Genomic DNA, 72,089 nt, shown 5'->3' on the forward strand with positions numbered 1-72,089 from the left:
TCTTGCAATTCAGCTGTTAAATCTTAGTAAAAAGTCATGATTTTGTAGATTTCGTGCTCTTCTTTGCGAATTCAAGCCAGAAAACAACGAAAATAGGCGAGAAATCGTCGTTTTGCATCGAAATATGCGGTTTTCTGTAAGAATTTTGATGATTTCGTGCAGAATTCTGCTGTTTTCTTGCAATTCAGCCGTTGAATCTTGGTAAAAAGGCATGATTTTGTAGATTTCGTACTCTTCTTTGCGAATTCAAGCCAGAAAACAACGAAAATCGGCGAGAAATAATCGTTTTGCATCGAAATATGCGGTTTTCTGTAAGAATTTTGACGATTTTGTGCAGAATTCTGCTGTTTTCTTGCAATTCAGCCGTTGAATCTTGATAAAAAGTCATGATTTTGTAGATTTCGTGCTCTTCTTTGCGAATTCAAACCAGAAAACCACGAAAATCGGCGAGAAATCGTCGTTTTGCATCGAAATATGCGGTTTTCTCTAAGAATTTTGATGATTTCGTGCAGAATTCTGCTGTTTTCTTGCAATTCAGCCGTTGACTCTTGGTAAAAAGTGATGATTTTATAGATTTCGTGCTCTTCTTTGCGAATTCAAGCCAGAAAACAACGAAAATCGGCGAGAAATCGTCGTTTTGCATCGAAATATGCGGATTTCTCTAAGAATTTTGACGATTTCGTGCAGAATTCTGCTGTTTTCTTGCAATTCAGCTGTTGAATCTTGGTAAAAAGTCATGATTTTGTAGATTTCGTGCTCTTCTTGGGGAATTCAAGATAGAAAACAACGAAAATCGGCGAGAAATCGTTGTTTTGCATCGAAATATGCAGTTTTCTCTGAGAATTTTGATGATTTCGTGCAGAATTCTGCTGTTTTCTTGCAATTCAGCCGTTGAATCTTGGTAAAAAGTCATGATTTTGTAGATTTCGTGCTCTTCTTTGCGAATTCAAGCCAGAAAACAACGAAAATCGGCGAGAAATCGTCGTTTTGCATCGAAATATGCGGTTTTCTGTAAGAATTTTGATGATTTCGTGCAGAATTCTGTTGTTTTCTTGCAATTCAGCCGTTGAATCTAGGTAAAAAGTCATGATTTTGTAGATTTCGTGCTCTTCTTGGCGAATTCAAGATAGAAAACAACGAAAATCGGCTAGAAATCGTTGTTTTGCATCGAAATATGCAGTTTTCTCTAAGAATTTTGATGATTTCGTGCAGAATTCTGCTGTTTTCTTGCAATTCAGCCGTTGAATCTTGGTTAAAAGTCATGATTTTGTAGATTTCGTGCTCTTCTTTGCAAATTCAAGCCAGAAAACAACGAAAATCGGCGAGAAATCGTCGTTTTGCATCTAAATATGCGGTTTTCTCTAAGAATTTTGACGATTTCGTGCAGAATTCTGCTGTTTTCTTGCAATTCAGCCGTTGAATCTTGGTAAAAAGTCATGATTTTGTAGATTTCGTGCTCTTCTTTGCGAATTCAAGATAGAAAACAACGAAAATCAGCGAGAAATCGTCGTTTTTCATCGAAATATGCGGTTTTCTCTAAGAATTTTGATGATTTCGTGCAGAATTCTGCTGTTTTCTTGCAATTCAGCCGTGGAATCTTGGTAAAAAGTGATGATTTTGTAGATTTCGTGCTCTTCTTTGCGAATTCAAGCCAGAAAACAACGAAAATCGGCGAGAAATCGTCGTTTTGCATCGAAATATGCGGTTTTCTGTAAGAATTTTGATGATTTCGTGCAGAATTCTGCTGTTTTCTTGCAATTCAGCCGTTGAATCTTGGTAAAAAGTCATGATTTTGTAGATTTTGTGCTCTTCTTTGCGAATTCAAGCCAGAAAACAACGAAAATCGGCGAGAAATCGTCGTTTTGCATCGAAATATGCGGTTTTCTCTAAGAATTTTGACGATTTCGTGCAGAATTCTGCTGTTTTCTTGCAATTCAGCCGTTGAATTTTGGTAAAAAGTCATGATTTTGTAGATTTCGTGCTCTTCTTTGCAAATTCATGCCAGAAAACAACGAAAATCGGCGAGAAATCGTTGTTTTGCATCGAAATATGCGGTTTTCTGTAAGAATTTTGATGATTTCGTGCAGAATTCTGCTGTTTTCTTGCAATTCAGCCGTTGAATCTTGGTAAAAATTCATGATTTTGTAGATCTCGTGCTCTTCTTTGCGAATTCAAGCGAGAAAACAACGAAAATCGGCGAGAAATCGTCGTTTTGCATCGAAATATGCGGTTTTCTGTAAGAATTTTGATGATTTCGTGCAGAATTCTGCTGTTTTCTTGCAATTCAGCCGTTGAATCTAGGTAAAAAGTCATGATTTTATAGATTTCGTGCTCTTCTTGGCGAATTCAAGATAGAAAACAACGAAAATCGGCGAGAAATCGTTGTTTTGCATCGAAATATGCGGTTTTCTGTAAGAATTTTGATGATTTCGTGCAGATTTCTGCTGTTTTCTTGCAATTCAGCCGTTGAATCTTAGTAAAAAGTCATGATTTTGTAGATTTCGTGCTCTTCTTTGCGAATTCAAGCCAGAAAACAACGAAAATAGGCGAGAAATCGTCGTTTTGCATCGAAATATGCGGTTTTCTGTAAGAATTTTGATGATTTCGTGCAGAATTCTGCTGTTTTCTTGCAATTCAGCCGTTGAATCTTAGTAAAAAGTCATGATTTTGTAGATTTTGTGCTCTTCTTTGCGAATTCAAGCCAGAAAACAACGAAAATCGGCGAGAAATAATCGTTTTGCATTGAAATATGCGGTTTTCTGTAAGAATTTTGACGATTTTGTGCAGAATTCTGCTGTTTTCTTGCAATTCAGCCGTTGAATCTTGGTAAAAAGTCATGATTTTGTAGATTTCGTGCTCTTCTTTGCGAATTCAAGCCAGAAAACCACGAAAATCGGCGAGAAATCGTCGTTTTGCATCGAAATATGCGGTTTTCTCTAAGAATTTTGATGATTTCGTGCAGAATTCGGCTGTTTTCTTGCAATTCAGCCGTTGAATCTTGGTAAAAAGTGATGATTTTGTAGATTTCGTGCTCTTCTTTGCGAATTCAAGCCAGAAAACAACGAAAATCGGCGAGAAATCGTCGTTTTGCATCGAAATATGCGGATTTCTCTAAGAATTTTGACGATTTCGTGCAGAATTCTTCTGTTTTCTTGCAATTCAGCTGATGAATCTTGGTAAAAAGTCATGATTTTGTAGATTTCGTGCTCTTCTTGGCGAATTCAAGATAGAAAACAACGAAAATCGGCGAGAAATCGTTGTTTTGCACCGAAATATGCAGTTTTCTCTGAGAATTTTGATGATTTCGTGCAGAATTCTGCTGTTTTCTTGCAATTCAGCCGTTGAATCTTGGTAAAAAGTCATGATTTTGTAGATTTCGTGCTCTTCTTTGCGAATTCAAGCCAGAAAACAACGAAAATCGGCGAGAAATCGTCGTTTTGCATCGAAATATGCAGTTTTCTGTAAGAATTTTGATGATTTCGTGCAGAAGTCTGCTGTTTTCTTGCAATTCAGCCGTAGAATCTTGGTAAAAAGTGATAATTTTGTAGATTTCGTGCTCTTCTTTGCGAATTCAAGCCAGAAAACAACGAAAATCGGCGAGAAATCGTTGTTTTGCATCGAAATATGCGGATTTCTCTAAGAATTTTGACGATTTTGTGCAGAATTCTGCTGTTTTCTTGCAATTCAGCCGTTGAATCTTGGTAAAAAGTGATGATTTTGTAGATTTCGTGCTCTTCTTTGCGAATTCAAGCCAGAAAACAACGAAAATCGGCGAGAAATCGTCGTTTTGCATCGAAATATGCGGTTTTCTGTAAGAATTTTGATGATTTCGTGCAGAATTCTGCTGTTTTCTTGCAATTCAGCAGTTGAATCTTGGTAAAAAGTCATGATTTTGTAGATTTCGTGCTCTTCTTTGCGAATTCAAGCCAGAAAACAACGAAAATCGGCGAGAAATCGTCGATTTGCATCGAAAAATGCGGTTTTCTGTAAGAATTTTGATGATTTCGTGCAGAATTCGGCTGTTTTCTTGCAATTCAGCCGTTGAATCTTAGTAAAAAGTCATGATTTTGTAGATTTCGTGCTCTTCTTTGCGAATTCAAGCCAGAAAACAACGAAAATAGGCGAGAAATCGTCGTTTTGCATCGAAATATGCGGTTTTCTGTAAGAATTTTGATGATTTCGTGCAGAATTCTGCTGTTTTCTTGCAATTCAGCCGTTGAATCTTAGTAAAAAGTCATGATTTTGTAGATTTTGTGCTCTTCTTTGCGAATTCAAGCCAGAAAACAACGAAAATCGGCGAGAAATAATCGTTTTGCATTGAAATATGCGGTTTTCTGTAAGAATTTTGACGATTTTGTGCAGAATTCTGCTGTTTTCTTGCAATTCAGCCGTTGAATCTTGGTAAAAAGTCATGATTTTGTAGATTTCGTGCTCTTCTTTGCGAATTCAAGCCAGAAAACCACGAAAATCGGCGAGAAATCGTCGTTTTGCATCGAAATATGCGGTTTTCTCTAAGAATTTTGATGATTTCGTGCAGAATTCTGCTGTTTTCTTGCAATTCAGCCGTTGAATCTTGGTAAAAAGTGATGATTTTGTAGATTTCGTGCTCTTCTTTGCGAATTCAAGCCAGAAAACAACGAAAATCGGCGAGAAATCGTCGTTTTGCATCGAAATATGCGGATTTCTCTAAGAATTTTGACGATTTCGTGCAGAATTCTTCTGTTTTCTTGCAATTCAGCTGATGAATCTTGGTAAAAAGTCATGATTTTGTAGATTTCGTGCTCTTCTTGGCGAATTCAAGATAGAAAACAACGAAAATCGGCGAGAAATCGTCGTTTTGCATCGAAATATGCGGTTTTCTGTAAGAATTTTGATGATTTCGTGCAGAATTCTGCTGTTTTCTTGCAATTCAGCCGTAGAATCTTGGTAAAAAGTGATGATTTTGTAGATTTTGTGCTCTTCTTTGCGAATTCAAGCCAGAAAACAACGAAAATCGGCGAGAAATAATCGTTTTGCATCGAAATATGCGGTTTTCTGTAAGAATTTTGACGATTTTGTGCAGAATTCTGCTGTTTTCTTGCAATTCAGCCGTTGAATCTTGGTAAAAAGTCATGATTTTGTAAATTTCGTGCTCTTCTTTGCGAATTCAAGCCAGAAAACAACGAAAATCGGCGAGAAATCGTCGTTTTGCATCGAAATATGCGGTTTTCTCTAAGAATTTTGATGATTTCGTGCAGAATTCTGCTGTTTTCTTGCAATTCAGCCGTTGATTCTTGGTAAAAAGTCATGATTTTGAAAATTTCGTGCTCATCTTTGCGAATTCAAGCCAGAAAACAACGAAAATCAGCGAGAAATCGTCGTTTGGCATCGAAATATGCGGTTTTCTCTAAGAATTTTGATGATTTCGTGCAGAATTCTGCTGTTTTCTTGCAATTCAGCCGTTGAATCTTGGTAAAAAGTCATGATTTTGTAGATTTCGTGCTCTTCTTTGCGAATTCAAGATAGAAAACAACGAAAATCAGCGAGAAATCGTCGTTTTGCATCGAAATTTGCGGTTTTCTCTAAGAATTTTGATGATTTCGAGCAGAATTCTGCTGTTTTCTTGCAATTCAGCCGTTGAATCTTGGAAAAAAGTCATGATTTTGTAGATTTCGTGCTCTTCTTTGCGAATTCATGCCAGAAAACAACGAAAATCGGCGAGAAATCATCGTTTTGCATCGAAATATGCGGTTTTCTCTAAGAATTTTGACGATTTCGTGCAGAATTCAGCTGTTTTCTTGCATTCAGCCGTTGAATCTTGGTAAAACGTCATGATTTTGTAGATTTCGTGCTCTTCTTTGCGAATTCAAGATAGAAAACAACGAAAATCAGCGAGAAATCGTCGTTTTGCATCGAAATATGCGGTTTTCTCTAAGAATTTTGATAATTTCGTGCAGAATTCTGCTGTTTTCTTGCAATTCAGCCGTTGAATCTTGGTAAAAAGTGATGATTTTGTAGATTCCTTCTCTTCTTTGCGAATTCAAGCCAGAAAACAACGAAAATCGGCGAGAAATCGTCGTTTTGCATCGAAATATGCGGTTTTCTGTAAGAATTTTGATGATTTCGTGCAGAATTCTGCTGTTTTCTTGCAATTCAGCCGTTAAATCTTGGTAAAAAGTCATGATTTTGTAGATTTCGTGCTCTTCTTTGCAAATTCAAGCTAGAAAACAACGAAAATCGGCGAGAAATCGTCGTTTTGCATCGAAATATGCGGTTTTCTGTAAGAATTTTGATGATTTCGTGCAGAATTCTGCTGTTTTCTTGCAATTCAGCCGTTGAATCTAGGTAAAAAGTCATGATTTTGTAGATTTCGTGCTCTTTTTGGCAAATTCAAGATAGAAAACAACGAAAATCGGCGAGAAATCGTTGTTTTCCATCGAAATATGCAGTTTTCTCTAAGAATTTTGATGATTTCGTGCAGAATTCTGCTGTTTTCTTGCAATTCAGCCGTTGAATCTTGGTAAAAAGTCATGATTTTGTAGATTTCGTGCTCTTCTTTGCGAATTCAAGCCAGAAAACAACGAAAATCGGCGAGAAATCGTCGTTTTGCATCGAAATATGCGGTTTTCTGTAAGAATTTTGATGATTTCGTGCAGAATTCTGCTGTTTTCTTGCAATTCAGATGATGAATCTTGGTAAAAAGTCATGATTTTGTAGATTTCGTGCTCTTCTTTGCGAATTCAAGCCAGAAAACAACGAAAATCGGCGAGAAATAATCGTTTTGCATCGAAATATGCGGTTTTCTGTAAGAATTTTGACGATTTTGTGCAGAATTCTGCTGTTTTCTTGCAATTCAGCCGTTGAATCTTGGTAAAAAGTCATGATTTTGTAAATTTCGTGCTCTTCTTTGCGAATTCAAGCCAGAAAACAACGAAAATCGGCGAGAAATCGTCGTTTTGCATCGAAATATGCGGTTTTCTCTAAGAATTTTGATGATTTCGTGCAGAATTCTGCTGTTTTCTTGCAATTCAGCCGTTGATTCTTGGTAAAAAGTCATGATTTTGAAAATTTCGTGCTCATCTTTGCGAATTCAAGCCAGAAAACAACGAAAATCAGCGAGAAATCGTCGTTTGGCATCGAAATATGCGGTTTTCTCTAAGAATTTTGATGATTTCGTGCAGAATTCTGCTGTTTTCTTGCAATTCAGCCGTTGAATCTTGGTAAAAAGTCATGATTTTGTAGATTTCGTGCTCTTCTTTGCGAATTCAAGATAGAAAACAACGAAAATCAGCGAGAAATCGTCGTTTTGCATCGAAATTTGCGGTTTTCTCTAAGAATTTTGATGATTTCGAGCAGAATTCTGCTGTTTTCTTGCAATTCAGCCGTTGAATCTTGGAAAAAAGTCATGATTTTGTAGATTTCGTGCTCTTCTTTGCGAATTCATGCCAGAAAACAACGAAAATCGGCGAGAAATCATCGTTTTGCATCGAAATATGCGATTTTCTGTAAGAATTTTGATGATTTCGTGCAGAATTCTGCTGTTTTCTTGCAATTCAGCCGTTGAATCTAGGTAAAAAGTCATGATTTTGTAGATTTCGTGCTCTTCTTGGCGAATTCAAGCCAGAAAACAACGAAAATCGGCGAGAAATCGTCGTTTTGCATCGAAATATTCGGTTTTCTGTAAGAATTTTGATGATTTCGTGCAGAATTCTGCTGTTTTCTTGCAATTCAGCCGTTGAATCTTGGTAAAAAGTGATGATTTTGTAGATTCCTTCTCTTCTTTGCGAATTCAAGCCAGAAAACAACGAAAATCGGCGAGAAATCGTCGTTTTGCATCGAAATATGCGGTTTTCTCTAAGAATTTTGACGATTTCGTGCAGAATTCTGCTGTTTTCTTGCATTCAGCCGTTGAATCTTGGTAAAACGTCATGATTTTGTAGATTTCGTGCTCTTCTTTGCGAATTCAAGATAGAAAACAACGAAAATCAGCGAGAAATCGTCGTATTGCATCGAAATATGCGGTTTTCTCTAAGAATTTTGATAATTTCGTGCAGAATTCTGCTGTTTCCTTGCAATTCAGCCGTTGAATCTTGGTAAAAAGTGATGATTTTGTAGATTCCTTCTCTTCTTTGCGAATTCAAGCCAGAAAACAACGAAAATCGGCGAGAAATCGTCGTTTTGCATCGAAATATGCGGTTTTCTGTAAGAATTTTGATGATTTCGTGCAGAATTCTGCTGTTTTCTTGCAATTCAGCCGTTAAATCTTGGTAAAAAGTCATGATTTTGTAGATTTCGTGCTCTTCTTTGCAAATTCAAGCCAGAAAACAACGAAAATCGGCGAGAAATCGTCGTTTTGCATCGAAATATGCGGTTTTCTGTAAGAATTTTGATGATTTCGTGCAGAATTCTGCTGTTTTCTTGCAATTCAGCCGTTGAATCTAGGTAAAAAGTCATGATTTTGTAGATTTCGTGCTCTTTTTGGCAAATTCAAGATAGAAAACAACGAAAATCGGCGAGAAATCGTTGTTTTCCATCGAAATATGCAGTTTTCTCTAAGAATTTTGATGATTTCGTGCAGAATTCTGCTGTTTTCTTGCAATTCAGCCGTTGAATCTTGGTAAAAAGCCATGATTTTGTAGATTTCGTGCTCGTCTTTGCGAATTCAAGCCAGAAAACCACGAAAATCGGCGAGAAATCGTCGTTTTGCATCGAAATATGCGGTTTTCTCTAAGAATTTTGATGATTTCGTGCAGAATTCTGCTGTTTTCTTGCAATTCAGCCGTTGAATCTTGGTAAAAAGTGATGATTTTGTAGATTTCGTGCTCTTCTTTGCGAATTCAAGCCAGAAAACAACGAAAATCGGCGAGAAATCGTCGTTTTGCATCGAAATATGCGGTTTTCTCTAAGAATTTTGACGATTTCGTGCAAAATTCTGCTGTTTTCTTGCAATTCAGCCGTTGAATCTTGGTAAAAAGTCATGATTTTGTAGATTTCGTGCTCTTCTTTGCGAATTCAAGATTGAAAACAACGAAAATCGGCGAGAAATCATCGTTTTGCATCGAAATATGCGGTTTTCTCTAAGAATTTTGATGATTTCGTGCAGAATTCTGCTGTTTTCTTGCAATTCAGCCGTTGAATCTTGGTAAAAAGTCATGATTTTGTAGATTTCGTGCTCTTCTTTGCGAATTCAAGCCAGAAAACAACGAAAATCGGCGAGAAATCGTCGTTTTGCATCGAAATATGCGGTTTTCTGTAAGAATTTTGATGATTTCGTGCAGAAATTTTGTTTTCTGGCTTGAATTCGCAAAGAAGAGCACGAAATCTACAAAATCATGACTTTTTACCAAGATTCAACGGCTGAATTGCAAGAAAACAGCAGAATTCTGCACGAAATCATCAAAATTCATACAGAAAACCGCATATTTCGATGCAAAACGACGATTTCTCGCCGATTTTCGTTGTTTTCTGGCATGAATTTGCAAAGAAGAGCACGAAATCTACAAAATCATGACTTTTTCCCAAGATTCAACGGCTGAATTGCAAGAAAACAGCAGAATTCTGCACGAAATCATCAAAATTCTTAGAGAAAACCGCATATTTCGATGCCAAACGACGATTTCTCGCTGATTTTCGTTGTTTTCTGGCTTGAATTCGCAAAGATGAGCACGAAATTTTCAAAATCATGACTTTTTACCAAGATTCAACGGCTGAATTGCAAGAAAACAGCAGAATTCTGCACGAAATCATCAAAATTCTTACAGAAAACCGCATATTTCGATGCAAAACAACGATTTCTCGCCGATTTTCGTTGTTTTCTGGCTTGAATTCGCAAAGAAGAGCACGAAATCTACAAAATCATCACTTTTTACCAAGATTCTACGGCTGAATTGCAAGAAAACAGCAGAATTCTGCACGAAATCATCAAAATTCTTACAGAAAACCGCATATTTCGATGCAAAACGACGATTTCTCGCCGATTTTCGTTGTTTTCTGGCTTGAATTCGCCAAGAAGAGCACGAAATCTACAAAATCCTGACTTTTTACCTAGATTCAACGGCTGAATTGCAAGAAAACAGCAGAATTCTGCACGAAATCATCAAAATTCTTACAGAAAATCGCATATTTCGATGCAAAACGATGATTTCTCGCCGATTTTCGTTGTTTTCTGGCATGAATTCGCAAAGAAGAGCACGAAATCTACAAAATCATGACTTTTTTCCAAGATTCAACAGCTGAATTGCAAGAAAACAGCAGAATTCTGCACGAAATCATCAAAATTCTTAGAGAAAACCGCATATTTCGATGCAAAACGACGATTTCTCGCTGATTTTCGTTGTTTTCTATCTTGAATTCGCAAAGAAGAGCACGAAATCTACAAAATCATGACTTTTTACCAAGATTCAACGGCTGAATTGCAAGAAAACAGCAGAATTCTGCACGAAATCGTCAAAATTTTTAGAGAAAACCGCATATTTCGATGCAAAACGACGATTTCTCGCCGATTTTCGTTGATTTCTGGCTTGAATTTGCAAAGAAGAGCACGAAATCTACAAAATCATGACTTTTTACCAAGATTCAACGGCTGAATTGCAAGAAAACAGCAGAATTCTGCACGAAATCATCAAAATTCTTAGAGAAAACTGCATATTTCGATGCAAAACAACGATTTCTCGCCGATTTTCGTTGTTTTCTATCTTGAATTCGCCAAGAAGAGCACGAAATCTACAAAATCATGACTTTTTACCTAGATTCAACGGCTGAATTGCAAGAAAACAGCAGAATTCTGCACGAAATCATCAAAATTCTTAGAGAAAACTGCATATTTCGATGCAAAACAACGATTTCTCGCCGATTTTCGTTGTTTTCTATCTTGAATTCGCCAAGAAGAGCACGAAATCTACAAAATCATGACTTTTTACCTAGATTCAACAGCTGAATTGCAAGAAAACAGCAGAATTCTGCACGAAATCATCAAAATTCTTACAGAAAACCGCATATTTCGATGCAAAACAACGATTTCTCGCCGATTTTCGTTGTTTTCTGGCTTGAATTCGCAAAGAAGAGCACGAAATCTACAAAATCATCACTTTTTACCAAGATTCTACGGCTGAATTGCAAGAAAACAGCAGAATTCTGCACGAAATCATCAAAATTCTTACAGAAAACCGCATATTTCGTTGCAAAACGACGATTTCTCGCCGATTTTCGTTGTTTTCTGGCTTGAATTCGCCAAGAAGAGCACGAAATCTACAAAATCATGACATTACCTAGATTCAACGGCTGAATTGCAAGAAAACAGCAGAATTCTGCACGAAATCATCAAAATTCTTACAGAAAATCGCATATTTCGATGCAAAACGATGATTTCTCGCCGATTTTCGTTGTTTTCTGGCATGAATTCGCAAAGAAGAGCACGAAATCTACAAAATCATGACTTTTTACCTAGATTCAACGGCTGAATTGCAAGAAAACAGCAGAATTCTGCACGAAATCATCAAAATTCTTAGAGAAAACCGCATATTTCGATGCAAAACGACGATTTCTCGCCGATTTTCGTTGTTTTCTGGCTTGAATTCGCAAAGAAGAGCACGAAATCTACAAAATCATCACTTTTTACCAAGATTCTACGGCTGAATTGCAAGAAAACAGCAGAATTCTGCACGAAATCATCAAAATTCTTACAGAAAACCGCATATTTCGATGCAAAACGACGATTTCTCGCCGATTTTCGTTGTTTTCTGGCTTGAATTCGCCAAGAAGAGCACGAAATCTACAAAATCATGACTTTTTACCTAGATTCAACGGCTGAATTGCAAGAAAACAGCAGAATTCTGCACGAAATCATCAAAATTCTTACAGAAAATCGCATATTTCGATGCAAAACGATGATTTCTCGCCGATTTTCGTTGTTTTCTGGCATGAATTCGCAAAGAAGAGCACGAAATCTACAAAATCATGACTTTTTTCCAAGATTCAACGGCTGAATTGCAAGAAAACAGCAGAATTCTGCACGAAATCATCAAAATTTTTAGAGAAAACCGCATATTTCGATGCAAAACGACGATTTCTCGCTGATTTTCGTTGTTTTCTATCTTGAATTCGCAAAGAAGAGCACGAAATCTACAAAATCATGACTTTTTACCAAGATTCAACGGCTGAATTGCAAGAAAACAGCAGAATTCTGCACGAAATCATCAAAATTCTTACAGAAAACCGCATATTCCGATGCGAAACAACGATTTCTCGCCGATTTTCGTTGTTTTCTGGCTTGAATTCGCAAAGAAGAGCACGAAATCTACAAAATCATGACTTTTTACCAAGATTCAACAGCTGAATTGCAAGAAAACAGCAGAATTCTGCACGAAATCGTCAAAATTTTTAGAGAAAACCGCATATTTCGATGCAAAACGACGATTTCTCGCCGATTTTCGTTGTTTTCTGGCTTGAATTTGCAAAGAAGAGCACGAAATCTACAAAATCATGACTTTTTACCAAGATTCAACGGCTGAATTGCAAGAAAACAGCAGAATTCTGCACGAAATCATCAAAATTCTTAGAGAAAACTGCATATTTCGATGCAAAACAACGATTTCTCGCCGATTTTCGTTGTTTTCTATCTTGAATTTGCCAAGAAGAGCACGAAATCTACAAAATCATGACTTTTTACCTAGATTCAACGGCTGAATTGCAAGAAAACAGCAGAATTCTGCACGAAATCATCAAAATTCTTAGAGAAAACTGCATATTTCGATGCAAAACAACGATTTCTCGCCGATTTTCGTTGTTTTCTATCTTGAATTCGCCAAGAAGAGCACGAAATCTACAAAATCATGACTTTTTACCTAGATTCAACGGCTGAATTGCAAGAAAACAGCAGAATTCTGCACGAAATCATCAAAATTCTTACAGAAAACCGCATATTTCGATGCAAAACGACGATTTCTCGCCGATTTTCGTTGTTTTCTGGCTTGAATTCGCAAAGAAGAGCACGAAATCTACAAAATCATGACTTTTTACCAAGATTCAACGGTTGAATTGCAAGAAAACAGCAGAATTCTGCACGAAATCATCAAAATTCATAGAGAAAACCGCATATTTCGATGCAAAACGACGATTTCTCGCCGATTTTCGTTGTTTTCTGGCTTGAATTCGCAAAGAAGAGCACGAAATCTACAAAATCATGACTTTTTACCAAGATTCAACGGCTGAATTGCAAAAAACAGCAGAATTCTGCACGAAATCATCAAAATTCTTAGAGAAAACCGCATATTTCGATGCAAAACGACGATTTCTCGCCGATTTTCGTTGTTTTCTGGCTTGAATTCGCAAAGAAGAGCACGAAATCTACAAAATCATCACTTTTTACCAAGATTCAACGGCTGAATTGCAAGAAAACAGCAGAATTTTGCACGAAATCATCAAAATTCTTAGAGAAAACCGCATATTTCGATGCAAAACGACGATTTCTCGCCGATTCTCGTTGTTTTCTGGCTTGAATTTGCAAAGAAGAGCACGAAATCTACAAAATCATGACTTTTTACCAAGATTTAACGGCTGAATTGCAAGAAAACAGCAGAATTCTGCACGAAATCATCAAAATTCTTACAGAAAACCGCATATTTCGATGCAAAACGATGATTTCTCGCCGATTTTCGTTGTTTTCAATCTTGAATTCGCAAAGAAGAGCACGAAATCTACAAAATCATGACTTTTTACCAAGATTCAACGGCTGAATTGCAAGAAAACAGCAGAATTCTGCACGAAATCATCAAAATTCTTAGAGAAAACCGCATATTTCGATGCAAAACGACGATTTCTCGCCGATTTTCGTGGTTTTCTGGCTTGAATTCGCAAAGAAGAGCACGAAATCTACAAAATCATGGCTTTTTACCAAGATTCAACGGCTGATTTGCAAGAAAACAGCAGAATTCTGCACGAAATCATCAAAATTCTTAGAGAAAACCGCATATTTCGATGCAAAACGACGATTTCTCGCCGATTTTCGTTGTTTTCTGGCTTGAATTCGCAAAGAAGAGCACGAAATCTACAAAATCATCACTTTTTACCAAGATTCAACGGCTGAATTGCAAGAAAACAGCAGAATTCTGCACGAAATCATCAAAATTCTTAGAGAAAACCGCATATTTCGATGCAAAACGACGATTTCTCGCTGATTTTCGTTGTTTTCTTTCTTGAATTCGCAAAGAAGAGCACGGAATCTACAAAATCATGACTTTTTACCAAGATTCAACGGCTGAATTGCAAGAAAACAGCAGAATTCTGCACGAAATCATCAAAATTCTTACAGAAAACCGCATATTTCGATGCAAAACGACGATTTCTCGCCGATTTTCGTTGTTTTCTGGCTTGAATTCGGAAAGAAGAGCACGAAATCTACAAAATCATGACTTTTTACCAAGATTCAACGGCTGAATTGCAAGAAAACAGCAGAATTCTGCACGAAATCATCAAAATTCTTAGAGAAAACTGCATATTTCGATGGAAAACAACGATTTCTCGCCGATTTTCGTTGTTTTCTATCTTGAATTCGCCAAAAAGAGCACGAAATCTACAAAATCATGACTTTTTACCTAGATTCAACGGCTGAATTGCAAGAAAACAGCAGAATTCTGCACGAAATCATCAAAATTCTTACAGAAAACCGCATATTTCGATGCAAAACGACGATTTCTCGCCGATTTTCGTTGTTTTCTGGCTTGAATTCGCAAAGAAGAGCACGAAATCTACAAAATCATGACTTTTTACCAAGATTCAACGGTTGAATTGCAAGAAAACAGCAGAATTCTGCACGAAATCATCAAAATTCTTAGAGAAAACCGCATATTTCGATGCAAAACGACGATTTCTCGCCGATTTTCGTTGTTTTCTGGCTTGAATTCGCAAAGAAGAGCACGAAATCTACAAAATCATGACTTTTTACCAAGATTCAACGGCTGAATTTCAAAAAACAGCAGAATTCTGCACGAAATCATCAAAATTCTTAGAGAAAACCGCATATTTCGATGCAAAACGACGATTTCTCGCCGATTTTCGTTGTTTTCTGGCTTGAATTCGCAAAGAAGACCACGAAATCTACAAAATCATCACTTTTTACCAAGATTCAACGGCTGAATTGCAAGAAAACAGCAGAATTCTGCACGAAATCATCAAAATTCTTAGAGAAAACAGCATATTTCGATGCAAAACGACGATTTCTAGCTGATTTTCGTTGTTTTCTATCTTGAATTCGCAAAGAAGAGCATGGAATCTACAAAATCATGACTTTTTACCAAGATTCAACGGCTGAATTGCAAGAAAACAGCAGAATTCTGCACGAAATCATCAAAATTCTTACAGAAAACCGCATATTTCGATGCAAAACGACGATTTCTCGCCGATTTTCGTTGTTTTCTGGCTTGAATTTGCAAAGAAGAGCACGAAATCTACAAAATCATGACTTTTTACCAAGATTTAACCGCTGAATTGCAAGAAAACAGCAGAATTCTGCACGAAATCATCAAAATTCTTACAGAAAACTGCATATTTCGATGCAAAACGACGATTTCTCGCCGATTTTCGTTGTTTTCTGGCTTGAATTCGCAAAGAAGAGCACGAAATCTACAAAATCATGACTTTTTACCAAGATTCAACGGCTGAATTGCAAGAAAACAGCAGAATTCTGCACGAAATCATCAAAATTCTTACAGAAAATCGCATATTTCGATGCAAAACGATGATTTCTCGCCGATTTTCGTTGTTTTCTGGCATGAATTCGCAAAGAAGAGCACGAAATCTACAAAATCATGACTTTTTTCCAAGATTCAACGGCTGAATTGCAAGAAAACAGCAGAATTCTGCTCGAAATCATCAAAATTCTTAGAGAAAACCGCAAATTTCGGTGCAAAACGACGATTTCTCGCTGATTTTCGTTGTTTTCTATCTTGAATTCGCAAAGAAGAGCACGAAATCTACAAAATCATGACTTTTTACCAAGATTCAACGGCTGAATTGCAAGAAAACAGCAGAATTCTGCACGAAATCGTCAAAATTCTTAGAGAAAACCGCATATTTCGATGCAAAACGACGATTTCTCGCCGATTTTCGTTGTTTTCTGGCTTGAATTCGCAAAGAAGAGCACGAAATCTACAAAATCATGACTTTTTACCAAGATTCAACGGCTCAATTTCAAAAAACAGCAGAATTCTGCACGAAATCATCAAAATTCTTAGAGAAAACCGCATATTTCGATGCAAAACGACGATTTCTCGCCGATTTTCGTTGTTTTCTGGCTTGAATTCGCAAAGAAGACCACGAAATCTACAAAATCATCACTTTTTACCAAGATTCAACGGCTGAATTGCAAGAAAACAGCAGAATTCTGCACGAAATCATCAAAATTCTTAGAGAAAACAGCATATTTCGATGCAAAACGACGATTTCTAGCTGATTTTCGTTGTTTTCTATCTTGAATTCGCAAAGAAGAGCATGGAATCTACAAAATCATGACTTTTTACCAAGATTCAACGGCTGAATTGCAAGAAAACAGCAGAATTCTGCACGAAATCATCAAAATTCTTACAGAAAACCGCATATTTCGATGCAAAACGACGATTTCTCGCCGATTTTCGTTGTTTTCTGGCTTGAATTTGCAAAGAAGAGCACGAAATCTACAAAATCATGACTTTTTACCAAGATTTAACCGCTGAATTGCAAGAAAACAGCAGAATTCTGCACGAAATCATCAAAATTCTTACAGAAAACTGCATATTTCGATGCAAAACGACGATTTCTCGCCGATTTTCGTTGTTTTCTGGCTTGAATTCGCAAAGAAGAGCACGGAATCTACAAAATCATGACTTTTTACCAAGATTCAACGGCTGAATTGCAAGAAAACAGCAGAATTCTGCACGAAATCATCAAAATTCTTACAGAAAATCGCATATTTCGATGCAAAACGATGATTTCTCGCCGATTTTCGTTGTTTTCTGGCATGAATTCGCAAAGAAGAGCACGAAATCTACAAAATCATGACTTTTTTCCAAGATTCAACGGCTGAATTGCAAGAAAACAGCAGAATTCTGCTCGAAATCATCAAAATTCTTAGAGAAAACCGCAAATTTCGATGCAAAACGACGATTTCTCGCTGATTTTCGTTGTTTTCTATCTTGAATTCGCAAAGAAGAGCACGAAATCTACAAAATCATGACTTTTTACCAAGATTCAACGGCTGAATTGCAAGAAAACAGCAGAATTCTGCACGAAATCGTCAAAATTCTTAGAGAAAACCGCATATTTCGATGCAAAACGACGATTTCTCGCCGATTTTCGTTGTTTTCTGGCTTGAATTTGCAAAGAAGAGCACGAAATCTACAAAATCATGACTTTTTACCAAGATTCAACGGATGAATTGCAAGAAAACAGCAGAATTCTTAACGAAATCATCAAAATTCTTAGAGAAAACTGCATATTTCGATGCAAAACAACGATTTCTCGCCGATTTTCGTTGTTTTCTATCTTGAATTCGCCAAGAAGAGCACGAAATCTACAAAATCATGACTTTTTACCTAGATTCAACGGCTGAATTGCAAGAAAGCAGCAGAATTCTGCACGAAATCATCAAAATTCTTACAGAAAACCGCATATTTCGATGCAAAACGACGATTTCTCGCCGATTTTCGTTGTTTTCTGGCTTGAATTCGCAAAGAAGAGCACGAAATCTACAAAATCATGACTTTTTACCAAGATTCAACGGCTGAATTGCAAGAAAACAGCAGAATTCTGCACGAAATCATCAAAATTCTTAGAGAAAACCGCATATTTCGATGCAAAACGATGATTTCTCGCCGATTTTCGTTGTTTTCAATCTTGAATTCGCAAAGAAGAGCACGAAATCTACAAAATCATGACTTTTTACCAAGATTCAACGGCTGAATTGCAAGAAAACAGCAGAATTTTGCACGAAATCGTCAAAATTCTTAGAGAAAACCGCATATTTCGATGCAAAACGACGATTTCTCGCCGATTTTCGTTGTTTTCTGGCTTGAATTCGCAAAGAAGAGCACGAAATCTACAAAATCATCACTTTTTACCAAGATTCAACGGCTGAATTGCAAGAAAACAGCAGAATTCTGCACGAAATCATCAAAATTCTTAGAGAAAACCGCATATTTCGATGCAAAACGACGATTTCTCGCCGATTTTCGTGGTTTTCTGGCTTGAATTCGCAAAGACGAGCACGAAATCTACAAAATCATGGCTTTTTACCAAGATTCAACGGCTGAATTGCAAGAAAACAGCAGAATTCTGCACGAAATCATCAAAATTCTTAGAGAAAACTGCATATTTCGATGGAAAACAACGATTTCTCGCCGATTTTCGTTGTTTTCTATCTTGAATTTGCCAAAAAGAGCACGAAATCTACAAAATCATGACTTTTTACCTAGATTCAACGGCTGAATTGCAAGAAAACAGCAGAATTCTGCACGAAATCATCAAAATTCTTACAGAAAACCGCATATTTCGATGCAAAACGACGATTTCTCGCCGATTTTCGTTGTTTTCTGGCTTGAATTTGCAAAGAAGAGCACGAAATCTACAAAATCATGACTTTTTACCAAGATTTAACGGCTGAATTGCAAGAAAACAGCAGAATTCTGCACGAAATCATCAAAATTCTTACAGAAAACCGCATATTTCGATGCAAAACGACGATTTCTCGCCGATTTTCGTTGTTTTCTGGCTTGAATTCGCAAAGAAGAGAAGGAATCTACAAAATCATCACTTTTTACCAAGATTCAACGGCTGAATTGCAAGGAAACAGCAGAATTCTGCACGAAATTATCAAAATTCTTAGAGAAAACCGCATATTTCGATGCAAAACGACGATTTCTCGCTGATTTTCGTTGTTTTCTATCTTGAATTCGCAAAGAAGAGCACGAAATCTACAAAATCATGACGTTTTACCAAGATTCAACGGCTGAATGCAAGAAAACAGCAGAATTCTGCACGAAATCGTCAAAATTCTTAGAGAAAACCGCATATTTCGATGCAAAACGACGATTTCTCGCCGATTTTCGTTGTTTTCTGGCTTGAATTCGCAAAGAAGAGAAGGAATCTACAAAATCATCACTTTTTACCAAGATTCAACGGCTGAATTGCAAGAAAACAGCAGAATTCTGCACGAAATCATCAAAATTCTTACAGAAAACCGAATATTTCGATGCAAAACGACGATTTCTCGCCGATTTTCGTTGTTTTCTGGCTTGAATTCGCCAAGAAGAGCACGAAATCTACAAAATCATGACTTTTTACCTAGATTCAACGGCTGAATTGCAAGAAAACAGCAGAATTCTGCACGAAATCATCAAAATTCTTACAGAAAATCGCATATTTCGATGCAAAACGATGATTTCTCGCCGATTTTCGTTGTTTTCTGGCATGAATTCGCAAAGAAGAGCACGAAATCTACAAAATCATGACTTTTTTCCAAGATTCAACGGCTGAATTGCAAGAAAACAGCAGAATTCTGCTCGAAATCATCAAAATTCTTAGAGAAAACCGCAAATTTCGATGCAAAACGACGATTTCTCGCTGATTTTCGTTGTTTTCTATCTTGAATTCGCAAAGAAGAGCACGAAATCTACAAAATCATGACTTTTTACCAAGATTCAACGGCTGAATTGCAAGAAAACAGCAGAATTCTGCACGAAATCATCAAAATTCTTAGAGAAAACCGCATATTTCGATGCCAAACGACGATTTCTCGCTGATTTTCGTTGTTTTCTGGCTTGAATTCGCAAAGATGAGCACGAAATTTTCAAAATCATGACTTTTTACCAAGAATCAACGGCTGAATTGCAAGAAAACAGCAGAATTCTGCACGAAATCATCAAAATTCTTAGAGAAAACCGCATATTTCGATGCAAAACGACGATTTCTCGCCGATTTTCGTTGTTTTCTGGCTTGAATTCGCAAAGAAGAGCACGAAATTTACAAAATCATGACTTTTTACCAAGATTCAACGGCTGAATTGCAAGAAAACAGCAGAATTCTGCACAAAATCGTCAAAATTCTTACAGAAAACCGCATATTTCGATGCAAAACGATTATTTCTCGCCGATTTTCGTTGTTTTCTGGCTTGAATTCGCAAAGAAGAGCACGAAATCTACAAAATCATGACTTTTTACCAAGATTCATCATCTGAATTGCAAGAAAACAGCAGAATTCTGCACGAAATCATCAAAATTCTTACAGAAAACCGCATATTTCGATGCAAAACGACGATTTCTCGCCGATTTTCGTTGTTTTCTGGCTTGAATTCGCAAAGAAGAGCACGAAATCTACAAAATCATGACTTTTTACCAAGATTCAACGGCTGAATTGCAAGAAAACAGCAGAATTCTGCACGAAATCATCAAAATTCTTAGAGAAAACTGCATATTTCGATGGAAAACAACGATTTCTCGCCGATTTTCGTTGTTTTCTATCTTGAATTTGCCAAAAAGAGCACGAAATCTACAAAATCATGACTTTTTACCTAGATTCAACGGCTGAATTGCAAGAAAACAGCAGAATTCTGCACGAAATCATCAAAATTCTTACAGAAAACCGCATATTTCGATGCAAAACGACGATTTCTCGCCGATTTTCGTTGTTTTCTAGCTTGAATTTGCAAAGAAGAGCACGAAATCTACAAAATCATGACTTTTTACCAAGATTTAACGGCTGAATTGCAAGAAAACAGCAGAATTCTGCACGAAATCATCAAAATTCTTACAGAAAACCGCATATTTCGATGCAAAACGACGATTTCTCGCCGATTTTCGTTGTTTTCTGGCTTGAATTCGCAAAGAAGAGAAGGAATCTACAAAATCATCACTTTTTACCAAGATTCAACGGCTGAATTGCAAGAAAACAGCAGAATTCTGCACGAAATTATCAAAATTCTTAGAGAAAACCGCATATTTCGATGCAAAACGACGATTTCTCGCTGATTTTCGTTGTTTTCTATCTTGAATTCGCAAAGAAGAGCACGAAATCTACAAAATCATGACGTTTTACCAAGATTCAACGGCTGAATGCAAGAAAACAGCTGAATTCTGCACGAAATCGTCAAAATTCTTAGAGAAAACCGCATATTTCGATGCAAAACGATGATTTCTCGCCGATTTTCGTTGTTTTCTGGCATGAATTCGCAAAGAAGAGCACGAAATCTACAAAATCATGACTTTTTTCCAAGATTCAACGGCTGAATTGCAAGAAAACAGCAGAATTCTGCTCGAAATCATCAAAATTCTTAGAGAAAACCGCAAATTTCGATGCAAAACGACGATTTCTCGCTGATTTTCGTTGTTTTCTATCTTGAATTCGCAAAGAAGAGCACGAAATCTACAAAATCATGACTTTTTACCAAGATTCAACGGCTGAATTGCAAGAAAACAGCAGAATTCTGCACGAAATCATCAAAATTCTTAGAGAAAACCGCATATTTCGATGCCAAACGACGATTTCTCGCTGATTTTCGTTGTTTTCTGGCTTGAATTCGCAAAGATGAGCACGAAATTTTCAAAATCATGACTTTTTACCAAGAATCAACGGCTGAATTGCAAGAAAACAGCAGAATTCTGCACGAAATCATCAAAATTCTTAGAGAAAACCGCATATTTCGATGCAAAACGACGATTTCTCGCCGATTTTCGTTGTTTTCTGGCTTGAATTCGCAAAGAAGAGCACGAAATTTACAAAATCATGACTTTTTACCAAGATTCAACGGCTGAATTGCAAGAAAACAGCAGAATTCTGCACAAAATCGTCAAAATTCTTACAGAAAACCGCATATTTCGATGCAAAACGATTATTTCTCGCCGATTTTCGTTGTTTTCTGGCTTGAATTCGCAAAGAAGAGCACAAAATCTACAAAATCATCACTTTTTACCAAGATTCTACGGCTGAATTGCAAGAAAACAGCAGAATTCTGCACGAAATCATCAAAATTCTTACAGAAAACCGCATATTTCGATGCAAAACGACGATTTCTCGCCGATTTTCGTTGTTTTCTATCTTGAATTCGCCAAGAAGAGCACGAAATCTACAAAATCATGACTTTTTACCAAGATTCATCAGCTGAATTGCAAGAAAACAGAAGAATTCTGCACGAAATCGTCAAAATTCTTAGAGAAATCCGCATATTTCGATGCAAAACGACGATTTCTCGCCGATTTTCGTTGTTTTCTGGCTTGAATTCGCAAAGAAGAGCACGAAATCTACAAAATCATCACTTTTTACCAAGATTCAACGGCTGAATTGCAAGAAAACAGCAGAATTCTGCACGAAATCATCAAAATTCTTAGAGAAAACCGCATATTTCGATGCAAAACGACGATTTCTCGCCGATTTTCGTGGTTTTCTGGCTTGAATTCGCAAAGAAGAGCACGAAATCTACAAAATCATGACTTTTTACCAAGATTCAACGGCTGAATTGCAAGAAAACAGCAGAATTCTGCACAAAATCGTCAAAATTCTTACAGAAAACCGCATATTTCAATGCAAAACGATTATTTCTCGCCGATTTTCGTTGTTTTCTGGCTTGAATTCGCAAAGAAGAGCACAAAATCTACAAAATCATGACTTTTTACTAAGATTCAACGGCTGAATTGCAAGAAAACAGCAGAATTCTGCACGAAATCATCAAAATTCTTACAGAAAACCGCATATTTCGATGCAAAACGACGATTTCTCGCCTATTTTCGTTGTTTTCTGGCTTGAATTCGCAAAGAAGAGCACGAAATCTACAAAATCATGACTTTTTACTAAGATTCAACGGCTGAATTGCAAGAAAACAGCCGAATTCTGCACGAAATCATCAAAATTCTTACAGAAAACCGCATTTTTCGATGCAAATCGACGATTTCTCGCCGATTTTCGTTGTTTTCTGGCTTGAATTCGCAAAGAAGAGCACGAAATCTACAAAATCATGACTTTTTACCAAGATTCAACTGCTGAATTGCAAGAAAACAGCAGAATTCTGCACGAAATCATCAAAATTCTTACAGAAAACCGCATATTTCGATGCAAAACGACGATTTCTCGCCGATTTTCGTTGTTTTCTGGCTTGAATTCGCAAAGAAGAGCACGAAATCTACAAAATCATCACTTTTTACCAAGATTCAACGGCTGAATTGCAAGAAAACAGCAGAATTCTGCACAAAATCGTCAAAATTCTTAGAGAAATCCGCATATTTCGATGCAAAACAACGATTTCTCGCCGATTTTCGTTGTTTTCTGGCTTGAATTCGCAAAGAAGAGCACGAAATCTACAAAATCATCACTTTTTACCAAGATTCTACGGCTGAATTGCAAGAAAACAGCAGACTTCTGCACGAAATCATCAAAATTCTTACAGAAAACTGCATATTTCGATGCAAAACGACGATTTCTCGCCGATTTTCGTTGTTTTCTGGCTTGAATTCGCAAAGAAGAGCACGAAATCTACAAAATCATGACTTTTTACCAAGATTCAACGGCTGAATTGCAAGAAAACAGCAGAATTCTGCACAAAATCGTCAAAATTCTTACAGAAAACCGCATATTTCGATGCAAAACGATTATTTCTCGCCGATTTTCGTTGTTTTCTGGCTTGAATTCGCAAAGAAGAGCACGAAATCTACAAAATCATGACTTTTTACCAAGATTCATCATCTGAATTGCAAGAAAACAGCAGAATTCTGCACGAAATCATCAAAATTCTTACAGAAAACCGCATATTTCGATGCAAAACGACGATTTCTCGCCGATTTTCGTTGTTTTCTGGCTTGAATTCGCAAAGAAGAGCACGAAATCTACAAAATCATGACTTTTTACCAAGATTCAACGGCTGAATTGCAAGAAAACAGCAGAATTCTGCACGAAATCATCAAAATTCTTAGAGAAAACTGCATATTTCGATGGAAAACAACGATTTCTCGCCGATTTTCGTTGTTTTCTATCTTGAATTTGCCAAAAAGAGCACGAAATCTACAAAATCATGACTTTTTACCTAGATTCAACGGCTGAATTGCAAGAAAACAGCAGAATTCTGCACGAAATCATCAAAATTCTTACAGAAAACCGCATATTTCGATGCAAAACGACGATTTCTCGCCGATTTTCGTTGTTTTCTAGCTTGAATTTGCAAAGAAGAGCACGAAATCTACAAAATCATGACTTTTTACCAAGATTTAACGGCTGAATTGCAAGAAAACAGCAGAATTCTGCACGAAATCATCAAAATTCTTACAGAAAACCGCATATTTCGATGCAAAACGACGATTTCTCGCCGATTTTCGTTGTTTTCTGGCTTGAATTCGCAAAGAAGAGAAGGAATCTACAAAATCATCACTTTTTACCAAGATTCAACGGCTGAATTGCAAGAAAACAGCAGAATTCTGCACGAAATTATCAAAATTCTTAGAGAAAACCGCATATTTCGATGCAAAACGACGATTTCTCGCTGATTTTCGTTGTTTTCTATCTTGAATTCGCAAAGAAGAGCACGAAATCTACAAAATCATGACGTTTTACCAAGATTCAACGGCTGAATGCAAGAAAACAGCTGAATTCTGCACGAAATCGTCAAAATTCTTAGAGAAAACCGCATATTTCGATGCAAAACGATGATTTCTCGCCGATTTTCGTTGTTTTCTGGCATGAATTCGCAAAGAAGAGCACGAAATCTACAAAATCATGACTTTTTTCCAAGATTCAACGGCTGAATTGCAAGAAAACAGCAGAATTCTGCTCGAAATCATCAAAATTCTTAGAGAAAACCGCAAATTTCGATGCAAAACGACGATTTCTCGCTGATTTTCGTTGTTTTCTATCTTGAATTCGCAAAGAAGAGCACGAAATCTACAAAATCATGACTTTTTACCAAGATTCAACGGCTGAATTGCAAGAAAACAGCAGAATTCTGCACGAAATCATCAAAATTCTTAGAGAAAACCGCATATTTCGATGCCAAACGACGATTTCTCGCTGATTTTCGTTGTTTTCTGGCTTGAATTCGCAAAGATGAGCACGAAATTTTCAAAATCATGACTTTTTACCAAGAATCAACGGCTGAATTGCAAGAAAACAGCAGAATTCTGCACGAAATCATCAAAATTCTTAGAGAAAACCGCATATTTCGATGCAAAACGACGATTTCTCGCCGATTTTCGTTGTTTTCTGGCTTGAATTCGCAAAGAAGAGCACGAAATTTACAAAATCATGACTTTTTACCAAGATTCAACGGCTGAATTGCAAGAAAACAGCAGAATTCTGCACAAAATCGTCAAAATTCTTACAGAAAACCGCATATTTCGATGCAAAACGATTATTTCTCGCCGATTTTCGTTGTTTTCTGGCTTGAATTCGCAAAGAAGAGCACAAAATCTACAAAATCATCACTTTTTACCAAGATTCTACGGCTGAATTGCAAGAAAACAGCAGAATTCTGCACGAAATCATCAAAATTCTTACAGAAAACCGCATATTTCGATGCAAAACGACGATTTCTCGCCGATTTTCGTTGTTTTCTATCTTGAATTCGCCAAGAAGAGCACGAAATCTACAAAATCATGACTTTTTACCAAGATTCATCAGCTGAATTGCAAGAAAACAGAAGAATTCTGCACGAAATCGTCAAAATTCTTAGAGAAATCCGCATATTTCGATGCAAAACGACGATTTCTCGCCGATTTTCGTTGTTTTCTGGCTTGAATTCGCAAAGAAGAGCACGAAATCTACAAAATCATCACTTTTTACCAAGATTCAACGGCTGAATTGCAAGAAAACAGCAGAATTCTGCACGAAATCATCAAAATTCTTAGAGAAAACCGCATATTTCGATGCAAAACGACGATTTCTCGCCGATTTTCGTGGTTTTCTGGCTTGAATTCGCAAAGAAGAGCACGAAATCTACAAAATCATGACTTTTTACCAAGATTCAACGGCTGAATTGCAAGAAAACAGCAGAATTCTGCACAAAATCGTCAAAATTCTTACAGAAAACCGCATATTTCAATGCAAAACGATTATTTCTCGCCGATTTTCGTTGTTTTCTGGCTTGAATTCGCAAAGAAGAGCACAAAATCTACAAAATCATGACTTTTTACTAAGATTCAACGGCTGAATTGCAAGAAAACAGCAGAATTCTGCACGAAATCATCAAAATTCTTACAGAAAACCGCATATTTCGATGCAAAACGACGATTTCTCGCCTATTTTCGTTGTTTTCTGGCTTGAATTCGCAAAGAAGAGCACGAAATCTACAAAATCATGACTTTTTACTAAGATTCAACGGCTGAATTGCAAGAAAACAGCCGAATTCTGCACGAAATCATCAAAATTCTTACAGAAAACCGCATTTTTCGATGCAAATCGACGATTTCTCGCCGATTTTCGTTGTTTTCTGGCTTGAATTCGCAAAGAAGAGCACGAAATCTACAAAATCATGACTTTTTACCAAGATTCAACTGCTGAATTGCAAGAAAACAGCAGAATTCTGCACGAAATCATCAAAATTCTTACAGAAAACCGCATATTTCGATGCAAAACGACGATTTCTCGCCGATTTTCGTTGTTTTCTGGCTTGAATTCGCAAAGAAGAGCACGAAATCTACAAAATCATCACTTTTTACCAAGATTCAACGGCTGAATTGCAAGAAAACAGCAGAATTCTGCACAAAATCGTCAAAATTCTTAGAGAAATCCGCATATTTCGATGCAAAACAACGATTTCTCGCCGATTTTCGTTGTTTTCTGGCTTGAATTCGCAAAGAAGAGCACGAAATCTACAAAATCATCACTTTTTACCAAGATTCTACGGCTGAATTGCAAGAAAACAGCAGACTTCTGCACGAAATCATCAAAATTCTTACAGAAAACTGCATATTTCGATGCAAAACGACGATTTCTCGCCGATTTTCGTTGTTTTCTGGCTTGAATTCGCAAAGAAGAGCACGAAATCTACAAAATCATGACTTTTTACCAAGATTCAACGGCTGAATTGCAAGAAAACAGCAGAATTCTGCACGAAATCATCAAAATTCTCAGAGAAAACTGCATATTTCGGTGCAAAACAACGATTTCTCGCCGATTTTCGTTGTTTTCTATCTTGAATTCGCCAAGAAGAGCACGAAATCTACAAAATCATGACTTTTTACCAAGATTCATCAGCTGAATTGCAAGAAAACAGAAGAATTCTGCACGAAATCGTCAAAATTCTTAGAGAAATCCGCATATTTCGATGCAAAACGACGATTTCTCGCCGATTTTCGTTGTTTTCTGGCTTGAATTCGCAAAGAAGAGCACGAAATCTACAAAATCATCACTTTTTACCAAGATTCAACGGCTGAATTGCAAGAAAACAGCCGAATTCTGCACGAAATCATCAAAATTCTTAGAGAAAACCGCATATTTCGATGCAAAACGACGATTTCTCGCCGATTTTCGTGGTTTTCTGGCTTGAATTCGCAAAGAAGAGCACGAAATCTACAAAATCATGACTTTTTACCAAGATTCAACGGCTGAATTGCAAGAAAACAGCAGAATTCTGCACAAAATCGTCAAAATTCTTACAGAAAACCGCATATTTCAATGCAAAACGATTATTTCTCGCCGATTTTCGTTGTTTTCTGGCTTGAATTCGCAAAGAAGAGCACAAAATCTACAAAATCATGACTTTTTACTAAGATTCAACGGCTGAATTGCAAGAAAACAGCAGAATTCTGCACGAAATCATCAAAATTCTTACAGAAAACCGCATATTTCGATGCAAAACGACGATTTCTCGCCTATTTTCGTTGTTTTCTGGCTTGAATTCGCAAAGAAGAGCACGAAATCTACAAAATCATGACTTTTTACTAAGATTCAACGGCTGAATTGCAAGAAAACAGCAGAAATCTGCACGAAATCATCAAAATTCTTACAGAAAACCGCATATTTCGATGCAAAACAACGATTTCTCGCCGATTTTCGTTGTTTTCTATCTTGAATTCGCCAAGAAGAGCACGAAATCTATAAAATCATGACTTTTTACCTAGATTCAACGGCTGAATTGCAAGAAAACAGCAGAATTCTGCACGAAATCATCAAAATTCTTACAGAAAACCGCATATTTCGATGCAAAACGACGATTTCTCGCCGATTTTCGTTGTTTTCTCGCTTGAATTCGCAAAGAAGAGCACGAGATCTACAAAATCATGAATTTTTACCAAGATTCAACGGCTGAATTGCAAGAAAACAGCAGAATTCTGCACGAAATCATCAAAATTCTTACAGAAAACCGCATATTTCGATGCAAAACAACGATTTCTCGCCGATTTTCGTTGTTTTCTGGCATGAATTTGCAAAGAAGAGCACGAAATCTACAAAATCATGACTTTTTACCAAAATTCAACGGCTGAATTGCAAGAAAACAGCAGAATTCTGCACGAAATCGTCAAAATTCTTAGAGAAAACCGCATATTTCGATGCAAAACGACGATTTCTCGCCGATTTTCGTTGTTTTCTGGCTTGAATTCGCAAAGAAGAGCACAAAATCTACAAAATCATGACTTTTTACCAAGATTCAACGGCTGAATTGCAAGAAAACAGCAGAATTCTGCACGAAATCATCAAAATTCTTACAGAAAACCGCATATTTCGATGCAAAACGACGATTTCTCGCCGATTTTCGTTGTTTTCTGGCTTGAATTCGCAAAGAAGAGCACGAAATCTACAAAATCATCACTTTTTACCAAGATTCCACGGCTGAATTGCAAGAAAACAGCAGAATTCTGCACGAAATCATCAAAATTCTTAGAGAAAACCGCATATTTCGATGAAAAACGACGATTTCTCGCTGATTTTCGTTGTTTTCTATCTTGAATTCGCAAAGAAGAGCACGAAATCTACAAAATCATGACTTTTTACCAAGATTCAACGGCTGAATTGCAAGAAAACAGCAGAATTCTGCACGAAATCGTCAAAATTCTTAGAGAAAACCGCATATTTAGATGCAAAACGACGATTTCTCGCCGATTTTCGTTGTTTTCTGGCTTGAATTTGCAAAGAAGAGCACGAAATCTACAAAATCATGACTTTTAACCAAGATTCAACGGCTGAATTGCAAGAAAACAGCAGAATTCTGCACGAAATCATCAAAATTCTTAGAGAAAACTGCATATTTCGATGCAAAACAACGATTTCTAGCCGATTTTCGTTGTTTTCTATCTTGAATTCGCCAAGAAGAGCACGAAATCTACAAAATCATGACTTTTTACCTAGATTCAACGGCTGAATTGCAAGAAAACAACAGAATTCTGCACGAAATCATCAAAATTCTTACAGAAAACCGCATATTTCGATGCAAAACGACGATTTCTCGCCGATTTTCGTTGTTTTCTGGCTTGAATTCGCAAAGAAGAGCACGAAATCTACAAAATCATGACTTTTTACCAAGATTCAACGGCTGAATTGCAAGAAAACAGCAGAATTCTGCACGAAATCATCAAAATTCTCAGAGAAAACTGCATATTTCGATGCAAAACAACGATTTCTCGCCGATTTTCGTTGTTTTCTATCTTGAATTCCCCAAGAAGAGCACGAAATCTACAAAATCATGACTTTTTACCAAGATTCAACAGCTGAATTGCAAGAAAACAGCAGAATTCTGCACGAAATCGTCAAAATTCTTAGAGAAATCCGCATATTTCGATGCAAAACGACGATTTCTCGCCGATTTTCGTTGTTTTCTGGCTTGAATTCGCAAAGAAGAGCACGAAATCTATAAAATCATCACTTTTTACCAAGAGTCAACGGCTGAATTGCAAGAAAACAGCAGAATTCTGCACGAAATCATCAAAATTCTTAGAGAAAACCGCATATTTCGATGCAAAACGACGATTTCTCGCCGATTTTCGTGGTTTTCTGGTTTGAATTCGCAAAGAAGAGCACGAAATCTACAAAATCATGACTTTTTATCAAGATTCAACGGCTGAATTGCAAGAAAACAGCAGAATTCTGCACAAAATCGTCAAAATTCTTACAGAAAACCGCATATTTCGATGCAAAACGATTATTTCTCGCCGATTTTCGTTGTTTTCTGGCTTGAATTCGCAAAGAAGAGTACGAAATCTACAAAATCATGCCTTTTTACCAAGATTCAACGGCTGAATTGCAAGAAAACAGCAGAATTCTGCACGAAATCATCAAAATTCTTACAGAAAACCGCATATTTCGATGCAAAACGACGATTTCTCGCCTATTTTCGTTGTTTTCTGGCTTGAATTCGCAAAGAAGAGCACGAAATCTACAAAATCATGACTTTTTACTAAGATTTAACAGCTGAATTGCAAGAAAACCGCAGAATTCTGCACGAAATCATCAAAATTCTTACAGAAAACCGCATTTTTCGATGCAAATCGACGATTTCTCGCCGATTTTCGTTGTTTTCTGGCTTGAATTCGCAAAGAAGAGCACGAAATCTACAAAATCATGACTTTTTACCAAGATTCAACGGCTGAATTGCAAGAAAACAGCAGAATTCTGCACGAAATCATCAAAATTCTTACAGAAAACCGCATATTTCGATGCAAAACAACGATTTCTCGCCGATTTTCGTTGTTTTCTGGCTTGAATTCGCAAAGAAGAGCACGAAATCTACAAAATCATCACTTTTTACCAAGATTCTACGGCTGAATTGCAAGAAAACAGCAGATTTCTGCACGAAATCATCAAAATTCTTACAGAAAACCGCATATTTCGATGCAAAACGACGATTTCTCGCCGATTTTCGTTGTTTTCTGGCTTGAATTCGCAAAGAAGAGCACGAAATCTACAAAATCATGACTTTTTACCAAGATTCAACGGCTGAATTGCAAGAAAACAGCAGAATTCTGCACGAAATCATCAAAATTCTCAGAGAAAACTGCATATTTCGATGCAAAACAACGATTTCTCGCCGATTTTCGTTGTTTTCTATCTTGAATTCGCCAAGAAGAGCACGAAATCTACAAAATCATGACTTTTTACTAAGATTCAACAGCTGAATTGCAAGAAAACAGCAGAATTCTGCACGAAATCGTCAAAATTCTTAGAGAAAACCGCATATTTCGATGCAAAACGACGATTTCTCGCCGATTTTCGTTGTTTTCTGGCTTGAATTGGCAAAGAAGAGCACGAAATCTACAAAATCATCACTTTTTACCAAGATTCAACAGCTGAATTGCAGGAAAACAGCAGAATTCTGCACGAAATCATCAAAATTCTTAGAGAAAACCGCATATTTCGATGCAAAACGACGATTTCTCGCCGATTTTCGTGGTTTTCTGGCTTGAATTCGCAAAGAAGAGCACGAAATCTACAAAATCATGACTTTTTACCAAGATTCAACGGCTGAATTGCAAGAAAACAGCAGAATTCTGCACGAAATCATCAAAATTCTTACAGAAAACCGCATATTTCGATGCAAAACAACGATTTCTCGCCGATTTTCGTTGTTTTCTGGCTTGAATTCGCAAAGAAGAGCACGAAATCTACAAAATCATCACTTTTTACCAAGATTCTACGGCTGAATTGCAAGAAAACAGCAGAATTCTGCACGAAATCATCAAAATTCTTACAGAAAACCGCATATTTCGATGCAAAACGACGATTTCTCGCCGATTTTCGTTGTTTTCTCGCTTGAATTCGAAAAGAAGAGCACAAGATCTACAAAATCATGAATTTTTACCAAGATTCAACAGCTGAATTGCAAGAAAACAGCAGAATTCTGCACGAAATCATCAAAATTCTTACAGAAAACCGCATATTTTGATGCAAAACGACGATTTCTCGCCGATTTTCGTTGTTTTCTGGCTTGAATTTGCAAAGAAGAGCACGAAATCTACAAAATCATGACTTTTTACCAAGATTCAACGGCTGAATTGCAAGAAAACAGCAGAATTCTGCACGAAATCATCAAAATTCTTAGAGAAAACTGCATATTTCGATGCAAAACAACGATTTCTAGCCGATTTTCGTTGTTTTCTATCTTGAATTCGCCAAGAAGAGCACGAAATCTACAAAATCATGACTTTTTACCTAGATTCAACGGCTGAATTGCAAGAAAACAACAGAATTCTGCACGAAATCATCAAAATTCTTACAGAAAACCGCATATTTCGATGCAAAACGACGATTTCTCGCCGATTTTCGTTGTTTTCTGGCTTGAATTCGCAAAGAAGAGCACGAAATCTACAAAATCATCACTTTTTACCAAAATTCAACGGCTGAATTGCAAGAAAACAGCAGAATTCTGCACGAAATCATCAAAATTCTTAGAGAAAACCGCATATTTCGATGCAAAACGACGATTTCTCGCTGATTTTCGTTGTTTTCTATCTTGAATTCGCAAAGAAGAGCACGGAATCTACAAAATCATGACTTTTTACCAAGATTCAACGGCTGAATTGCAAGAAAACAGCAGAAATCTGCACGAAATCATCAAAATTCTTACAGAAAACCGCATATTTCGATGCAAAACGACGATTTCTCGCCAATTTTCGTTGTTTTCTGGCTTGAATTCGCAAAGAAGAGCACGAAATCTACAAAATAATGCCTTTTTACCAAGATTCAACGGCTGAATTGCAAGAAAACAGCAGAATTCTGCACGAAATCATCAAAATTCTTAGAGAAAACTGCATATTTCGATGGAAAACAACGAGTTCTCGCCGATTTTCGTTGTTTTCTATCTTCTATTCGCCAAGAAGAGCACGAAATCTACAAAATCATGACTTTTTACCTAGATTCAACGGCTGAATTGCAAGAAAACAGCAGAATTCTGCACGAAATCATCAAAATTCTTACAGAAAACCGCATATTTCGATGCAAAACGACGATTTCTCGCCGATTTTCGTTGTTTTCTGGCTTGAATTCGCAAAGAAGAGCACGAAATCTACAAAATCATGACTTTTTACCAAGATTCAACGGCTGAATTGCAAGAAAACAGCAGAATTCTGCACGAAATCATCAAAATTCTTACAGAAAACCGCATATTTCGATGCAAAACGATGATTTCTCGCCGATTTTCGTTGTTTTCTGGCATGAATTCGCAAAGAAGAGCACGAAATCTACAAAATCATGACTTTTTACCAAGATTCAACGGCTGAATTGCAAGAAAACAGCAGAATTCTGCACGAAATCATCAAAATTCTTAGAGAAAACCGCATATTTCGATGCAAAACGACGATTTCTCGCCGATTTTCGATGTTTTCTGGCTTGAATTCGCAAAGAAGAGCACGAAATCTACAAAATCATCACTTTTTACCAAGATTCAACGGCTGAATTGCAAGAAAACAGCAGAATTCTGCACGAAATCATCAAAATTCTTAGAGAAAACCGCATATTTCGATGCAAAACGACGATTTCTCGCTGATTTTCGTTGTTTTCTATCTTGAATTCGCAAAGAAGAGCACGGAATCTACAAAATCATGACTTTTTACCAAGATTCAACGGCTGAATTGCAAGAAAACAGCAGAATTCTGCACGAAATCATCAAAATTCTTACAGAAAACCGCATATTTCGATGCAAAACGACGATTTCTCGCCGATTTTCGTTGTTTTCTGGCTTGAATTCGCAAAGAAGAGCACGAAATCTACAAAATCATGACTTTTTACCAAGATTCAACGGCTGAATTGCAAGAAAACAGCAGAATTCTGCACGAAATCATCAAAATTCTTAGAGAAAACTGCATATTTCGATGGAAAACAACGATTTCTCGCCGATTTTCGTTGTTTTCTATCTTGAATTCGCCAAGAAGAGCACGAAATCTACAAAATCATGACTTTTCACCTAGATTCAACGGCTGAATTGCAAGAAAACAGCAGAATTCTGCACGAAATCATCAAAATTCTTACAGAAAACCGCATATTTCGATGCAAAACGACGATTTCTCGCCGATTTTCGTTGTTTTCTGGCTTGAATTCGCAAAGAAGAGCACGAAATCTACAAAATCATGACTTTTTACCAAGATTCAACAGCTGAATTGCAAGAAAACAGCAGAATTCTGCACGAAATCATCAAAATTCTTACAGAAAACCGCATATTTCGATGCAAAACGACGATTTCTCGCCGATTTTCGTTGTTTTCTGGCTTGAATTCGCAAAGAAGAGCACGAAATCTACAAAATCATGACTTTTTACCAAGATTCAACGGCTGAATAGCAAGAAAACAGCAGAACTCTGCACGAAATCATCAAAATTCTTAGAGAAAACTGCATATTTCGATGCAAAACAACGATTTCTCGCCGATTTTCGTTGTTTTCTATCGTGAATTCGCCAAGAAGAGCACGAAATCTACAAAATCATGACTTTTTACCTAGATTCAACAGCTGAATTGCAAAAAAACAGCAGAATTCTGCACGAAATCATCAAAATTCTTAGAGAAAACCGCATATTTCGATGCAAAACGACGATTTCTCGCCGATTTTCGTGGTTTTCTGGCTTGAATTCGCATAGAGGAGCACGAAATCTACAAAATCATGACTTTTTACCAAGATTCAACGGCTGAATTGCAAGAAAACAGCAGAATTCTGCACGAAATCATCAAAATTCTTACAGAAAACCGCATATTTCGATGCAAAACGATTATTTCTCGCCGATTTTCGTTGTTTTCTGGCTTGAATTCGCATTGAGGAGCACGAAATCTACAAAATCATGACTTTTTACCAAGATTCAACGGCTGAATTGCAAGAAAACAGCAGAATTCTGCACGAAATCATCAAAATTCTTACAGAAAACCGCATATTTCGATGCAAAACGACGATTTCTCGCCGATTTTCGTTGTTTTCTGGCTTGAATTCGCAAAGAAGAGCACAAAATCTACAAAATCATGACTTTTTACCAAGATTCAACGGCTGAATTGCAAGAAAACAGCAGAATTCTGTACGAAATCATCAAAATTTTTACAGAAAACCGCATATTTCGATGCAAAACGACGATTTCTCGCCGATTTTCGTTGTTTTCTGGCTTGAATTCGCAAAGAAGGGCACGAAATCTACAAAATCATGACTTTTTACCAAGATTCAACGGCCGAATTGCAAGAAAACAGCAGAATTCTGCACGAAATCATCAAAATTCTAACAGAAAACTGCATTTTTCGATGCAAAACGACGATTTCTCGCCGATTTTCGTTGTTTTCTGGCTTGAATTCGCAAAGAAGAGCACGAAATCTACAAAATCATGACTTTTTACCAAGATTCAACGGCTGAATTGCAAGAAAACAGCAAAATTCTGCAGGAAATCATCAAAATTCTTACAGAAAACCGCATATTTCGATGCAAAACGACGATTTCTCGCCGATTTTCGTTGTTTTCTGGCTTGAATTCGCAAAGAAGAGCACGAAATCTATAAAATCATGACTTTTTACCTAGATTCAACGGCTGAATTGCAAGAAAACAGCAGAATTCTGCACGAAATCATCAAAATTCTTACAGAAAACCGCATATTTCGATGCAAAACAACGATTTCTCGCCGATTTTCGTTGTTTTCTATCTTGAATTCGCCAAGAAGAGCACGAAATCTACAAAATCATGACTTTTTACCAAGATTCAACAGCTGAATTGCAAGAAAACAGCAGAATTCTGCACGAAATCATCAAAATTCTTACAGAAAACCGCATATTTCGATGCAAAACGATTATTTCTCGCCGATTTTCGTTGTTTTCTGGCTTGAATTCGCAAAGAAGAGCACGAAATCTACAAAATTATGACTTTTTACCAAGATTCAACGGCTGAATTGCAAGAAAACAGCAGAATTCTGCACAAAATCATCAAAATTCTTACATAAAACCGCATATTTCGATGCAAAACGACGATTTCTCGCCGATTTTCGTTGTTTTCTGGCTTGAATTCGCAAAGAAGAGCACGAAATCTACAAAATCATGACTTTTTACCAAGATTCAACGGCTGAATTGTAAGAAAACAGCAGAATTCTGCACGAAATCATCAAAATTCTTAGAGAAAACCGCATATTTCGATGCAAAACGACGATTTCTCGCCGATTTTCGTTGTTTTCTGGCTTGAATTCGCAAAGAAGAGCACGAAATCTACAAAATCATCACTTTTTACCAAGATTCAACGGCTGAATTGCAAGAAAACAGCAGAATTCTGCACGAAATCATCAAAATTCTTAGAGAAAACCGCATATTTCGATGCAAAACGACGATTTCTCGCTGATTTTCGTTGTTTTCTATCGTGAATTCGCAAAGAAGAGCACGGAATCTACAAAATCATGACTTTTTACCAAGATTCAACGGCTGAATTGCAAGAAAACAGCAGAATTCTGCACGAAATCATCAAAATTCTTACAGAAAACCGCATATTTCGATGCAAAACGACGATTTCTCGCCGATTTTCGTTGTTTTCTGGCTTGAATTCGCAAAGAAGAGCACGAAATCTACAAAATCATGACTTTTTACCAAGATTCAACGGCTGAATTGCAAGAAAACAGCAGAATTCTGCACGAAATCATCAAAATTCTTAGAGAAAACCGCATATTTCGATGCAAAACGACGATTTCTCGCCGATTTTCGTTGTTTTCTGGCTTGAATTCGCAAAGAAGAGCACGAAATCTACAAAATCATGACTTTTTACCAAGATTCAACAGCTGAATTGCAAGAAAACAGCAGAATTCTGCACGAAATCATCAAAATTCTTACAGAAAACCGCATATTTCGATGCAAAACGACGATATCTCGCCGATTTTCGTTATTTTCTGGGTTGAATTCGCAAAGAAGAGCACGAAATCTACAAAATCATGACTTTTTACCAAGATTCAACGGCTGAATTGCAAGAAAACAGCAGAACTCTGCACGAAATCATCAAAATTCTTAGAGAAAACTGCATATTTCGATGCAAAACAACGATTTCTCGCCGATTTTCGTTGTTTTCTATCTTGAATTCGCCAAGAAGAGCACAAAATCTACAAAATCATGACTTTTTACCAAGATTCAACGGCTGAATTGCAAGAAAACAGCAGAATTCTGCACGAAATTGTCAAAATTCTTACAGAAAACCGCATATTTCGATGCAAAACGACGATTTCTCGCCGATTTTCGTTGTTTTCTGGCTTGAATTCGCAAAGAAGAGCACGAAATCTACAAAATCATGACTTTTTACCAAGATTCAACGGCTGAATTGCAAGAAAACAGCAGAATTCTGCACGAAATCATCAAAATTCTTACAGAAAACCGCATATTTCGATGCAAAACGACGATTTCTCGCCGATTTTCGTTGTTTTCTGGCTTGAATTCGCAAAGAAGAGCACAAAATCTACAAAATCATGACTTTTTACCAAGATTCAACGGCTGAATTGCAAGAAAACAGCAGAATTCTGTACGAAATCATCAAAATTTTTACAGAAAACCGCATATTTCGATGCAAAACGACGATTTCTCGCCGATTTTCGTTGTTTTCTGGCTTGAATTCGCAAAGAAGAGCACGAAATCTACAAAATCATGACTTTTTACCAAGATTCAACGGCCGAATTGCAAGAAAACAGCAGAATTCTGCACGAAATCGTCAAAATTCTTACAGAAAACCGCATATTTCGATGCAAAACGACGATTTCTCGCCGATTTTCGTTGTTTTCTGGCTTGAATTCGCAAAGAAGAGCACGAAATCTACAAAATCATGACTTTTTACCAAGATTCAACGGCTGAATTGTAAGAAAACAGCAGAATTCTGCACGAAATCATCAAAATTCTTAGAGAAAACCGCATATTTCGATGCAAAACGACGATTTCTCGCTGATTTTCGTTGTTTTCTATCTTGAATTCGCAAAGAAGAGCACGGAATCTACAAAATCATGACTTTTTACCAAGATTCAACGGCTAAATTGCAAGAAAACAGCAGAAATCTGCACGAAATCATCAAAATTCTTACAGAAAACCGCATATTTCGATGCAAAACGACGATTTCTCGCCAATTTTCGTTGTTTTCTGGCTTGAATTCGCAAAGAAGAGCACGAAATCTACAAAATAATGCCTTTTTACCAAGATTCAACGGCTGAATTGCAAGAAAACAGCAGAATTCTGCACGAAATCATCAAAATTCTTAGAGAAAACTGCATATTTCGATGGAAAACAACGAGTTCTCGCCGATTTTCGTTGTTTTCTATCTTCTATTCGCCAAGAAGAGCACGAAATCTACAAAATCATGACTTTTTACCTAGATTCAACGGCTGAATTGCAAGAAAACAGCAGAATTCTGCACGAAATCATCAAAATTCTTACAGAAAACCGCATATTTCGATGCAAAACGACGATTTCTCGCCGATTTTCGTTGTTTTCTGGCTTGAATTCGCAAAGAAGAGCACGAAATCTACAAAATCATGACTTTTTACCAAGATTCAACGGCTGAATTGCAAGAAAACAGCAGAATTCTGCACGAAATCATCAAAATTCTTACAGAAAACCGCATATTTCGATGCAAAACGATGATTTCTCGCCGATTTTCGTTGTTTTCTGGCATGAATTCGCAAAGAAGAGCACGAAATCTACAAAATCATGACTTTTTACCAAGATTCAACGGCTGAATTGCAAGAAAACAGCAGAATTCTGCACGAAATCATCAAAATTCTTAGAGAAAACCGCATATTTCGATGCAAAACGACGATTTCTCGCCGATTTTCGATGTTTTCTGGCTTGAATTCGCAAAGAAGAGCACGAAATCTACAAAATCATCACTTTTTACCAAGATTCAACGGCTGAATTGCAAGAAAACAGCAGAATTCTGCACGAAATCATCAAAATTCTTAGAGAAAACCGCATATTTCGATGCAAAACGACGATTTCTCGCTGATTTTCGTTGTTTTCTATCTTGAATTCGCAAAGAAGAGCACGGAATCTACAAAATCATGACTTTTTACCAAGATTCAACGGCTGAATTGCAAGAAAACAGCAGAATTCTGCACGAAATCATCAAAATTCTTACAGAAAACCGCATATTTCGATGCAAAACGACGATTTCTCGCTGATTTTCGTTGTTTTCTGGCTTGAATTCGCAAAGAAGAGCACGAAATCTACAAAATCATGACTTTTTACCAAGATTCAACGGCTGAATTGCAAGAAAACAGCAGAATTCTGCACGAAATCATCAAAATTCTTAGAGAAAACTGCATATTTCGATGGAAAACAACGATTTCTCGCCGATTTTCGTTGTTTTCTATCTTGAATTCGCCAAGAAGAGCACGAAATCTACAAAATCATGACTTTTCACCTAGATTCAACGGCTGAATTGCAAGAAAACAGCAGAATTCTGCACGAAATCATCAAAATTCTTACAGAAAACCGCATATTTCGATGCAAAACGACGATTTCTCGCCGATTTTCGTTGTTTTCTGGCTTGAATTCGCAAAGAAGAGCACGAAATCTACAAAATCATGACTTTTTACCAAGATTCAACAGCTGAATTGCAAGAAAACAGCAGAATTCTGCACGAAATCATCAAAATTCTTACAGAAAACCGCATATTTCGATGCAAAACGACGATTTCTCGCCGATTTTCGTTGTTTTCTGGCTTGAATTCGCAAAGAAGAGCACGAAATCTACAAAATCATGACTTTTTACCAAGATTCAACGGCTGAATAGCAAGAAAACAGCAGAACTCTGCACGAAATCATCAAAATTCTTAGAGAAAACTGCATATTTCGATGCAAAACAACGATTTCTCGCCGATTTTCGTTGTTTTCTATCGTGAATTCGCCAAGAAGAGCACGAAATCTACAAAATCATGACTTTTTACCTAGATTCAACAGCTGAATTGCAAGAAAACAGCAGAATTCTGCACGAAATCATCAAAATTCTTAGAGAAAACCGCATATTTCGATGCAAAACGACGATTTCTCGCCGATTTTCGTGGTTTTCTGGCTTGAATTCGCATAGAGGAGCACGAAATCTACAAAATCATGACTTTTTACCAAGATTCAACGGCTGAATTGCAAGAAAACAGCAGAATTCTGCACGAAATCATCAAAATTCTTACAGAAAACCGCATATTTCGATGCAAAACGATTATTTCTCGCCGATTTTCGTTGTTTTCTGGCTTGAATTCGCATTGAGGAGCACGAAATCTACAAAATCATGACTTTTTACCAAGATTCAACGGCTGAATTGCAAGAAAACAGCAGAATTCTGCACGAAATCATCAAAATTCTTACAGAAAACCGCATATTTCGATGCAAAACGACGATTTCTCGCCGATTTTCGTTGTTTTCTGGCTTGAATTCGCAAAGAAGAGCACAAAATCTACAAAATCATGACTTTTTACCAAGATTCAACGGCTGAATTGCAAGAAAACAGCAGAATTCTGTACGAAATCATCAAAATTTTTACAGAAAACCGCATATTTCGATGCAAAACGACGATTTCTCGCCGATTTTCGTTGTTTTCTGGCTTGAATTCGCAAAGAAGAGCACGAAATCTACAAAATCATGACTTTTTACCAAGATTCAACGGCCGAATTGCAAGAAAACAGCAGAATTCTGCACGAAATCATCAAAATTCTAACAGAAAACTGCATTTTTCGATGCAAAACGACGATTTCTCGCCGATTTTCGTTGTTTTCTGGCTTGAATTCGCAAAGAAGAGCACGAAATCTACAAAATCATGACTTTTTACCAAGATTCAACGGCTGAATTGCAAGAAAACAGCAAAATTCTGAGGAAATCATCAAAATTCTTACAGAAAACCGCATATTTCGATGCAAAACGACGATTTCTCGCCGATTTTCGTTGTTTTCTGGCTTGAATTCGCAAAGAAGAGCACGAAATCTATAAAATCATGACTTTTTACCTAGATTCAACGGCTGAATTGCAAGAAAACAGCAGAATTCTGCACGAAATCATCAAAATTCTTACAGAAAACCGCATATTTCGATGCAAAACAACGATTTCTCGCCGATTTTCGTTGTTTTCTATCTTGAATTCGCCAAGAAGAGCACGAAATCTACAAAATCATGACTTTTTACCTAGATTCAACGGCTGAATTGCAAGAAAACAGCTGAATTCTGCACGAAATCATCAAAATTCTTACAGAAAACCGCATATTTCGATGCAAAACAACGATTTCTCGCCGATTTTCGTTGTTTTCTATCTTGAATTCGCCAAGAAGAGCACGAAATCTACAAAATCATGACTTTTTACCAAGATTCAACAGCTGAATTGCAAGAAAACAGCAGAATTCTGCACGAAATCATCAAAATTCTTACAGAAAACCGCATATTTCGATGCAAAACGATTATTTCTCGCCGATTTTCGTTGTTTTCTGGCTTGAATTCGCAAAGAAGAGCACGAAATCTACAAAATTATGACTTTTTACCAAGATTCAACGGCTGAATTGCAAGAAAACAGCAGAATTCTGCACAAAATCATCAAAATTCTTACATAAAACCGCATATTTCGATGCAAAACGACGATTTCTCGCCGATTTTCGTTGTTTTCTGGCTTGAATTCGCAAAGAAGAGCACGAAATCTACAAAATCATGACTTTTTACCAAGATTCAACGGCTGAATTGTAAGAAAACAGCAGAATTCTGCACGAAATCATCAAAATTCTTAGAGAAAACCGCATATTTCGATGCAAAACGACGATTTCTCGCCGATTTTCGTTGTTTTCTGGCTTGAATTCGCAAAGAAGAGCACGAAATCTACAAAATCATCACTTTTTACCAAGATTCAACGGCTGAATTGCAAGAAAACAGCAGAATTCTGCACGAAATCATCAAAATTCTTAGAGAAAACCGCATATTTCGATGCAAAACGACGATTTCTCGCTGATTTTCGTTGTTTTCTATCGTGAATTCGCAAAGAAGAGCACGGAATCTACAAAATCATGACTTTTTACCAAGATTCAACGGCTGAATTGCAAGAAAACAGCAGAATTCTGCACGAAATCATCAAAATTCTTACAGAAAACCGCATATTTCGATGCAAAACGACGATTTCTCGCCGATTTTCGTTGTTTTCTGGCTTGAATTCGCAAAGAAGAGCACGAAATCTACAAAATCATGACTTTTTACCAAGATTCAACGGCTGAATTGCAAGAAAACAGCAGAATTCTGCACGAAATCATCAAAATTCTTAGAGAAAACCGCATATTTCGATGCAAAACGACGATTTCTCGCCGATTTTCGTTGTTTTCTGGCTTGAATTCGCAAAGAAGAGCACGAAATCTACAAAATCATGACTTTTTACCAAGATTCAACAGCTGAATTGCAAGAAAACAGCAGAATTCTGCACGAAATCATCAAAATTCTTACAGAAAACCGCATATTTCGATGCAAAACGACGATATCTCGCCGATTTTCGTTATTTTCTGGGTTGAATTCGCAAAGAAGAGCACGAAATCTACAAAATCATGACTTTTTACCAAGATTCAACGGCTGAATTGCAAGAAAACAGCAGAACTCTGCACGAAATCATCAAAATTCTTAGAGAAAACTGCATATTTCGATGCAAAACAACGATTTCTCGCCGATTTTCGTTGTTTTCTATCTTGAATTCGCCAAGAAGAGCACAAAATCTACAAAATCATGACTTTTTACCAAGATTCAACGGCTGAATTGCAAGAAAACAGCAGAATTCTGCACGAAATTGTCAAAATTCTTACAGAAAACCGCATATTTCGATGCAAAACGACGATTTCTCGCCGATTTTCGTTGTTTTCTGGCTTGAATTCGCAAAGAAGAGCACGAAATCTACAAAATCATGACTTTTTACCAAGATTCAACGGCTGAATTGCAAGAAAACAGCAGAATTCTGCACGAAATCATCAAAATTCTTACAGAAAACCGCATATTTCGATGCAAAACGACGATTTCTCGCCGATTTTCGTTGTTTTCTGGCTTGAATTCGCAAAGAAGAGCACAAAATCTACAAAATCATGACTTTTTACCAAGATTCAACGGCTGAATTGCAAGAAAACAGCAGAATTCTGTACGAAATCATCAAAATTTTTACAGAAAACCGCATATTTCGATGCAAAACGACGATTTCTCGCCGATTTTCGTTGTTTTCTGGCTTGAATTCGCAAAGAAGAGCACGAAATCTACAAAATCATGACTTTTTACCAAGATTCAACGGCCGAATTGCAAGAAAACAGCAGAATTCTGCACGAAATCGTCAAAATTCTTACAGAAAACCGCATATTTCGATGCAAAACGACAATTTCTCGCCGATTTTCGTTGTTTTCTGGCTTGAATTCGCAAAGAAGAGCACGAAATCTACAAAATCATGACTTTTTACCAAGATTCAACGGCTGAATTGTAAGAAAACAGCAGAATTCTGCACGAAATCATCAAAATTCTTAGAGAAAACCGCATATTTCGATGCAAAACGTCGATTTCTCGCCGATTTTCGTTGTTTTCTGGCTTGAATTCGCAAAGAAGAGCACGAAATCTACAAAATCATCACTTTTTACCAAGATTCAACGGCTGAATTGCAAGAAAACAGCAGAATTCTGCACGAAATCATCAAAATTCTTAGAGAAAACCGCATATTTCGATGCAAAACGACGATTTCTCGCTGATTTTCGTTGTTTTCTATCTTGAATTCGCAAAGAAGAGCACGGAATCTACAAAATCATGACTTTTTACCAAGATTCAACGGCTAAATTGCAAGAAAACAGCAGAATTCTGCACGAAATCATCAAAATTCTTACAGAAAACCGCATATTTCGATGCAAAACGACGATTTCTCGCCGATTTTCGTTGTTTTCTGGCTTGAATTCGCAAAGAAGAGCACGAAATCTACAAAATCATGACTTTTTACCAAGATTCAACGGCTGAATTGCAAGAAAACAGCAGAATTCTGCACGAAATCATCAAAATTCTTACAGAAAACCGCATATTTCGATGCAAAACGACGATTTCTCGCCGATTTTCGTTGTTTTCTGGCTTGAATTCGCAAAGAAGAGCACGAAATCTACAAAATCATGACTTTTTTCCAAGATTCAACGGCTGAATTGCAAGAAAACAGCAGAATTCTGCACGAAATCATCAAAATTCTTACAGAAAACCGCATATTTCGATGCAAAACGACGATTTCTCGCCGATTTTCGTTGTTTTCTGGCTTGAATTCGCAAAGAAGAGCACGAAATCTACAAAATCATGACTTTTTACCAAGATTCAACGGCTGAATTGCAAGAAAACAGCAGAACTCTGCACGAAATCATCAAAATTCTTAGAGAAAACTGCATATTTCGATGCAAAGCAACGATTTCTCGCCGATTTTCGTTGTTTTCTATCTTGAATTCGCCAAGAAGAGCACAAAATCTACAAAATCATGACTTTTTACCAAGATTCAACGGCTGAATTGCAAGAAAACAGCAGAATTCTGCACGAAATTATCAAAATTCTTACAGAAAACCGCATATTTCGATGCAAAACGACGATTTCTCGCCGATTTTCGTTGTTTTCTGGCTTGAATTCGCAAAGAAGAGCACGAAATCTACAAAATCATGACTTTTTACCAAGATTCAACGGCTGAATTGCAAGAAAACAGCAGAATTCTGCACGAAATCATCAAAATTCTTACAGAAAACCGCATATTTCGATGCAAAACGACGATTTCTCGCCGATTTTCGTTGTTTTCTGGCTTGAATTCGCAAAGAAGAGCACGAAATCTACAAAATCATGACTTTTTACCAAGATTCAACGGCCGAATTGCAAGAAAACAGCAGAATTCTGCACGAAATCATCAAAATTCTTACAGAAAACTGCATTTTTCGATGCAAAACGACGATTTCTCACCGATTTTCGTTGTTTTCTGGCTTGACTTCGCAAAGAAGAGCACGAAATCTACAAAATCATGACTTTTTACCAAGATTCAACGGCTGAATTGCAAGAAAACAGCAGAATTCTGCACGAAATCATCAAAATTCTTACAGAAAACCGCATATTTCGATGCAAAACGACGATTTCTCGCCGATTTTCGTTGTTTTCTGGCTTGAATTCGCAAAGAAGAGCACAAAATCTACAAAATCATGACTTTTTACCAAGATTCAACAGCTGAATTGCAAGAAAACAGCAGAATTCTGTACGAAATCATCAAAATTTTTACAGAAAACCGCATATTTCGATGCAAAACGACGATTTCTCGCCGATTTTCGTTGTTTTCTGGCTTGAATTCGCAAAGAAGAGCACGAAATCTACAAAATCATGACTTTTTACCAAGATTCAACGGCCGAATTGCAAGAAAACAGCAGAATTCTGCACGAAATCATCAAAATTCTTACAGAAAACTGCATTTTTCGATGCAAAACGACGATTTCTCACCGATTTTCGTTGTTTTCTGGCTTGACTTCGCAAAGAAGAGCACGAAATCTACAAAATCATGACTTTTTACCAAGATTCAACAGCTGAATTGCAAGAAAACAGCAGAATTCTGCAGGAAATCATCAAAATTCTTACAGAAAACCGCATATTTCGATGCAAAACGACGATTTCTCGCCGATTTTCGTTGTTTTCTGGCTTGAATTCGCAAAGAAGAGCACGAAATCTACAAAATTATGACTTTTTACCAAGATTCAACGGCTGAATTGCAAGAAAACAGCAGAATTCTGCACGAAATCATCAAAATTCTTACAGAAAACCGCATATTTCGATGCAAAACGACGATTTCTCGCCGATTTTCGTTGTTTTCTGGCTTGAATTCGCAAAGAAGAGCACGAAATCTACAAAATCATGACTTTTTACCAAGATTCAACGGCTGAATTGCAAGAAAACAGCAGAATTCTGCACGAAATCATCAAAATTCTTAGAGAAAACCGCATATTTCGATGCAAAACGACGATTTCTCGCCGATTTTCGTTGTTTTCTGGCTTGAATTCGCAAAGAAGAGCACGAAATCTACAAAATCATCACTTTTTACCAAGATTCAACGGCTGAATTGCAAGAAAACAGCAGAATTCTGCACGAAATCATCAAAATTCTTACAGAAAACCGCATATTTCGATGCAAAACGACGATTTCTCGCCGATTTTCGTTGTTTTCTGGCTTGAATTCGCAAAGAAGAGCACGAAATCTACAAAATCATGACTTTTTTCCAAGATTCAACGGCTGAATTGCAAGAAAACAGCAGAATTCTGCACGAAATCATCAAAATTCTTACAGAAAACCGCATATTTCGATGCAAAACGACGATTTCTCGCCGATTTTCGTTGTTTTCTGGCTTGAATTCGCAAAGAAGAGCACGAAATCTACAAAATCATGACTTTTTACCAAGATTCAACGGCTGAATTGCAAGAAAACAGCAGAACTCTGCACGAAATCATCAAAATTCTTAGAGAAAACTGCATATTTCGATGCAAAGCAACGATTTCTCGCCGATTTTCGTTGTTTTCTATCTTGAATTCGCCAAGAAGAGCACAAAATCTACAAAATCATGACTTTTTACCAAGATTCAACGGCTGAATTGCAAGAAAACAGCAGAATTCTGCACGAAATTATCAAAATTCTTACAGAAAACCGCATATTTCGATGCAAAACGACGATTTCTCGCCGATTTTCGTTGTTTTCTGGCTTGAATTCGCAAAGAAGAGCACGAAATCTACAAAATCATGACTTTTTACCAAGATTCAACGGCTGAATTGCAAGAAAACAGCAGAATTCTGCACGAAATCATCAAAATTCTTACAGAAAACCGCATATTTCGATGCAAAACGACGATTTCTCGCCGATTTTCGTTGTTTTCTGGCTTGAATTCGCAAAGAAGAGCACGAAATCTACAAAATCATGACTTTTTACCAAGATTCAACGGCCGAATTGCAAGAAAACAGCAGAATTCTGCACGAAATCATCAAAATTCTTACAGAAAACTGCATTTTTCGATGCAAAACGACGATTTCTCACCGATTTTCGTTGTTTTCTGGCTTGACTTCGCAAAGAAGAGCACGAAATCTACAAAATCATGACTTTTTACCAAGATTCAACGGCCGAATTGCAAGAAAACAGCAGAATTCTGCACGAAATCATCAAAATTTTTACAGAAAACTGCATTTTTCGATGCAAAACGACGATTTCTCGCCGATTTTCGTTGTTTTCTATCTTGAATTTGCAAAGAAGGGCACGAAATCTACAAAATCATGACTTTTTACCTAGATTCAACGGCTGAATTGCAAGAAAACAGCAGAATTCTGCACGAAATCATCAAAATTCTTACAGAAAACCGCATATTTCGATGCAAAACGATTATTTCTCGCCGATTTTCGTTGTTTTCTGGCTTGAATTCGCAAAGAAGAGCACGAAATCTACAAAATCATGACTTTTTACCTAGATTCAACAGCTGAATTGCAAGAAAACAGCAGAATTCTGCACGAAATCATCAAAATTCTTACAGAAAACCGCATATTTCGATGCAAAACGACGATTTCTCGCCGATTTTCGTTGTTTTCTGGCTTGAATTCGCAAAGAAGAGCACGAAATCTACAAAATCATGACTTTTTACCAAGATTCAACGGCCGAATTGCAAGAAAACAGCAGAATTCTGCACGAAATCATCAAAATTCTTACAGAAAACCGCATATTTCGATGCAAAACGACGATTTCTCGCCGATTTTCGTTGTTTTCTGGCTTGAATTCGCAAAAAAGAGCACGAAATCTACAAAATCATGACTTTTTACCAAGATTCAACGGCTGAATTGCAAGAAAACAGCAGAATTCTGCACGAAATCATCAAAATTCTTACAGAAAACCGCATATTTCGATGCAAAACGACGATTTCTCGCCGATTTTCGTTGTTTTCTGGCTTGAATTCGCAAAGAAGAGCACGAAATCTACAAAATCATGACTTTTTACCAAGATTCAACGGCTGAATTGCAAGAAAACAGCAGAACTCTGCACGAAATCATCAAAATTCTTAGAGAAAACTGCATATTTCGATGCAAAACAACGATTTCTCGCCGATTTTCGTTGTTTTCTATCTTGAATTCGCCAAGAAGAGCACAAAATCTACAAAATCATGACTTTTTACCAAGATTCAACGGCTGAATTGCAAGAAAACAGCAGAATTCTGCACGAAATTATCAAAATTCTTACAGAAAACCGCATATTTCGATGCAAAACGACGATTTCTCGCCGATTTTCGTTGTTTTCTGGCTTGAATTCGCAAAGAAGAGCACGAAATCTACAAAATCATGACTTTTTACCAAGATTCAACGGCTGAATTGCAAGAAAACAGCAGAATTCTGCACGAAATCATCAAAATTCTTACAGAAAACCGCATATTTCGATGCAAAACAACGATTTCTCGCCGATTTTCGTTGTTTTCTGGCTTGAATTCGCAAAGAAGAGCACGAAATCTACAAAATCATCACTTTTTACCAAGATTCTACGGCTGAATTGCAAGAAAACAGCAGAATTCTGCACGAAATCATCAAAATTCTTACAGAAAACCGCATATTTCGATGCAAAACGACGATTTCTCGCCGATTTTCGTTGTTTTCTGGCTTGAATTCGCCAAGAAGAGCACGAAATCTACAAAATCCTGACTTTTTACCTAGATTCAACGGCTGAATTGCAAGAAAACAGCAGAATTCTGCACGAAATCATCAAAATTCTTACAGAAAATCGCATATTTCGATGCAAAACGATGATTTCTCGCCGATTTTCGTTGTTTTCTGGCATGAATTCGCAAAGAAGAGCACGAAATCTACAAAATCATGACTTTTTTCCAAGATTCAACAGCTGAATTGCAAGAAAACAGCAGAATTCTGCACGAAATCATCAAAATTCTTAGAGAAAACCGCATATTTCGATGCAAAACGACGATTTCTCGCTGATTTTCGTTGTTTTCTATCTTGAATTCGCAAAGAAGAGCACGAAATCTACAAAATCATGACTTTTTACCAAGATTCAACGGCTGAATTGCAAGAAAACAGCAGAATTCTGCACGAAATCGTCAAAATTTTTAGAGAAAACCGCATATTTCGATGCAAAACGACGATTTCTCGCCGATTTTCGTTGATTTCTGGCTTGCATTTGCAAAGAAGAGCACGAAATCTACAAAATCATGACTTTTTACCAAGATTCAACGGCTGAATTGCAAGAAAACAGCAGAATTCTGCACGAAATCATCAAAATTCTTAGAGAAAACTGCATATTTCGATGCAAAACAACGATTTCTCGCCGATTTTCGTTGTTTTCTATCTTGAATTCGCCAAGAAGAGCACGAAATCTACAAAATCATGACTTTTTACCTAGATTCAACGGCTGAATTGCAAGAAAACAGCAGAATTCTGCACGAAATCATCAAAATTCTTAGAGAAAACTGCATATTTCGATGCAAAACAACGATTTCTCGCCGATTTTCGTTGTTTTCTATCTTGAATTCGCCAAGAAGAGCACGAAATCTACAAAATCATGACTTTTTACCTAGATTCAACAGCTGAATTGCAAGAAAACAGCAGAATTCTGCACGAAATCATCAAAATTCTTACAGAAAACCGCATATTTCGATGCAAAACAACGATTTCTCGCCGATTTTCGTTGTTTTCTGGCTTGAATTCGCAAAGAAGAGCACGAAATCTACAAAATCATCACTTTTTACCAAGATTCTACGGCTGAATTGCAAGAAAACAGCAGAATTCTGCACGAAATCATCAAAATTCTTACAGAAAACCGCATATTTCGTTGCAAAACGACGATTTCTCGCCGATTTTCGTTGTTTTCTGGCTTGAATTCGCCAAGAAGAGCACGAAATCTACAAAATCATGACATTACCTAGATTCAACGGCTGAATTGCAAGAAAACAGCAGAATTCTGCACGAAATCATCAAAATTCTTACAGAAAATCGCATATTTCGATGCAAAACGATGATTTCTCGCCGATTTTCGTTGTTTTCTGGCATGAATTCGCAAAGAAGAGCACGAAATCTACAAAATCATGACTTTTTACCTAGATTCAACGGCTGAATTGCAAGAAAACAGCAGAATTCTGCACGAAATCATCAAAATTCTTAGAGAAAACCGCATATTTCGATGCAAAACGACGATTTCTCGCCGATTTTCGTTGTTTTCTGGCTTGAATTCGCAAAGAAGAGCACGAAATTTACAAAATCATGACTTTTTACCAAGATTCAACGGCTGAATTGCAAGAAAACAGCAGAATTCTGCACGAAATCATCAAAATTCTTACAGAAAACCGCATATTTCGATGCAAAACAACGATTTCTCGCCGATTTTCGTTGTTTTTCTATCTTGAATTTGCAAAGAAGGGCACGAAATCTACAAAATCATGACTTTTTACCTAGATTCAACGGCTGAATTGCAAGAAAACAGCAGAATTCTGCACGAAATCATCAAAATTCTTACAGAAAACCGCATATTTCGATGCAAAACGATTATTTCTCGCCGATTTTCGTTGTTTTCTGGCTTGAATTCGCAAAGAAGAGCACGAAATCTACAAAATCATGACTTTTTACCTAGATTCAACAGCTGAATTGCAAGAAAACAGCAGAATTCTGCACGAAATCATCAAAATTCTTACAGAAAACCGCATATTTCGATGCAAAACGACGATTTCTCGCCGATTTTCGTTGTTTTCTGGCTTGAATTCGCAAAGAAGAGCACGAAATCTACAAAATCATGACTTTTTACCAAGATTCAACGGCCGAATTGCAAGAAAACAGCAGAATTCTGCACGAAATCATCAAAATTCTTAGAGAAAACCGCATATTTCGATGCAAAACGACGATTTCTCGCCGATTTTCGTTGTTTTCTGGCTTGAATTCGCAAAGAAGAGCACGAAATCTACAAAATCATCACATTTTACCAAGATTCAACGGCTGAATTGCAAGAAAACAGCAGAATTCTGCACGAAATCATCAAAATTCTTAGAGAAAACCGCATATTTCGATGCAAAACGACGATTTCTCGCTGATTTTCGTTGTTTTCTATCTTGAATTCGCAAACAAGAGCACGGAATCTACAAAATCATGACTTTTTACCAAGATTCAACGGCTGAATTGCAAGAAAACAGCAGAATTCTGCACGAAATCATCAAAATTCTTACAGAAAACCGCATATTTCGATGCAAAACGACGATTTCTCGCCGATTTTTGTTGTTTTCTGGCTTGAATTCGCAAAGAAGAGCACGAAATCTACAAAATCATGACTTTTTACCTAGATTCAACGGCTGAATTGCAAGAAAACAGCAGAATTCTGCACGAAATCATCAAAATTCTTACAGAAAATCGCATATTTCGATGCAAAACGATGATTTCTCGCCGATTTTCGTTGTTTTCTGGCATGAATTCGCAAAGAAGAGCACGAAATCTACAAAATCATGACTTTTTTCCAAGATTCAACAGCTGAATTGCAAGAAAACAGCAGAATTCTGCACGAAATCATCAAAATTCTTAGAGAAAACCGCATATTTCGATGCAAAACGACGATTTCTCGCTGATTTTCGTTGTTTTCTATCTTGAATTCGCAAAGAAGAGCACGAAATCTACAAAATCATGACTTTTTACCAAGATTCAACGGCTGAATTGCAAGAAAACAGCAGAATTCTGCACGAAATCGTCAAAATTTTTAGAGAAAACCGCATATTTCGATGCAAAACGACGATTTCTCGCCGATTTTCGTTGATTTCTGGCTTGCATTTGCAAAGAAGAGCACGAAATCTACAAAATCATGACTTTTTACCAAGATTCAACGGCTGAATTGCAAGAAAACAGCAGAATTCTGCACGAAATCATCAAAATTCTTAGAGAAAACTGCATATTTCGATGCAAAACAACGATTTCTCGCCGATTTTCGTTGTTTTCTATCTTGAATTCGCCAAGAAGAGCACGAAATCTACAAAATCATGACTTTTTACCTAGATTCAACGGCTGAATTGCAAGAAAACAGCAGAATTCTGCACGAAATCATCAAAATTCTTAGAGAAAACTGCATATTTCGATGCAAAACAACGATTTCTCGCCGATTTTCGTTGTTTTCTATCTTGAATTCGCCAAGAAGAGCACGAAATCTACAAAATCATGACTTTTTACCTAGATTCAACAGCTGAATTGCAAGAAAACAGCAGAATTCTGCACGAAATCATCAAAATTCTTACAGAAAACCGCATATTTCGATGCAAAACAACGATTTCTCGCCGATTTTCGTTGTTTTCTGGCTTGAATTCGCAAAGAAGAGCACGAAATCTACAAAATCATCACTTTTTACCAAGATTCTACGGCTGAATTGCAAGAAAACAGCAGAATTCTGCACGAAATCATCAAAATTCTTACAGAAAACCGCATATTTCGTTGCAAAACGACGATTTCTCGCCGATTTTCGTTGTTTTCTGGCTTGAATTCGCCAAGAAGAGCACGAAATCTACAAAATCATGACATTACCTAGATTCAACGGCTGAATTGCAAGAAAACAGCAGAATTCTGCACGAAATCATCAAAATTCTTACAGAAAATCGCATATTTCGATGCAAAACGATGATTTCTCGCCGATTTTCGTTGTTTTCTGGCATGAATTCGCAAAGAAGAGCACGAAATCTACAAAATCATGACTTTTTACCTAGATTCAACGGCTGAATTGCAAGAAAACAGCAGAATTCTGCACGAAATCATCAAAATTCTTAGAGAAAACCGCATATTTCGATGCAAAACGACGATTTCTCGCCGATTTTCGTTGTTTTCTGGCTTGAATTCGCAAAGAAGAGCACGAAATTTACAAAATCATGACTTTTTACCAAGATTCAACGGCTGAATTGCAAGAAAACAGCAGAATTCTGCACGAAATCATCAAAATTCTTACAGAAAACCGCATATTTCGATGCAAAACAACGATTTCTCGCCGATTTTCGTTGTTTTCTATCTTGAATTTGCAAAGAAGGGCACGAAATCTACAAAATCATGACTTTTTACCTAGATTCAACGGCTGAATTGCAAGAAAACAGCAGAATTCTGCACGAAATCATCAAAATTCTTACAGAAAACCGCATATTTCGATGCAAAACGATTATTTCTCGCCGATTTTCGTTGTTTTCTGGCTTGAATTCGCAAAGAAGAGCACGAAATCTACAAAATCATGACTTTTTACCTAGATTCAACAGCTGAATTGCAAGAAAACAGCAGAATTCTGCACGAAATCATCAAAATTCTTAGAGAAAACCGCATATTTCGATGCAAAACGACGATTTCTCGCCGATTTTCGTTGTTTTCTGGCTTGAATTCGCAAAGAAGAGCACGAAATTTACAAAATCATGACTTTTTACCAAGATTCAACGGCTGAATTGCAAGAAAACAGCAGAATTCTGCACGAAATCATCAAAATTCTTACAGAAAACCGCATATTTCGATGCAAAACAACGATTTCTCGCCGATTTTCGTTGTTTTCTATCTTGAATTTGCAAAGAAGGGCACGAAATCTACAAAATCATGACTTTTTACCTAGATTCAACGGCTGAATTGCAAGAAAACAGCAGAATTCTGCACGAAATCATCAAAATTCTTACAGAAAACCGCATATTTCGATGCAAAACGATTATTTCTCGCCGATTTTCGTTGTTTTCTGGCTTGAATTCGCAAAGAAGAGCACGAAATCTACAAAATCATGACTTTTTACCTAGATTCAACAGCTGAATTGCAAGAAAACAGCAGAATTCTGCACGAAATCATCAAAATTCTTACAGAAAACCGCATATTTCGATGCAAAACGACGATTTCTCGCCGATTTTCGTTGTTTTCTGGCTTGAATTCGCAAAGAAGAGCACGAAATCTACAAAATCATGACTTTTTACCAAGATTCAACGGCCGAATTGCAAGAAAACAGCAGAATTCTGCACGAAATCATCAAAATTCTTAGAGAAAACCGCATATTTCGATGCAAAACGACGATTTCTCGCCGATTTTCGTTGTTTTCTGGCTTGAATTCGCAAAGAAGAGCACGAAATCTACAAAATCATCACTTTTTACCAAGATTCAACGGCTGAATTGCAAGAAAACAGCAGAATTCTGCACGAAATCATCAAAATTCTTAGAGAAAACCGCATATTTCGATGCAAAACGACGATTTCTCCTGATTTTCGTTGTTTTCTATCTTGAATTCGCAAACAAGAGCACGGAATCTACAAAATCATGACTTTTTACCAAGATTCAACGGCTGAATTGCAAGAAAACAGCAGAATTCTGCACGAAATCATCAAAATTCTTACAGAAAACCGCATATTTCGATGCAAAACGACGATTTCTCGCCGATTTTCGTTGTTTTCTGGCTTGAATTCGCAAAGAAGAGCACGAAATCTACAAAATCATGACTTTTTACCAAGATTCAACGGCTGAATTGCAAGAAAACAGCAGAATTCTGCACGAAATTATCAAAATTCTTACAGAAAACCGCATATTTCGATGCAAAACGACGATTTCTCGCCGATTTTCGTTGTTTTCTGGCTTGAATTCGCAAAGAAGAGCACGAAATCTACAAAATCATAACTTTTTACCAAGATTCAACGGCCGAATTGCAAGAAAACAGCAGAATTCTGCACGAAATCATCAAAATTCTTACAGAAAACTGCATTTTTCGATGCAAAACGACGATTTCTCGCCGATTTTCGTTGTTTTCTATCTTGAATTCGCAAAGAAGGGCACGAAATCTACAAAATCATGACTTTTTACCTAGATTCAACGGCTGAATTGCAAGAAAACAGCAGAATTCTGCACGAAATCATCAAAATTCTTACAGAAAACCGCATATTTCGATGCAAAACGATTATTTCTCGCCGATTTTCGTTGTTTTCTGGCTTGAATTCGCAAAGAAGAGCACGAAATCTACAAAATCATGACTTTTTACCTAGATTCAACGGCTGAATTGCAAGAAAACAGCAGAATTCTGCACGAAATCATCAAAATTCTTACAGAAAACCGCATATTTCGATGCAAAACGACGATTTCTCGCCGATTTTCGTTGTTTTCTGGCTTGAATTCGCAAAGAAGAGCACGAAATCTACAAAATCATGACTTTTTACCAAGATTCAACGGCTGAATTGCAAGAAAACAGCAGAATTCTGCACGAAATCATCAAAATTCTAACAGAAAACCGCATATTTCGTTGCAAAACCACGATTTCACGCCGATTTTCGTTGTTTTCTGGCATGAATTTGCAAAGAAGAGCACGAAATCTACAAAATCATGACTTTTTACCAAGATTCAACGGCTGAATTGCAAGAAAACAGCAGAATTCTGCACGAAATCATCAAAATTCTTTGAGAAAACCGCATATTTCGATGCAAAACGACGATTTCTCGCTGATTTTCGTTGTTTTCTATCTTGAATTCGCAAAGGAGAGCACGAAATCTACAAAATCATCACTTTTTACCAAGATTCAACGGCTGAATTGCAAGAAAACAGCAGAATTCTGCACGAAATCATCAAAATTCTTAGAGAAAACCGCATATTTCGATGCAAAACGACGATTTCTCGCCGATTTTCGTTGTTTTCTGGCTTGAATTCGCAAAGAAGAGCACGAAATCTACAAAATCATCACTTTTTACCAAGATTCAACGGCTGAATTGCAAGAAAACAGCAGAATTCTGCACGAAATCATCAAAATTCTAAGAGAAAACCGCATATTTCGATGCAAAGCGACGATTTCTCGCTGATTTTCGTTGTTTTCTATCTTGAATTCGCAAAGAAGAGCACGGAATCTACAAAATCATGACTTTTTACCAAGATTCAACGCCTGAATTGCAAGAAAACAGCAGAATTCTGCACGAAATCATCAAAATTCTTACAGAAAACCGCATATTTCGTTGCAAAACCACGATTTCTCGCCGATTTTCGTTGTTTTCTATCTTGAATTCGCCAAGAAGAGCACGAAATCTACAAAATCATGACTTTTTACCAAGATTCAACGGCTGAATTGCAAGAAAACAGCAGAATTCTGCACGAAATTATCAAAATTCTTACAGAAAACCGCATATTTCGATGCAAAACGACGATTTCTCGCCGATTTTCGTTGTTTTCTGGCTTGAATTCGCAAAGAAGAGCACGAAATCTACAAAATCATGACTTTTTACCAAGATTCAACAGCCGAATTGCAAGAAAACAGCAGAATTCTGCACGAAATCATCAAAATTCTTACAGAAAACTGCATTTTTCGATGCAAAACGACGATTTCTCGCCGATTTTCGTTGTTTTCTATCTTGAATTCGCAAAGAAGGGCACGAAATCTACAAAATCATGACTTTTTACCTAGATTCAACGGCTGAATTGCAAGAAAACAGCAGAATTCTGCACGAAATCATCAAAATTCTTACAGAAAACCGCATATTTCGATGCAAAACGATTATTTCTCGCCGATTTTCGTTGTTTTCTGGCTTGAATTCGCAAAGAAGAGCACGAAATCTACAAAATCATGACTTTTTACCTAGATTCAACGGCTGAATTGCAAGAAAACAGCAGAATTCTGCACGAAATCATCAAAATTCTTACAGAAAACCGCATATTTCGATGCAAAACGACGATTTCTCGCCGATTTTCGTTGTTTTCTGGCTTGAATTCGCAAAGAAGAGCACGAAATCTACAAAATCATGACTTTTTACCAAGATTCAACGGCTGAATTGCAAGAAAACAGCAGAATTCTGCACGAAATCATCAAAATTCTTAGAGAAAACCGCATATTTCGATGCAAAACGACGATTTCTCGCCGATTTTCGTTGTTTTCTGGCTTGAATTCGCAAAGAAGAGCACGAAATCTACAAAATCATCACTTTTTACCAAGATTCAACGGCTGAATTGCAAGAAAACAGCAGAATTCTGCACGAAATCATCAAAATTCTTAGAGAAAACCGCATATTTCGATGCAAAACGACGATTTCTCGCTGATTTTCGTTGTTTTCTATCTTGAATTCGCAAACAAGAGCACGGAATCTACAAAATCATGACTTTTTACCAAGATTCAACGGCTGAATTGCAAGAAAACAGCAGAATTCTGCACGAAATCATCAAAATTCTTACAGAAAACCGCATATTTCGATGCAAAACGACGATTTCTCGCCGATTTTCGTTGTTTTCTGGCTTGAATTCGCAAAGAAGAGCACGAAATCTACAAAATCATGACTTTTTACCAAGATTCAACGGCTGAATTGCAAGAAAACAGCAGAATTCTGCACGAAATTATCAAAATTCTTACAGAAAACCGCATATTTCGATGCAAAACGACGATTTCTCGCCGATTTTCGTTGTTTTCTGGCTTGAATTCGCAAAGAAGAGCACGAAATCTACAAAATCATAACTTTTTACCAAGATTCAACGGCCGAATTGCAAGAAAACAGCAGAATTCTGCACGAAATCATCAAAATTCTTACAGAAAACTGCATTTTTCGATGCAAAACGACGATTTCTCGCCGATTTTCGTTGTTTTCTATCTTGAATTCGCAAAGAAGGGCACGAAATCTACAAAATCATGACTTTTTACCTAGATTCAACGGCTGAATTGCAAGAAAACAGCAGAATTCTGCACGAAATCATCAAAATTCTTACAGAAAACCGCATATTTCGATGCAAAACGATTATTTCTCGCCGATTTTCGTTGTTTTCTGGCTTGAATTCGCAAAGAAGAGCACGAAATCTACAAAATCATGACTTTTTACCTAGATTCAACGGCTGAATTGCAAGAAAACAGCAGAATTCTGCACGAAATCATCAAAATTCTTACAGAAAACCGCATATTTCGATGCAAAACGACGATTTCTCGCCGATTTTCGTTGTTTTCTGGCTTGAATTCGCAAAGAAGAGCACGAAATCTACAAAATCATGACTTTTTACCAAGATTCAACGGCTGAATTGCAAGAAAACAGCAGAATTCTGCACGAAATCATCAAAATTCTAACAGAAAACCGCATATTTCGTTGCAAAACCACGATTTCACGCCGATTTTCGTTGTTTTCTGGCATGAATTTGCAAAGAAGAGCACGAAATCTACAAAATCATGACTTTTTACCAAGATTCAACGGCTGAATTGCAAGAAAACAGCAGAATTCTGCACGAAATCATCAAAATTCTTTGAGAAAACCGCATATTTCGATGCAAAACGACGATTTCTCGCTGATTTTCGTTGTTTTCTATCTTGAATTCGCAAAGGAGAGCACGAAATCTACAAAATCATCACTTTTTACCAAGATTCAACGGCTGAATTGCAAGAAAACAGCAGAATTCTGCACGAAATCATCAAAATTCTTAGAGAAAACCGCATATTTCGATGCAAAACGACGATTTCTCGCCGATTTTCGTTGTTTTCTGGCTTGAATTCGCAAAGAAGAGCACGAAATCTACAAAATCATCACTTTTTACCAAGATTCAACGGCTGAATTGCAAGAAAACAGCAGAATTCTGCACGAAATCATCAAAATTCTAAGAGAAAACCGCATATTTCGATGCAAAGCGACGATTTCTCGCTGATTTTCGTTGTTTTCTATCTTGAATTCGCAAAGAAGAGCACGGAATCTACAAAATCATGACTTTTTACCAAGATTCAACGCCTGAATTGCAAGAAAACAGCAGAATTCTGCACGAAATCATCAAAATTCTTACAGAAAACCGCATATTTCGTTGCAAAACCACGATTTCTCGCCGATTTTCGTTGTTTTCTATCTTGAATTCGCCAAGAAGAGCACGAAATCTACAAAATCATGACTTTTTACCAAGATTCAACGGCTGAATTGCAAGAAAACAGCAGAATTCTGCACGAAATTATCAAAATTCTTACAGAAAACCGCATATTTCGATGCAAAACGACGATTTCTCGCCGATTTTCGTTGTTTTCTGGCTTGAATTCGCAAAGAAGAGCACGAAATCTACAAAATCATGACTTTTTACCAAGATTCAACAGCCGAATTGCAAGAAAACAGCAGAATTCTGCACGAAATCATCAAAATTCTTACAGAAAACTGCATTTTTCGATGCAAAACGACGATTTCTCGCCGATTTTCGTTGTTTTCTATCTTGAATTCGCAAAGAAGGGCACGAAATCTACAAAATCATGACTTTTTACCTAGATTCAACGGCTGAATTGCAAGAAAACAGCAGAATTCTGCACGAAATCATCAAAATTCTTACAGAAAACCGCATATTTCGATGCAAAACGATTATTTCTCGCCGATTTTCGTTGTTTTCTGGCTTGAATTCGCAAAGAAGAGCACGAAATCTACAAAATCATGACTTTTTACCTAGATTCAACGGCTGAATTGCAAGAAAACAGCAGAATTCTGCACGAAATCATCAAAATTCTTACAGAAAACCGCATATTTCGATGCAAAACGACGATTTCTCGCCGATTTTCGTTGTTTTCTGGCTTGAATTCGCAAAGAAGAGCACGAAATCTACAAAATCATGACTTTTTACCAAGATTCAACGGCTGAATTGCAAGAAAACAGCAGAATTCTGCACGAAATCATCAAAATTCTAACAGAAAACCGCATATTTCGTTGCAAAACCACGATTTCACGCCGATTTTCGTTGTTTTCTGGCATGAATTTGCAAAGAAGAGCACGAAATCTACAAAATCATGACTTTTTACCAAGATTCAACGGCTGAATTGCAAGAAAACAGCAGAATTCTGCACGAAATCATTAAAATTCTTTGAGAAAACCGCATATTTCGATGCAAAACGACGATTTCTCGCTGATTTTCGTTGTTTTCTATCTTGAATTCGCAAAGGAGAGCACGAAATCTACAAAATCATCACTTTTTACCAAGATTCAACGGCTGAATTGCAAGAAAACAGCAGAATTCTGCACGAAATCATCAAAATTCTTAGAGAAAACCGCATATTTCGATGCAAAACGACGATTTCTCGCCGATTTTCGTTGTTTTCTGGCTTGAATTCGCAAAGAAGAGCACGAAATCTACAAAATCATCACTTTTTACCAAGATTCAACGGCTGAATTGCAAGAAAACAGCAGAATTCTGCACGAAATCATCAAAATTCTAAGAGAAAACCGCATATTTCGATGCAAAGCGACGATTTCTCGCTGATTTTCGTTGTTTTCTATCTTGAATTCGCAAAGAAGAGCACGGAATCTACAAAATCATGACTTTTTACCAAGATTCAACGCCTGAATTGCAAGAAAACAGCAGAATTCTGCACGAAATCATCAAAATTCTTACAGAAAACCGCATATTTCGATGCAAAACGACGATTTCTCGCCGATTTTCGTTGTTTTCTGGCTTGAATTCGCAAAGAAGAGCACGAAATCTACAAAATCATCACTTTTTACCAAGATTCAACGGCTGAATTGCAAGAAAACAGCAGAATTCTGCACGAAATCATCAAAATTCTTAGAGAAAACCGCATATTTCGATGCAAAACGACGATTTCTCGCTGATTTTCGTTGTTTTCTATCTTGAATTCGCAAAGAAGAGCACGGAATCTACAAAATCATGACTTTTTACCAAGATTCAACGGCTGAATTGCAAGAAAACAGCAGAATTCTGCACGAAATCAGCAAAATTCTTACAGAAAACAGCATATTTCGTTGCAAAACCACGATTTCTCGCCGATTTTCGTTGTTTTCTGGCATGAATTTGCAAAGAAGGGCACGAAATCTACAAAATCATGACTTTTTACCAAGATTCAACGGCTAAATTGCAAGAAAACAGCAGAATTCTGCACGAAATCATCAAAATTCTTAGAGAAAACCGCATATTTCGATGCAAAACGACGATTTCTCGCTGATTTTCGTTGTTTTCTATCTTGAATTCGCAAAGGAGAGCACGAAATCTACAAAATCATCACTTTTTACCAAGATTCAACGGCTGAATTGCAAGAAAACAGCAGAATTCTGCACGAAATCATCAAAATTCTTACAGAAAACCGCATATTTCGATGCAAAACGACGATTTCTCGCCGATTTTCGTTGTTTTCTGGCTTGAATTCGCAAAGAAGAGCACGAAATCTACAAAATCATGACTTTTTACCAAGATTCAACGGCTGAATTGCAAGAAAACAGCAGAATTCTGCACGAAATCATCAAAATTCTTACAGAAAACCGCATATTTCGATGCAAAACGACGATTTCTCGCCGATTTTCGTTGTTTTCTGGCTTGAATTCGCAAAGAAGAGCACGAAATCTACAAAATCATGACTTTTTACCAAGATTCAACGGCTGAATTGCAAGAAAACAGCAGAACTCTGCACGAAATCATCAAAATTCTTAGAGAAAACTGCATATTTCGATGCAAAACAACGATTTCTCGCCGATTTTCGTTGTTTTCTATCTTGAATTCGCCAAGAAGAGCACGAAATCTACAAAATCATGACTTTTTACCTAGATTCAACAGCTGAATTGCAAGAGAACAGCAGAATTCTGCACGAAATCGTCAAAATTCTTAGAGAAAACCGCATATTTCGATGCAAAACGACGATTTCTCGCCGATTTTCGTTGTTTTCTGGCTTGAATTCGCAAAGAAGAGCACGAAATCTACAAAATTATCACTTTTTACCAAGATTCAACGGCTGAATTGCAAGAAAACAGCAGAATTCTGCACGAAATCCTCAAAATTCTTAGAGAAAACCGCATATTTCGATGCAAAACGACGATTTCTCGCCGATTTTCGTGGTTTTCTGGCTTGAATTCGCAAAGAGGAGCACGAAATCGACAAAATCATGACTTTTTACCAAGATTCAACGGCTGAATTGCAGGAAAACAGCAGAATTCTGCACGAAATCATCAAAATTCTTAGAGAAAACCGCATATTTCGATGCAAAACGACGATTTCTCGCTGATTTTCGTTGTTTTCTATCTTGAATTCGCAAAGAAGAGCACGGAATCTACAAAATCATGACTTTTTACCAAGATCAAACGGCTCAATTGCAAGAAAACAGCAGAATTCTGCACGAAATCATCAAAATTCTTACAGAAAACCGCATATTTTCGATGCAAAACGACGATTTCTCTCCGATTTTCGTTGTTTTCTGGCTTGAATTCGCAAAGAAAAGCACGAAATCTACAAAATCATGACTTTTTACCAAGATTCAACGGCTGAATTGCAAGAAAACAGCAGAATTCTGCACGAAATCATCATAATTCTTACAGAAAACCGCATATTTCGATGCAAAACGACGATTTCTCGCCGATTTTCGTTGTTTTCTGGCTTGAATTCGCAAAAAAGAGCACGAAATCTACAAAATCATGACTTTTTACCAAGATTCAACGGCTGAATTGCAAGAAAACAGCAGAATTCTGCACGAAATCATCAAAATTCTTACAGAAAACCGCATATTTCGATGCAAAACGACGATTTCTCGCCGATTTTCGTTGTTATCTGGCTTGAATTCGCAAAGAAGAGCACGAAATCTACAAAATCATGACTTTTTACCAAGATTCAACGGCTGAATTGCAAGAAAACAGCAGAATTCTGCACGAAATCATCAAAATTCTTATAGAAAACTGCATTTTTCGATGCAAAACGACGATTTCTCGCCGATTTTCGTTGTTTTCTGGCTTGAATTCGCAAAGAAGAGCACGAAATCTACAAAATCATGATTTTTTACCAAGATTCAACGGCTGAATTGCAAGAAAACAGCAGAATTCTGCAGGAAATCATCAAAATTCTTACAGAAAACCGCATATTTCGATGCAAAACGACGATTTCTCGCCGATTTTCGTTGTTTTCTGGCTTGAATTCGCAAAAAAGAGCACGAAATCTACAAAATCATGACTTTTTACCAAGATTCAACGGCTGAATTGCAAGAAAACAGCAGAATTCTGCACGAAATCGTCAAAATTCTTTGAGAAAACCGCATATTTCGATGCAAAACGACGATTTCTCGCCGATTTTCGTTGTTTTCTGGCTTGAATTCGCAAAGAAGAGCACGAAATCTACAAAATCATCACTTTTTACCAAGATTCAACGGCTGAATTGCAAGAAAACAGCAGAATTCTGCACGAAATCATCAAAATTCTTAGAGAAAACCGCATATTTCGATGCAAAATGATTATTTCTCGCCGATTTTCGTTGTTTTCTGGCTTGAATTCGCAAAGAAGAGCACGAAATCTACAAAATCATGACTTTTTACCAAGATTCAACGGCTGAACTGCAAGAAAACAGCAGAATTCTGCACGAAATCATCAAAATTCTTACAGAAAACCTCATATTTCGATGCAAAACGACGATTTCTCGCCGATTTTCGTTGTTTTCTGGCATGAATTTGCAAAGAAGAGCACGAAATCTACAAAATCATGACTTTTTACCAAGATTCAACGGCTGAATTGCAAGAAAACCGCAGAATTCTGCACGAAATCATCAAAATTCTTAGAGAAAACCGCATATTTCGATGCAAAACGACGATTTCTCGCTGATTTTCGTTGTTTTCTATCTTGAATTCGCAAAGATGAGCACGAAATTTGCAAAATCATGACTTTTTACCAAGATTCAACGGCTGAATTGCAGGAAAACAGCAGAATTCTGCACGAAATCATCAAAATTCTTAGAGAAAACCGCATATTTCGATGCAAAACGACGATTTCTCGCCGATTTTCTGGCTTGAATTCGCAAAGAGGAGCACGAAATCGACAAAATCATGACTTTTTACCAAGATTCAACGGCTGAATTGCAAGAAAACCGCAGAATTCTGCACGAAATCATCAAAATTCTTAGAGAAAACCGCATATTTCGATGCAAAACGACGATTTCTCGCCGATTTTCGTTGTTTTCTGGCATGAATTTGCAAAGAAGAGCACGAAATCTACAAAATCATGACTTTTTACCAAGATTCAACGGCTGAATTGCAAGAAAACCGCAGAATTCTGCACGAAATCATCAAAATTCTTGGAGAAAACCGCATATTTCGATGCAAAACGACGATTTCTCGCTGATTTTCATTGTTTTCTATCTTGAATTCGCAAAGATGAGCACGAAATTTACAAAATCATGACTTTTTACCAAGATTCAACGGCTGAATTGCAGGAAAACAGCAGAATTCTGCACGAAATCATCAAAATTCTTAGAGAAAACCGCATATTTCGATGCAAAACGACGATTTCTCGCCGATTTTCGTGGTTTTCTGGCTTGAATTCGCAAAGAGGAGCACGAAATCTACAAAATCATGACTTTTTACCAAGATTCAACGGCTGAATTGCAAGAAAACAGCAGAATTCTGCACGAAATCATCAAAATTCTTACAGAAAACCGCATATTTCGATGCAAAACGACGATTTCTCGCCGATTTTCGTTGTTTTCTGGCTTGAATTCGCAAAGAAGAGCACGAAATCTACAAAATCATGACTTTTTACCAAGATTCAACGGCTGAATTGCAAGAAAACAGCAGAATTCTGCACGAAATCATCAAAATTCTTACAGAAAACTGCATTTTTCGATGCAAAACGACGATTTCTCGCCGATTTTCGTTGATTTCTATCTTGAATTCGCCAAGAAGAGCACGAAATCTACAAAATCATGACTTTTTACCAAGATTCAACAGCTGAATTGCAAGAAAACAGCAGAATTCTGCACGAAATCGTCAAAATTCTTTGAGAAAACCGCATATTTCGATGCAAAACGACGATTTCTCGCCGATTTTCGTTGTTTTCTGGCTTGAATTCGCAAAGAAGAGCACGAAATCTACAAAATCATCACTTTTTACCAAGATTCAACGGCTGAATTGCAAGAAAACAGCAGAATTCTGCACGAAATCATCAAAATTCTTAGAGAAAACCGCATATTTCGATGGAAAACGATTATTTCTCGCCGATTTTCGTTGTTTTCTGGCTTGAATTCGCAAAGAAGAGCACGAAATCTACAAAATCATGACTTTTTACCAAGATTCAACGGCTGAACTGCAAGAAAACAGCAGAATTCTGCACGAAATCATCAAAATTCTTACAGAAAACCGCATATTTCGATGCAAAACGACGATTTCTCGCCGATTTTCGTTGTTTTCTGGCATGAATTTGCAAAGAAGAGCACGAAATCTACAAAATCATGACTTTTTACCAAGATTCAACGGCTGAATTGCAAGAAAACCGCAGAATTCTGCACGAAATCATCAAAATTCTTAGAGAAAACCGCATATTTCGATGCAAAACGACGATTTCTCGCTGATTTTCGTTGTTTTCTATCTTGAATTCGCAAAGATGAGCACGAAATTTGCAAAATCATGACTTTTTACCAAGATTCAACGGCTGAATTGCAGGAAAACAGCAGAATTCTGCACGAAATCATCAAAATTCTTAGAGAAAACCGCATATTTCGATGCAAAACGACGATTTCTCGCCGATTTTCTGGCTTGAATTCGCAAAGAGGAGCACGAAATCGACAAAATCATGACTTTTTACCAAGATTCAACGGCTGAATTGCAAGAAAACCGCAGAATTCTGCACGAAATCATCAAAATTCTTAGAGAAAACCGCATATTTCGATGCAAAACGACGATTTCTCGCTGATTTTCGTTGTTTTCTATCTTGAATTCGCAAAGAAGAGCACGGAATCTACAAAATCATGACTTTTTACCAAGATCAAACGGCTGAATTGCAAGAAAACAGCAGAATTCTGCACGAAATCATCAAAATTCTTACAGAAAACCGCATATTTCGATGCAAAACGACGATTTCTCGCCGATTTTCGTTGTTTTCTGGCTTGAATTCGCAAAGAAGAGCACGAAATCTACAAAATCATGACTTTTTACCAAGATTCAACGGCTGAATTGCAAGAAAACAGCAGAATTCTGCACGAAATCATCAAAATTCTTATAGAAAACTGCATTTTTCGATGCAAAACGACGAATTCTCGCCGATTTTCGTTGTTTTCTGGCTTGAATTCGCAAAGAAGAGCACGAAATCTACAAAATCATGACTTTTTACCAAGATTCAACGGCTGAATTGCAAGAAAACAGCAGAATTCTGCAGGAAATCATCAAAATTCTTACAGAAAACCGCATATTTCGATGCAAAACGACGATTTCTCGCCGATTTTCGTTGTTTCCTGGCTTGAATTCGCAAAAAAGAGCACAAAATCTACAAAATCATGACTTTTTACCAAGATTCAACGGCTGAATTGCAAGAAAACAGCAGAATTCTGCACGAAATCATCAAAATTCTTACAGAAAACTGCATTTTTCGATGCAAAACGACGATTTCTCGCCGATTTTCGTTGTTTTCTATCTTGAATTCGCCAAGAAGAGCACGAAATCTACAAAATCATGACTTTTTACCAAGATTCAACGGCTGAATTGCAAGAAAACAGCAGAATTCTGCACGAAATCGTCAAAATTCTTTGAGAAAACCGCATATTTCGATGCAAAACGACGATTTCTCGCTGATTTTCGTTGTTTTCTATCTTGAATTCGCAAAGAAGAGCACGGAATCTACAAAATCATGACTTTTTACCAAGATCAAACGGCTGAATTGCAAGAAAACAGCAGAATTCTGCACGAAATCATCAAAATTCTTACAGAAAACCGCATATTTCGATGCAAAACGACGATTTCTCGCCGATTTTCGTTGTTTTCTGGCTTGAATTCGCAAAGAAGAGCACGAAATCTACAAAATCATAACTTTTTACTAAGATTCAACGGCTGAATTGCAAGAAAACAGCAGAATTCTGCACGAAATCATCAAAATTCTTATAGAAAACTGCATTTTTCGATGCAAAACGACGATTTCTCGCCGATTTTCGTTGTTTTCTGGCTTGAATTCGCAAAGAAGAGCACGAAATCTACAAAATCATGACTTTTTACCAAGATTCAACGGCTGAATTGCAAGAAAACAGCAGAATTCTGCAGGAAATCATCAAAATTCTTACAGAAAACCGCATATTTCGATGCAAAACGACGATTTCTCGCCGATTTTCGTTGTTTTCTGGCTTGAATTCGCAAAAGAGAGCACGAAATCTACAAAATCATGACTTTTTACCAAGATTCAACGGCTGAATTGCAAGAAAACAGCAGAATTCTGCACGAAATCATCAAAATTCTTACAGAAAACTGCATTTTTCGATGCAAAACGACGATTTCTCGCCGATTTTCGTTGTTTTCTGGCTTGAATTCGCAAAGAAGAGCACGAAATCTACAAAATCATGACTTTTTACCAAGATTCAACGGCTGAATTGCAAGAAAACAGCAGAATTCTGCAGGAAATCATCAAAATTCTTACAGAAAACCGCATATTTCGATGCAAAACGACGATTTCTCGCCGATTTTCGTTGTTTTCTGGCTTGAATTCGCAAAAGAGAGCACGAAATCTACAAAATCATGACTTTTTACCAAGATTCAACGGCTGAATTGCAAGAAAACAGCAGAATTCTGCACGAAATCATCAAAATTCTTACAGAAAACTGCATTTTTCGATGCAAAACGACGATTTCTCGCCGATTTTCGTTGTTTTCTATCTTGAATTCGCCAAGAAGAGCACGAAATCTACAAAATCATGACTTTTTACCAAGATTCAACGGCTGAATTGCAAGAAAACAGCAGAATTCTGCACGAAATCGTCAAAATTCTTTGAGAAAACCGCATATTTCGATGCAAAACGACGATTTCTCGCCGATTTTCGTTGTTTTCTGGCTTGAATTCGCAAAGAAGAGCACGAAATCTACAAAATCATCACTTTTTACCAAGATTCAACAGCTGAATTGCAAGAAAACAGCAGAATTCTGCACGAAATCATCAAAATTCTTAGAGAAAACCGCATATTTCGATGCAAAACGATTATTTCTCGCCGATTTTCGTTATTTTCTGGCTTGAATTCGCAAAGAAGAGCACGAAATCTACAAAATCATGACTTTTTACCAAGATTCAACGGCTGAATTGCAAGAAAACAGCAGAATTCTGCACGAAATCATCAAAATTCTTACAGAAAACCGCATATTTCGATGCAAAACGACGATTTCTCGCCGATTTTCGTTGTTTTCTGGCATGAATTTGCAAAGAAGAGCACGAAATCTACAAAATCATGACTTTTTACCAAGATTCAACGGCTGAATTGCAAGAAAACCGCAGAATTCTGCACGAAATCATCAAAATTCTTAGAGAAAACCGCATATTTCGATGCAAAACGACGATTTCTCGCTGATTTTCGTTGTTTTCTATCTTGAATTCGCAAAGATGAGCACGAAATTTACAAAATCATGACTTTTTACCAAGATTCAACGGCTGAATTGCAAGAAAACAGCAGAATTCTGCACGAAATCATCAAAATTCTTAGAGAAAACCGCATATTTCTATGCAAAACGACGATTTCTCGCCGATTTTCGTTGTTTTCTGGCTTGAATTTGCAAAGAAGAGCACGAAATCTACAAAATCATGACTTTTTACCAAGATTCAACGGCTGAATTGCAAGAAAACAGCAGAATTCTGCACGAAATCATCAAAATTCTCACAGAAAACCGCATATTTCGATGCAAAACAACGATTTCTCGCCGATTTTCGTTGTTTTCTGGCTTGAATTCGCAAAGAAGAGCACAAAATCTACAAAATCATCACTTTTTACCAAGATTCTACGGCTGAATTGCAAGAAAACAGCAGAATTCTGCACGAAATCATCAAAATTCTTACAGAAAACCGCATATTTCGATGCAAAACGACGATTTCTCGCCGATTTTCGTTGTTTTCTGGCTTGAATTCGCCAAGAAGAGCACGAAATCTACAAAATCATGACTTTTTACCTAGATTCAACGGCTGAATTGCAAGAAAACAGCAGAATTCTGCACGAAATCATCAAAATTCTTACAGAAAATCGCATATTTCGATGCAAAACGATGATTTCTCGCCGATTTTCGTTGTTTTCTGGCATGAATTCGCAAAGAAGAGCACAAAATCTACAAAATCATGACTTTTTACCAAGATCCAACGGCTGAATTGCAAGAAAACAGCAGAATTCTGCACGAAATCATCAAAATTCTTAGAGAAAACCGCATATTTCGATGCAAAACGACGATTTCTCGCTGATTTTCGTTGTTTTCTGGCTTGAATTTGCAAAGAAGAGCACGAAATCTACAAAATCATGACTTTTTACGAAGATTCAACGGCTGAATTGCAAGAAAACAGCAGAATTCTGCACGAAATCATCAAAATTCTTAGAGAAAACTGCATATTTCGATGCAAAACAACGATTTCTCGCCGATTTTCGTTGTTTTCTATCTTGAATTCGCCAAGAAGAGCACGAAATCTACAAAATCATGACTTTTTACCTAGATTCAACGGCTGAATTGCAAGAAAACAGCAGAATTCTGCACGAAATCATCAAAATTCTTACAGAAAACCGCATATTTCGATGCAAAACGACGATTTCTCGCCGATTTTCGTTGTTTTCTGGCTTGAATTCGCAAAGAAGAGCACGAAATCTAAAAAATCATGACTTTTTACCAAGATTCAACAGCTGAATTGCAAGAAAACAGCAGAATTCTGCACGAAATCATCAAAATTCTTACAGAAAACCGCATATTTCGATGCAAAACGATGATTTCTCGCCGATTTTCGTTGTTTTCTGGCATGAATTCGCAAAGAAGAGCACGAAATCTACAAAATCATGACTTTTTACCAAGATTCAACGGCTGAATTGCAAGAAAACAGCAGAATTCTGCACGAAATCATCAAAATTCTTACAGAAAACCGCATATTTCGATGCAAAACGACGATTTCTCGCCGATTTTCGTTGTTTTCTGGCTTGAATTCGCAAAGAAGAGCACGAAATCTACAAAGTCATGACTTTTTACCAAGATTCAACGGCTGAATTGCAAGAAAACAGCAGAATTCTGCACGAAATCATCAAAATTCTTAGAGAAAACTGCATATTTCGATGGAAAACAACGATTTCTCGCCGATTTTCGTTGTTTTCTATCTTGAATTCGCCAAGAAGAGCACGAAATCTACAAAATCATGACTTTTCACCTAGATTCAACGGCTGAATTGCAAGAAAACAGCAGAATTCTGCACGAAATCATCAAAATTCTTACAGAAAACCGCATATTTCGATGCAAAACGACGATTTCTCGCCGATTTTCGTTGTTTTCTGGCTTGAATTCGCAAAGAAGAGCACGAAATCTACAAAATCATGACTTTTTACCAAGATTCAACGGCTGAATTGCAAGAAAACAGCAGAATTCTGCACGAAATCATCAAAATTCTTACAGAAAACCGCATATTTCGATGCAAAACGATGATTTCTCGCCGATTTTCGTTGTTTTCTGGCATGAATTCGCAAAGAAGAGCACGAAATCTACAAAATCATGACTTTTTACCAAGATTCAACGGCTGAATTGCAAGAAAACAGCAGAATTCTGCACGAAATCATCAATATTCTTAGAGAAGACTTTTTACTAAGATTCAACGGCTGAATTGCAAGAAAACAGCAGAATTCTGCACGAAATTATCAAAATTCTTACAGAAAACCGCATATTTCGATGCAAAACGACGATTTCTCGCCGATTTTCGTTGTTTTCTGGCTTGAATTCGCAAAGATGAGCACGAAATCTACAAAATCATGACTTTTTACCAAGATTCAACGGCTGAATTGCAAGAAAACAGCAGAATTCTGCACGAAATCATCAAAATTCTTAGAGAAGACCGCATATTTCGATGCAAAACGACGATTTCTCGCCGATTTTCGTGATTTTTTGGCTTGAATTCGCAAAGAGGAGCACGAAATCTACAAAATCATGACTTTTTACCAAGATTCAACGGCTGAATTGCAAGAAAACAGCAGAATTCGGCACGAAATCATCAAAATTCTTACAGAAAACCGCATATTTCGATGCAAAACGATTATTTCTCGCCGATTTTCGTTGTTTTCTGGCTTGAATTCGCAAAGAAGAGCACGAAATCTACAAAATCATGACTTTTTACCAAGATTCAACGCCTGAATTGCAAGAAAACAGCAGAATTCTGCACGAAATCATCAAAATTCTTACAGAAAACCGCATATTTCGATGCAAAACGATTATTTCTCGCCGATTTTCGTTGTTTTCTGGCTTGAATTCGCAAAGAAGAGCACGAAATCTACAAAATCATGACTTTTTACCAAGATTCAACGGCTGAATTGCAAGAAAACAGCAGAATTCTGCACGAAATCATCAAAATTCTTACAGTAAACCGCATATTTCGATGCAAAACGACGATTTCTCGCCGATTTTCGTTGTTTTCTGGCTTGAATTCGCAAAGAAGAGCACGAAATCTACAAAATCATGACTTTTTACCAAGATTCAACGGCTGAATTGCAAGAAAACAGCAGAATTCTGCACGAAATCATCAAAATTCTTAGAGAAAACCGCATATTTCGATGCAAAACGACGATTTCTCGCCGATTTTCGTTGTTTTCTGGCTTGAATTCGCAAAGAAGAGCACGGAATCTACAAAATCATGACTTTTTACCAAGATTCAACGGCTGAATTGCAAGAAAACAGCAGAATTCTGCACGAAATCATCAAAATTCTTACAGAAAACCGCATATTTCGATGCAAAACGACGATTTCTCGCCGATTTTCCTTGTTTTCTGGCTTGAATTTGCAAAGAAGAGCACGAAATCTACAAAATCATGACTTTTTACCAAGATTCAACGGCTGAATTGCAAGAAAACAGCAGAATTCTGCACGAAATCATCAAAATTCTTAGAGAAAACCGCATATTTCGATGCAAAAGGACGATTTCTCGTTGATTTTCGTTGTTTTCTATCTTGAATTCGCAAAGAAGAGCACGGAATCTACAAAATGATGACTTTTTACCAAGATTCAACGGCTGAATTGCAAGAAAACAGCAGAATTCTGCACGAAATCATAAAAATTCTTACAGAAAACCGCATATTTCGATGCAAAACGACGATTTCTCGCCGATTTTCGTTGTTTTCTGGCTTGAATTCGCAAAGAAGAGCACGAAATCTACAAAATCATGACTTTTTACCAAGATTCAACGGCTGAATAGCAAGAAAACAGCAGAACTCTGCACGAAATCATCAAAATTCTTAGAGAAAACTGCATATTTCGATGCAAAACAACGATTTCTCGCCGATTTTCGTTGTTTTCTATCGTGAATTCGCCAAGAAGAGCACGAAATCTACAAAATCATGACTTTTTACCTAGATTCAACAGCTGAATTGCAAGAAAACAGCAGAATTCTGCACGAAATCGTCAAAATTCTTAGAGAAAA

The sequence above is a fragment of the Gnatocerus cornutus genome, unplaced genomic scaffold, assembly GCF_029298725.1.
Source record: "Gnatocerus cornutus isolate USDA-ARS CGAHR unplaced genomic scaffold, icGnaCorn1.1 ctg00000038.1, whole genome shotgun sequence".
Taxonomy (NCBI): Eukaryota; Metazoa; Arthropoda; class Insecta; order Coleoptera; family Tenebrionidae; genus Gnatocerus; species Gnatocerus cornutus.